Consider the following 72089-nt stretch of genomic DNA (forward strand, 5'->3'; position numbering starts at 1 on the left):
TCTATTATAGAAGACTGAATATTAATACATCTGTCTATTAATACTTAATATTAATTAATAATACCTATTACTTAAAAAGCTGTAAAAAAGTTATGAAGAGTTTCGAGTTTTATGTTTCTGTTTTTTTTTCGTGAGTTTTATGTTTTAATCTATTTCAAATTATTCTTCATTACGTTGTTTAGTACCTAAGTAATTTGATTACAATAAACATTTGTTAACAATGACTTATTATTTGAAATCTCAGTACCCTGTTTCCATCTTTTTTTGATTAGCCAGTTTTAGATCAATATAGAAACAATTTAAACTATAGTTCAAACTACTTCTTTTGCCTAAAATGCAAACAAAAGTCTGTGCCGGAATTAACATGGTTTTCATCCTTCTTAAATAGAATCACCCATATCTTAATTGCTATGTGGATCCGGTATAGAATATTTCGCTTTTTTTCGTGGGGGTTGTAAGAGACGAGTAAGGAAAATTTAATCGTCGAGCGATGGGCAGTAGCGTTTCTTTTAAAATATCAACAAAGCGTAACTGCTATTTGCAATTACTTAGAACTTGAAAGTTATTTATCAGTAATTAATTATGTTTTTTGCAATGCAATTCTATCGAATGATTCATAGATGCATATTATTCTTTATGCAATTATTTATTTACCTTAATGCAAAAGAAAACTTGTGTATTACAATTTATGTTGAGATAGGCAATAACATAAAATGTAAATACAACCCACTTTCTCGTACTTACGGCTTGCATACAATATTAAGTTACAACTAAGTAAGTAATTAAGGAGTAATATTTTTTCTGATTTTTAATAAACGTTCAAAATAAATCCGATTACACTGGTACATTTGACAGATATCATGTTTCTCGCACGAGTGGATAAACTCTACTTGACTTGTCAACTGGTAATCTCATCCATTCACTATCCCATCTTTCAACTCACCAATAAAAGTCGAGAGGCGGGGCTTGTGAAAGAGATAGATATCCCTAATTTACGATGTGTACGAAAGAGACAGGTGCAGGGTGGTAGGCTGTCACAGTAGGCGGGATGTCGGAAATGAATGAAGCCGGGTAGACTTGACAGTGTAAGTTTGAAATTCGCGTCGAATACTACCAGTGGCGGTGCACGGGTTAACTAATGACGTATTACGCCGATTCGAATTTTAAATTCGGCCGTTATATTATTTTTTAATTAAAGTTAATATTTTTTCTATAAAAAATTGTGTGTAATCAAATATCAGACTTTTATTTATAATTTGAATTTCTTTTTTATTAAAGAAAAAAAAATGATGTTTTTGATATTGGACTAGATTTAGTTGAACTAGTGAAGTGACACAGTGTCCAATAGTTTGTTGTCATAATATTCCGCGATGTCGGAAACAGGTCGACGCGGTGCTGCCTACACTATTGATAATATACTCGGGCATAGAGACAGACAAACAGGTATGTTATTGATTATATAGGTATTCCTATACTTAGTGCTGCCAATTAAACTATTTATTAAGTAGAATTAAAAAAAATACTTTATCCAAAAGTTGATTAGAAGAAATAGCTTTTAGTTATAATTATGTTCATTATTTATGTTTTATGTTTATTATTTTTTTTTATTTCTGTTTCTTCTAATAATAATATGCTAAATATTTTTTTTTTATTTTTGTATGAAAAAATAAAGAGTCTATATAAGTAATTAATTTAATAGGAAATTAATTAAATGGACAAATGTATATAATTAAATTATATAATTAATTGTATATATAATAAAAATATTATATAAATGTATTATATAAATATGTAAATTAAATAATGCTAATGATATGTACCTAAGTAAGTAAACTACATACCTACCTAATTAAAATTTATTTATATTTTCAATTTATTTAATTTTAAGCTCTTATTTAAAATCCTTTTGAACATTTTTTTTAATATTCATTATATTATACTCATTTCGGGACCATGCGTATACTACATATGGTCCCGGCATAGAATAGACCAGAGAATGGATACGGACAGTTAACGTTAACTGTCCACTGCTGAATAAGCCTTCCCCATAAGGGGAATTTTGCCAGTAGTTGCCACGTTTAGCAGGCGGGTTGACAATCGCAGTTAGGCTTTTAGGTATGTTTTAAGACGAACGCTGCTGCACATCCCTCAACTCTTAAGTTCCCTCAGTCGTCTCTTACGACACCCACAGGAAAGGAAGGGGTGGCCTATTCTATCCTGGGACCACGCGGCCAATAAAATTGCCTCAGACTACGCAAAAAATAACTACAAAAAACTTCGCATTACTATATGTCCAACTATTATCGTTATGTCACAATAACCACTTTTTACATTTTAAAAGTTAATAGAAATATCGACCAAAATTACACCATGTTATTTATACTTCTGTTTAATTTTTTTTTATACTACTTAGAATGGCAAACAAGCTGACGGCCTATAGGCATATAGGCATAACAGAGTATACATACTGTTTCGCCCATGATAACCCCCATGCGTTACTATTCCTGAGGGCTCAGGTGTTATTCTTCTGTACCCTGTAAATTCACTGCCATATCCCTGCCTTCAAACCGAAACACAGCCATACAACTTGATGTTCCATATCCCTGCCTTCAAACCGAAACACAGCCATCATAAGACAGTCTACTGATGTCCAATAGTAGAACAAGGGGGAAAGGGATTGGGTAATGGATACCATTTTCACCCATCAAAAAAAAATCAACCTGTCGATGGCGAGCGGTTCGATGGTAAAAAGAAATTATCATTTCAAACGATTCCTGATAAACACATCGTTATACAAATGTTTTCAGAACTCAAATCAGGGAGGCAAAGTCCATCGCCCAGATTTAAACCCATCAAAAAAAAAATACCGCCTGTGAGATGGGATAGTCGATAGTTACGTAAAAAGTGAACGTGAGATACCATTTATAACTGATTCACGCGGATGAACACAATCCGTTAAACAAATAAAATTACAGAATTTGGACAGATTTTTATTTTATTTTATTTTTATTCGTTACCGTCTGTGAGCATGGGATAGTCGACTATTCTCATAGTTACGTCCTAACTTAACACATGTGATACCTACTTTATATGCTGATTCACGCGGATGAAGCCGCGGTATAGAGCTAGTAAACAAATAAAATTACAGAACTTTGGACAGATTTTTATTTTATTTTATTATTATTCCACATTTATTTCTGTATTTCGATACCGCCTGTGAGCATGGGATAGTCGACTATTCTCATAGTTACGTCCTAACTTAGCACATGGGATACCTACTTTATATGCTGATTCACGCGGATGATGCCGCTCGATAGAGCTAGTAAACAAATAAAGTTACAGAACTTTGGACAGATTTTTATTTTATTTTATTTTTATTTCACATTTGTTTCCGTATTTTGATTTTTATTATTTTTCAATCGATTTCAAAAAAGTAGGTCCTTAATTTAGATTGTATTTTATTTATGTTTGTTACCTCATAACTCCGTCAGTTCTAAACCGATTTGGATAATTACTTTTTTATTTGATGGCCTACAGATTTGTTCCATAGATATTTTATAAAAAGCGCTTCAGTATAGTAGTTTTTAGATTAAAATTAAATAATTTTGTCACAATTGAAGTCGAATTGTTTTTTTAGAATATAATGTTTTAATTATTTTGTATGAAAAAGGAAATTTTAAATCGTTTCATCATTACTTCATTACATTGGTAAAAAATATATATTCCAAAAAGGAATTTTCACAATAACATATATCTGATATTACAATAATATTTTTAAACAGTACAGCATATTTATTTATTTATTATTAATTATTAACTAGCGGCCCGTCCCGGCGTCGCACGGGTGGACATTTTTACATTTTAAAAAGTGGCCATTAAGGCTGCACACGCGACGGAAGCTTAAAAATGGAGTAACTTCTCCCGTTTTCCCAACATTTTCCTTCACTGTTCTGCTCCTATTGATCGTAGCGTGATGAAAAGTATACTATAACCTGCCCAGGAGTATGAAGAATAATTGTACCAAGTTTCGTTAAAATCCGTCGAGTAGTTTTTGTTTCTATAACGAACATACAGACAGACAGACATAAATTTTACTGATTGCATTGTTGGCGTCAGTATCGATCACTAATCACCGCCTGATAGTTATTTTGTAAATATATTTCATGTACAGAATTGACCTCTCTACAGATTTATTATAAGTATAGATTAAAACAACAGTATATAGGAGATAAAGAGAGAATTTACAAATTGCTTTTGTTAAACCAATACACCGCCATTTACTCTCTCCGTTTAGCGTAACAGTTGACTGATAAAGAATGTTATCAGGCATTAAGTCCGCCCTGTAGACATATTTTAATGTGTGCAAAAGTATAAATAAATAAAAATAAAATAAATAAATAGATAGATACTCTTTATTAACGATAATTACTAACGATTATACTAACGATTAATTACAAGAAGGATGGATTTACAAAAGGTTATTATACCCACATTTAACATAGTATAACATTGTCCACGAAACCAAGCGGTGGTGTTATTTAATAAGCTGCCTAAGGAATTGAAGTCACTGAATGATTTAAATATCTTCAGGACAAATTTGAAGTCATTACTGCTAGAAAGGTGTCTGTACTCAATTGACGAATTCTAATTATAGTAAATTTGAATATATACCTATATTGTTTATGTTAAGAGATGACTAAGTGACTGTAATATTTGTTTTATGCTTGATTTAATTTATATTTCATATAGTGTATGAAATTATTGTATCTACTATAACATTCAAATATAAATTTTTGTTTATGAATAAACAAAATAAAAAAATAAAAATAAATATTGTTTATTCCATAAGATTACAATAGTAAACTTATTATAAATACAAGGAAATATTACACTATATTACATAAGTACGCATAAAACTATAATCAATAACTATTAATAGGAGGGAAAAACAAAATTGTTAGCAATGGAGTTTAACATCCCCATTGCTAGCAATAGGTATACCTTATTAGGTCGACCTCCACGTGGTTCCCCCTGGAAACCATCGTGAGCAATTCTTGTTGAATTCGTCACGATGGGCTAACTGAACTGCTTCATCCTCACCTATCATCCTTCACTGGTGCCCCGCCGGTGTATACCGATAGCGCGGGTGGGGTTACCATTCCATTATCATCCATTAAAAAAAAAAAAAAAAACTAATAATATTTAAAATCTCAACTTATTATACCATAATCACCCCATATTTCATAATAACGCCTCCCGCGGCGTAGCGTCCGCAAAAAAAGAATAATGAACCAATATTATAACACATGTTCACACAAAATAAAAGCTATGAATGGGCATTATCACACTCTGGTAACCATTAAAGGATTCCTTACAATGTAATATTACTGTAATTATGTTGTTATAATATTCAATATAAAGCAAAGAATCTGTAGTGTATTCGAGATTGGTTTTTGGCGACGGTACTCGAGTGTTTTATGCTTTTATTAAATATCTTGTTACTATTTATTGACGGTTAAAGTTAACCCTTTACTATGGGACTACAAAAATTTATTATTTTTATTATATATAATAGTATATTAGCTGTTAAGTGCCCACTGTTGAACGTAAACCTCCCAGATGGACTGCCTTTGTAAAAAGCTGAGAATGGATAGCCTGCCAAGCGTGGCAGCTGGTATTTTCCAGTCTTAGTATGTGGACTGGCAACCACAGTAGACTTTGGTGATGATTTAAGAGGGACGCTCTTGCCTATCTTTCGTCCAATAATTATATTATAAATACCTATATTATTTGTTGTAATAAATATCCAATCTTTAGCATATATTTTATATTGATTTATTTATAATTGTGCTATATATCTACACACCAATTACGAACCGATTTTGATATTTCTTTCTGAAATAGATAGGGTTTATTCATATGTAGGTTTAATATAATTTTGGTCTATCCTGAATCCGCTGTTTTGTGCAATACATTTTTAAATTATAGAAACCGATGTTTTGCCACCACCAAAATAATCAGATTTTATAAAAATATTAGGCAAATACTTAACACATATTTTAAATTCACAATCGGGAACCCACGTCGAAATGACGATAATAAAAAGCAGAGGGCCTACCTTGAAATATTTTCCGAAATTTTAGTCGAACGAAACACAAATTTGATGTTAAAATTACATAATATATACCATTTAAAAATGTTAAAATATCGTTCCTTTAGACTATTTTGTTGAGATTTATGACGAACGAAATGTTAAATTCCATTAAACTGATCGATTTTGATATGAACAAAAACACAAAATTGAAAATTCGGAATTTGATTTCATGGTGAACCCGTAGTAGGTATATAATCTGTAATAGGTACTATTTACCTGTAATCGCGGTGCCTTAGTCTCAATCGTGAATTTAAATACGAGTAGGTATCTTTGCGTGACAGAATCCGAAACGAGGATATCCGCAAAAGAACCAAAATAACCGACATAACTCAAAGGATAAGCAAACTGAAATGGCAATGTGCTGGTCACATAGCTCGAAGAACCTACAAACGATGGGGAAGAAAGGTTCTTGAGTGGTGGCCCCGTAAGTAGTAGAGTGACGACCTCAAATGCAATGCAGGGAGTCAGTGGATGCAGGTGGCTCTGGACCGTTCCTTATGGCAGTCTATGGTGGAGGTCTGTACCCAGCAGTGGACGGATTAATGGCTGAAATGATGATGATGATGATGAGGTATGTGTAAACAACTTCAATGTTTAAAAATAACTATTATCAGAGATGTCCTAGTACCATATTTTTACTCAATAATTTCCCAGTATTCCTTTAAATCCTACCAATATTAGTAAACTAATTGACTTCTAAGAGACGTACCTATTTTCGGGAACTCGATACCTGTCAACTATAAGAGAATCGACAATAAACCTTATTTCGAGGAAATAAGCTATTTTTCTGTAATTGAATGCATTATTGTAGTACAACAAGCAATTTGGAACTTTACACGAACGGTGAATAGAATATATATTTGTGTGAACACTTCGGAGAATATGTGATAGCATCAAAATATGGAGTGCCAATTTGAAGGGATTATTCTCATATGAAACGGTATCTTGTTGGAGTACTCTATACAGAAATTACTCTGTATCGGATTTAAAACTTCGCGAATAAATCATGAAAGAGTTCAAACGTTACAGCGTTCAAGTTAATTTGTTCAGTCGCAAAAAATGATATTCAATTTTCGTATATCTGACTTCAAAAAAGTAGGTTTTGATCGTCAAAAAAATATCAAAATTTCGGTATACGTACGTGTGCTTTGGGATGAAGAAGTGCACATTTTTTTATGCAACTTAGAATGGCAAACAAGTTGACGGCCCACCTGATGGAAAGTGGTAATCGTCGCCTATAGACATGAGCAGTACCATAGACATAACAGAGTATACTGTTTCACTCTTGATACCCCCCAAGTAATATATACTTTTTAGTAGTCAAATATTTATTTATTTATTCAAAGGAACACCAACAGTATATTACATTATAATATATATTACAAATATAATACAATATTTCCGTATGGTCCCAGCATAGAATAGGCCACTCCTTCCTTTCTCGTGGGTGTCATAAGAACCGACTAAAGGAGGGCGAGGAATGGGCAGCAGCGTCCCTCTTAAAACATCTTTGAAGCTTAACTGCGGTTGCCAACCCGCCTGCTAAGCGTGGCAACTACTGGCAAAACCTAAGGGGAGGCTTATGTTCAGCAGTGGACAGTATGTTGCTGATATGATGATGCATACAATGTTAATGCACATGACTATTAAAGGTATTCACAGAATTTAACATAATTAAGATAAAGATATATTTATTTAACAAAGTATGTTTGTATTAGCACAGAATTTATCATTGCTTCCTACACTAGGCTGAGCCTGTCCTGCAGGAAGCAGTACTCGTGTTATTATATACATGCATATAGATATTAAACATAGGCTTTTTAGCAGTACTGACAATTGTGTAACTAATTTGTATAATGCAATTATTTCTTTAGATCTCACCACCAATACACATGTATGAATAAGTATTATGTATGTGTGTGTGTGCATGTGTGTGTGTATGTGGTGTGTGTCTGTGTTTTTTTTGTGTGTGAGTCGGCGTGTGTGTGTGTGTGTGTCTCTCTCTCTGTGTGTGTGTGTGAAATATATTTATTAATTAATTTATTTATTTACACTTTTTTGCATCATTTTTAAAATTACCAACACAATAAATTTTGATAAGAAGTAAAAGACAGAAAGCAACCTTATCGCTAAGCAATCTCTTTCAGACAACTTTTGAGTAAAGAACATTGGGGAAAAAAGACAATAGGTAGTGAGTTCCACAGACGAACTGTCTGAACAGTAAAAGATTTACAATAAAAAAAAAAGTGGAATAAGCAGAAAATTTGAGGCGGGATTATATAGGTATTTAATATTATTTTTTATTTGTAATTTAATATAAAACATAGCTAAAGTGTAGGATAATTAAAAGCAAATTAATAATGTATCTAATATATATATAATTTACAATATAATAGGCAGCTAAGTACGACGCTAAGTCAAATTTAACGTTAATATGAAATGAGACAATTAGTTCACACTGATTGTCTATGACTCGACACAACTTTGAATCGCAATAGAATCGCTCACAATAGCTAAAAACCTTAATTAAATTCCTTATTAGCTACAATGTAACACGGTTAATTGTTTAACGCGATATTAATTTTACAATCTCACCTCTTTGATATGATTAGTGATGTTACTTTATTAGAATGTTAGGTATTGAGTTGATTCGATGTTAAATTATTCGAGTTGATTCGATACATATTATTCGTTTGGGAGTAAATTGTTTATAAAGTCTCTATTCCGCATCTATATGTTAATTTAAGACTTGTGTACTTAAATTTGAATTAAATCTATGATTTAGTTGATGCCGAGGAACAGTTGTGTTTATATGGCTATGCTTTTGATGGTGGTAGTGAGATATGACAGTGAAATTATATATATATATATATATATATATATATATATATATATATATATATATATATATATATATATATATATATATATATATATATATATATATATATATATATATATATACTTTTCGTCAGATGGGCTGTTAACTTGTTTGCTGTCCTAAATATCATAATAAATTATCTATTACACTTAAGGCTGTAATAGATATTTGTAATAATAATGAGGCCATTTTTATCAACCTATTTATAAACCTATTATTTTAATTTGATAGTTTCGCAAAATTACTATTTTATGGACCATCACAAACTAAACTTATTAAAATTTATTAAAACTAAACTTATTAAGATTTTGCTGTATCAAATTGAAATTTTAATTTCGGAAATAAGTGTAGAGAAATACCGCCTCAGAATTGGCGTCAACGGCGTGTCTATTTAAAGAAAAGGACTTAAAATATTAGTAAATAGAATCGATTGTCGCACCATCGCGATCCCATCACTATACATTGAATTACGTTCGAATCAAAGGTCGAAAGTTCAAATGCCTATTCAGAACGACTGCTCGTTAATACAATAAACATTTTTCTTTACATCTTAATACGTTTGTACGTCTCTTTGTTGATCATTACAAAACTCTGTGTAACAATTATAACAAAGAAATTAAAATGGTATTAGTATAAATAAATAGTGAACATAATATCTAGTGACGTTAAGTGCTTAACAAAAAAGAACGTTTTGCACCGGTACTTTTTAGTGAGGGTCATCACTAGTGGCAGTGTTGATATAATTTGAATCTTTTGCATCTGGTGCTAAGGTCGAATTTCGTTTGTGTCTCCTTTTAATTAGTTAGTCGAAAGTTTACGGAGGGTGGTAATTCTGTATTATGCAGGGTTGGTAGTCTGTCAGTGTGTTTGTTCGGCGATATGTCGAGAATTGAGGATTAAGGGATCGATGTCATGTCACGGGCCAGCGTGGTGGGAAAAATGTTTGATTTCGTACAATTTTGATTTAAATGTCGCACTTAAATCGTATGCACTCGGAGCAACAGTCGGTAAGCAACATTGAGAATAGTCAAACTTTGGATGGGTGATCATGTAGTGGCATCTTGATTTTTGTAATTCTATAATCTACTTAAGAGCATTTTTAACGTTAGCTTATTGAAGTAGTACGTTGTAATCATTTATTTATTTATTCCTTATAATAATTATAGATACAAATAATACATAAGAAATATACTTATAATACATAGACATTACTTTTAACATATATGGATATACTAATATAAAATTATTAGTAAATTTAAAATAACAATTTGACAATTTAAAATACTTAAATGAAAAGAAAATGTTTTTACAGATCGGATAGAACTGAAAAGTGAAAGTGGTGGGCACTCAGATTCCGAGCACGAGCACGACCATGACCACGAGCACACCGAGCACGGCGAGCATAGCGACCACACACACAACGAGCACACAGATCACGGCGAGCATTTAGAAGCACTTGATGCTGGGCGACCACGCAAGGTAATTTGCTAACATTATTATAGCCTAAAAGACTAGCTCCCTTATTCATAAAAAGTTATACGTCTCATAAAGTAGTATTAATATAGCCAATGGCAGTGAATTATGAGGCACAGTTGTTTATCACTCCGATTTCACACAATGCGTACATGCGTAATACATGCGTACAATAAGCATACAGACAGTGGTGAGCATTTAGAGGTGCTTGATGCTGAAAGAGAGAGAGAGAAAATCAGCGCTATATAGGTACATCTCCATGTCGTGTGGCCCCCGCATAGAATAGGCCACCCCTTCCTTTCCCGTGGATGTAGTAAGAGGCGACTAAGGCAGGGCGAGGAATGGACAGCAGCGTCCCTCTTAAAACATCTCCAAAACCTAACTGCGGTTGCCAATTCGCATGCCAAGCGTGCCAACTATTAGACCCCCTTTCCCCAAGTGGGGGTCTATGTTCAGCAGTAGACATTTAAAGGTTGATCATGATACATCTCGCTGTAGGTGTGCATATATAGCAATAGCTAAGGCGGCTCCAATTACCAGCAAAATGTATTGTTTTTTTTTTCTATTTGTATTGTTGTTTATTTTTATTTGTAATTCATATTAGTATTGTTGTTGGTAATAAAGAATCAATCAATCTATCTATCTAGTGTTGTACTCGTATTATTAGGTACTCTGCGAGCAGTCGTTATGCGTAGAATTTGCAAGCAGGTTATTGCGAGCATTTGTCTGTAAACGCTTGAAGTATCCTGCGTACTTGACAAAATCTTCTTCTACAAGCATATTAAGAAGTTGATATATAATATTTTCAACCGACTTCTAAAAAGAAGAAGGTTCTCAAACCGGTTGTATCTTTTTATATTTTTTACATCATTTATAAGCTGATTTGGATTTTCTTTATCCGAAAGTATATATACTTTCAGATTGGTCCCCATACAAATTTTATTAAAATCAGTTTAGTAGTTTTGTTTCACGAATTTTTCAAATTGGTTTACAACTGATGGAGTTATGAGGTAAAAAAGATCTTCTTTTTAAATTGATGATTGATGAATTGAGAAAAGAGTAAAGTAGTCCATTTTATAGTAATAAAATCTTAGTAATAAAAAAAAAAACTATTAAACGCTTATTGCATAATGTTTAATTATATGTGCAAGCAGGTACGCCGCAGCCGAACTACCTTCACCACGTACCAGCTGCACGAGCTGGAGAGGGCCTTCGACAAGACGCAGTACCCTGACGTCTTTACCAGGGAGGAGTTGGCCATGAGGCTGGACCTCAGCGAAGCCAGAGTACAGGTTAGCCAATCGAATTAATACTTATTAATTAATGTTAGAAAATAAATTCAGTTATTTCAATTGTTAATTGTATGTCCCGTATTCAAATGGTATCTATTTTATTTATTTACAAGCTTTTATCTGCGGCTTCGCTCGCGTATAATATTTGATTTCTCCTTCTATAAAATTTCACATGTCCAACTTCTTTAGTTGATTGAGTAAATTTAGTAAATTGAGTAAATTATTTTTTTTTTTATTATGTATTTATCCTTTATTGACCACATTATAAAAAATGTTTAATACAAAAGGCGGACTTAAAGCTATATAGCATTCTTTCCCACTCAAACTTTGGTAAAAATTTACTTAATTCATGTTTACATATAGATTTTTCTTCATACACAAACAGTTTTATTTTTGCTATGCAAAGAAAAATGGCGGCTTCGAACGTCATAAATTTAAAATGAAACCAACACGACACTGGCAGTAAACCTCGCCGATTGCAAACAGAATTGTGGAAATTCAATTCGGTAGCTATATAATTATTATAATTACTTATTTACGAAAAAAAAAAGTTACATAATATGATGTTACAATTTGTTAATATTCGATCTTTGTAGGTTGTATTTATCAGACATCTAAATAATTATATAGTTATTCACCAAATTTCATGTTTAATAACCTACCGGCTTTTTTTTTTTGATAGGTGAAAATGGTATGATAACCCCGCCTGCGCTAACGGGATACGCTGGCGGAGCACCAGTGAGGGGTGATAGATGAGAATGAAAACAGGCCAGTTAGCGCATCATGATGAATTCACCAGGAATTAACCATGATAGTTTGCAGGGGGAACCGTGAGATGGTCGACCTGGTTGGGTATATTGCTAGCAATGGGATTCTCAGTCTCCATTACTAACAATCCCTTTCCCTCCAAACTACCGGCTTAAGCTGTACATCGTCAGATTATCAATCAATACAAATTTTACAATAGTTCTTTAGAATAGAATAGAATAGAATAGAATTTTATTGCTAACTGTGTACATATATATAGCAGTAACTATTGCTTTGAATTTGACATCAGTATCAACAGTTATACCCTATCGGGCATGCAACAGTTTGAGAACAGGTAATTATATTAACATCGAAACATTCAATACTATTACCATTACTTGATTACAAATAAATATGAAATATTATACAATACAATTAACAAGACAAAGAATAATCATAACCAAATTAAAATAAAATAAATATAATTTCGCTTACATGTCAATTGTTATTAATTATTAATTTAATGAGTTTTAAGATTAAAGTATTCATTTAAATTATAAAAAACATTATCAAAAAGCCAAGCTTTGAGTTTAATTTTAAACATATGCTTATTCTGACATTTAATGTTTAAGGGAAGATGATTAAATTTAACATGTTGTTGTTGTATCAGCCGTTAATTGCCCACTGTTGGGACTGTCCATATTGGGACTAGCTGAAAACCAGCGCTGTACTGTTGTACACACCATACTGGGGTACTCACAGCATCAGCTGAGCCAGTTCCTTTCGTCTAATATGAGATATTTTATTTATTTAATAAATATTTTCTTTTATATTCTATATACTGCTGAACTGCTAGCCTCCCCTATATAGTAGTTGCCACACTGCCGTTACTTATATATTGCTAGCAATGGGATTCTCAGTCTCCATTACTAACAATCCCTTTCCCCCCTTTAGCAGTCGGTTGCAAATGCAATCGGATTGCTAACTAATTAGTTATGTTAATAAACAAAAGCCGTCTCTGTGCTCAATTTTACAAGATTTATTTACAAGAATTATTTATTGATTTACAATTATTTACAAGAATAGAGTACGTCAAAAAGTGCTCTATTCTTGTAAATAATAATATCAGTGTTTCGTTTAAAATTACCGTTGAATTAATCAGTGCAGGTAATTATAACTAATTGACAACTATAATGTTAATTTTAATAGAAAGCAATCAACGTTGCGGTTGTATTAATATTTCGTACATTTAATAAACTGTCTGCTCGTATGTGTATGGAGATAATTATGCACAGTTTAGGACTAATTAATATTTATTATTAATTTTAATCAACGTTAATCGCACTTTGTTCGTTCGATGTAAATTCATTGTTTTCAAAGAGATATAATTATTATTACACACTAGCTTTCACTCCTGACTTTGTTCGTATATCTGGGACGAAATGATTGACAGAGATAAATATTTATCTACGAGTATAAGTATGTTATCCCCGTCTGCGCTAACTGCCTGCGCGATGATTATTGTTAGCCATTACAAGTTCCATAAAAAAGGTACCTAGGTATTATTAATAAATGCGCAAGTTTGTAAGAATAGATCTCTTGAAAAGATTTGAATGCAATTTGGTAGACAGATAGCTTCTTGTATCATATATATATATATATATATATATATATATATATATATATATATATATATATATATATATATATATATATATATATATATGTGTGTGTGTATGTGTGTGTGTGTTTGTGTGTGTGTATATATGTATATATAGGTAATTTATAAGCTGATTTACGTGGGCGAAGCCACAGAGTACAGCAGTTCAGAAATATTTTTTTGTAGACAATCATGAATACGTCAATATTATGGAAATAGCCCTCTTAACAATTTAAGCACAAGTACTATAAACTAAAAGACTGTAGTGATTCGAATCGCAAGCAATTAGCTGAATGAGTCGCTAATGAGCGCTAATGTGGTTTACGATAGGGTTGTCACTGCAAAGATTTGTATCAGGATGAAATTAAACATGTCTCTACTAGTATTAACAAAATATTTTTTTTTTTTTATTTTATTAAAGGTATTATGAAATTCGAAGACGTTTTATGATATTATCTTTCAGTGTTTTTTTTCATTACAATCATTCAAGTATATTCAATTAGATCAAAATAGTGAAATAGCTCACAGTCCTGCATGATACGGGTGCGAGCATTATGCATGAATAAGTGCTTTATTAAGTACTTAATTTAAGTAAATTTAAAAAGAAGTTGTACTTTAGAAATATTGTTTTTTTTTATTACTAGACTGCATGCTTGCCGATAACTAGTATATAATTAATGTATAATAGTTATCTATACTTATAATAAATCTGTAGAGAGGTCAATTCTGTACATGAAATATATTTTCAAAATAACTATCAGGCGGTGATTAGTGATCGATACTGATGTCAAAAATGCAATCAGTAAAATTTTTGTCTCTCTGTCTGTATGTTCGTTATAGAAATAAAAACTACTCGACGGATTTTAACGAAACTTGGTACAATTATTCTTCATATTCCTGGGCAGGTTATGGTATACTTTTCATCACGCTACGATCAATAGGAGCAGAGCAATGAAGGGAAATGTGTCTGTTACATCAAAACCACTGAACCGTGAGGAAGGACATAGGCTACTTACTTTACGAAAAACGACGGAAACGTGGACGAAGTCGCGGGCAACAGCTAGTAAAAAATAAATTTAAAATGTAATAATATATTTTATGTAAGTATTTATAGTTTAACAATGCTCTTTATGTTTACTTGCGAGGGTTATCACTTATTCCAAATTTCATATAAAAATTATGACTGTTGATCTTACACTTCGAATCGTTTTACTTTATCCAATTAATAAAATAAATTGGGTTGACACCGTAGATTATGTGTAAAAATAATTTTCACTTAAGTTATTTAAGTAAATTATTTATTTAAATTAATCAAAACATTTCTTATTTTACTTTAATTGAATTGTAAAATTTTGTTTGCTTGACAACCCTACCTACGTAGTGAGGTGAGGTGACGGACGCGGTAAACATTAGGGCTGTTCACACGAGAGTATAATGACGGAGTGAATTAGCAAACTATTGTGTACACCAGGCTCAATTCTAGCTTCAGACCTTACAACTGAACTGGCAGATAATAAGAAAGTATTAAGAGATGATACTCCAGATTACTCGGTGACCTATGGAGAGGACTATGCTCGGAGTTTCTTTGCTTCACAGAATAACAAATGAGGACATCCGTAAAAGAACTAAAATCAGCGACACAGCCCGAAAGATAAGCAAGCTGAAGTGTCTATGGACAAGAAATATTCCTGAGTGGTAACCCCGTACGGGCGAGGGGAAAGGGATTGTTAGTAATGGAGACTGAGAATCCCATTGCTAGCAATATACCCAACTAGGTCGACCTCCTCGCGGTTCCCCCTGGAAACTATCATGGTTAATTCTTGATGAATTCATCGTGATGGGCTAACTGGCCTGTTTTCATTCTCATCTATCACCCTTCACTGGTGCTCCGTTAGCGTATTCCGTTAGCGCAGGCGGGGTTACCATACCATTTTCACCCATCAAAAAAAAACCCCGTACGGGCAAACATAGTGTAGGATAACCGCTTTTAGATCGAGTGACGACATCACAAACGACATTCATTACAGAGAGTCAGTGGATACAGGTGGCTCAGGCCCGTTCTTTATGGTAGCCTATGGGGAATGATACTGATATCGCAGGCGGGGTCACTATTCCATTCTCATCCTTTAAAAAAAGTATACAAAGAAATCCTATCAGAGTGGATAATTAAAGACTAAAATAATTTTTTTTATGCAACTTAGAATGGCAAAGAAGCTGACAGCCCACCTGATGGAAAGTGGTAACCGTCGCCTATAAAGACGAGCAGTAGTACCATGTAAATAACAGAGTATACTGTTTCGCCCATGATACCCCCATGCGTTGCCATTCCTGAGGACTCAGGTGTTATTCCTCTGTACCCAGTAAATTCACGCCATATCCCACCCTTCAAACCGAAACACAGCCATGCAAACACAACTGCTTCACGGTTGAAACACGAATGGGACAGAGGTACCCAAACAATCGACTTGTACAAAGTCTCCCTCTGGTAAAGGATAATGATATTAACATTAGTTCATAATTGGCGACGTGATCGCGTGAAATAATAAAAAAAAAATATAAACAAATTGTGAGTCGCTTTTTAAAGGTCTTAAAAATAAATCAGGGACGAATGGCACAATCGCATAATCATCTTCTTAACTGACGATTAAACAAGAATATGTGCTAACGAGTCGACGGACGATGCACTTGTGAACGCGAGGTGTAAGTGTGGATTAGGGGAAGACAGAGGATCAAAATTGTAAACTACCTCCCTATACATGACATCAACATAATATGGAGCAATGGATTCTAAACTTTTAAAGACACTGAATCCTTATTCCATTTTATTATATAGGTATACCTACCAGATATACTATATTATACCAGAGGGAGACTTTGTACAAAAGTCGATTGCTTGGGCACCTCTGTCCCATTCGTGTTTCAACCGTGAAGCAGTTGTGATTGCATGGCTGTGTTTCGGTTTGTAGGGTGGGATATGGCGTGAATTTACTGAGTACAGAGGAATAACACCTGAGTCCTCAGGAATGGCAACGCATGGGGGGTATCATGGTGGAAATAGTATACTCTGTTATGTCCATAGTACTGCTCATGTCTATAGGCGACGGTTACCACTTTCCATCAAGTGGACCGTCAGTTTGATTGCCATTTGAAGTTGAATAAAAAAAAATATTATATTGTTAACGGTACCTCACTACCTTGTTATTTCCATCTTTCACCGGAACAATATAAGTCGAAGAAAGACCGATTACGGACCTTTTTATGCGCGTCAGGCGTGTAGTCGGTACTGTCGTCTTATTTGATACATACATACATATCTGTCACGCCTGTCTCCCGTTAGGGTAGGCAGAAACAATGGAACGCCAAATGCTTCGATTCAAACAAACCTCTTTCGTTTCCTCCACATTCATCAATCTTTTCATACACGCTCGCCGGTTACGGGTACTTTTAATTTGGCCATTCTTCAGCACGTCGCCTATTTGGTCGACATACGTCCGTCTAGGGCGGCCCCTACCGACATCTCCATTCATTCTTGCTCGATAAATCTCTTTCATAATTCTTTCATCCATCCTCTCCAAATGGCTAAACCAACGCAACATTCCTTTTTCGATTTATTTGATCTGATAAATTAATAAATGGTAAAATGTTGATTGTAAAATCACATTAAGGCTATTTATCTATCTTTGTTGTTTCATGTATATTTTACAATTGTTTTTTGCTTGTGTCTACACTTTAAACTAAATTCTAAGTAAATTTCTAAAAATATAATATATTTTAGCTCTATGGAGCCACTTCAGAAACACAAATTTTATACTATTATAAATTAAAAAAGGAAGAGGTTCTCAACCTGTGTGTATAATTATATGTATGTTACGTGATACTTTAATTTCTTCTTAACCGATTTGGATGATTCTTTTTTATTCCTTGAAAAATTATACCCATAGTGGTTTCATATTATCTATAAACAGTATGGCAAAATAACATCTCAATTCACTGCAATATATAAGGAACGATTTATTGGTATTATTAAAAAAAAAAAAAAAAACTAAGCCGATGTTGATCGAAAAGAGATAGATGCCCAAAATGAACGAATGTATGAAATGAATAAATGAATGAACTGTAAGCCAACGTGTAAAGATGGAATCTGGTGGAACTGCAATCCGTCTACGCAACTAACAATGGTTTAATTAAGCGCGGTTTAAACCACAAGTGCCCTCGTGGTGCAGTTAAAGCGAGCGCTGCAATTTGGCAATAATTATGGACTTGAGGGTGTAGGGAGGAGGTAATCTCACGGTGCATTCTCGCTTGTCGGACTCTCGGGAAAGTTGCATAGGTCTATGTATTTTGTACTAAATATCAAGCTATCAATAATCATTTTTATCATTTCAATAATCATTCAATGTTCATTCGTTTAATTTACGTAAACATTATCATTTTCTGGCCCTCAATCCAGATCATTTACAGTCAGCTAACACGTTTTCCTCTTCTATTCTTTTTTTTGGCAATCGTTTTAGTATTAACTCCCTTTGTTCGCGACATTATTTGTATATATGTAATCGTGATTTATAGTTGTTAAGTTTCTAGTTTAATCGTTTTTTGTATTCTGTTATTTTATATAGATTTACATAGATTTAAGATACCTATAGTGTAAGTTAAATAAAGTATTCCTTTGTGTGTTGTCATTATTACCTACAAATAGAAATGGAAATTGTAACAATAAATAGAATTAAGAAATTGTAAATTGTAATAAATAAATAAACGCTATAGAGTACCGATCTGAAGAGACACGCGTCTCGTTCATTCTCGCCCCGTCCCGCTCGCGCAGATTCGCTAACGCGAGTTGGAAACGTTATCGTGCGAGCGGGCGGGTATAAAGATAGGCCGCCTCCCGTCGAGCGGCATTCGCTTCCGAGCAGCGACACACTACACTCGAGAAGAAATAGGACAAGAAGAAAAATACTCTCTTCAGACGGTACCGGAGGCTTCAGAATAGTAATCGCTGTGTTTCACTCCAGCCTGAACCAACGCCCCTACAGTCCACGCTCACCGTACGGCAGTCCACACCGCACATCGTGGTCCTTCGAGAAGCCGGATTGCTGGAGGAACACCGTTGGTACATCAAGAAGCCGGATCGCTGGAGGAAGACCATTCTGAAGCCGGATCGCTGAAATGCCGACTACGAGAAACATGAAGTCATCGCAACAAAAAATCGCCGTCACCGAAGCCACAACGTCCGCCGCCACCACGTCGACTACGGCCGCCGGAACGCTGTCCGTCGCTGTCACGCCGTCCGTTGCTGCCACCACGTCGTCTGCGGCTGTCAGAACGTCATCTGTCGCTGCCACGTCGTCTACCGCCGCCACCACATCGACTACGAACACGTCCGGCGATACGACGACCACAGGAGCCACGGAGACTACCGAAGCCACAGGAACGACAGAGGAGATAGCAAGGAAGAAGGAACCGAAGCACGGCACGGCACGCACGGTTCGCACCACGGCCTCGCAGAAAAAGAAGGCTCTGGCCAAGGCACGGGAGGAGCTACTTCGAAAGGATATATGGAAGCCGAATCAGAGGACGACGAGGAAATAGAAGACGACGACGCTACCGTCAGAAGAGAACGAACGTCAGATTGGGTTCATCGAAGCACGCTGGCACTCACGATGGAGCCGCATGTACCAGAGATAGAAGAAGTCACCGGCAAGCGTCAGGGGTTCGTATCGAGACCCGTTGAAGAGGATTCGAGAGCGCCGCCGCCACAGCCGAGCAGCGACGCACTTCACCGGGACCACGCACGCCACGTTGACCCACATGCCGCCATTCCTACGATAGCAGCAGCGATGCAGTCGATGAAGAAAGAAGAACCGGTGCTGAAGGTGGGCATCGATTGTAATGAGTTTGCGATCGCCATGCAGATGGCCGCTCGCAACATACTGCCCTCCACAGCGTCAAGAGTCACCGAGTTGCCAGTCTTCAATGGATCGTCGAGCGAGTGGTTACCATGGAAGATGGCCTATGAAGAAAGCGCAAGTCAACACACAGAACAGGAGAACCTAGCAAGACTGCGCAGAAGTTTGAAGGGGGCCGCAAAGGACGCGGCACGCTCCCTATTCGTCGGGTCTACGACCGCAGAAAAATGAAGATGTTAGCCGCGAGGTTCGGCCGCCCTGGAGCACTCGTCAAGCCGAATGAACAAACTCCGCGCGCTACCACGACTCTCGGACAACGCAAGAGACGTCTGCCTCTTCGCAAGCAAGGTGCAGAACGTCATCGCCACGATACGAGCGCTGAACAAGATACCTCTACAATGAAGAAATAGTGAGAAACGTCACAGAGAAGATGCCGTCGGTACTACGCTTCAAGTACTACGATTTCGCCAACGACCAACCGGAGGGACAACCGGACCTCATAACACTCTCTCAGTTCCTGCAAAGGACCGCCGCACGATGTGGAAACTTCGCCCCCGCCGAGGAGATACCGTCCGAAGACCGGCAACAGGAAGACGGCGAAGACACGACGCAGGAGAAATGCTACACCACCGTGCCCGATGTGTCGACGAGAGGGACACGCTCCATCGGACTGCAAGACGATGAAGGAAGCAGACACATCGGCGAGATGGGAGTTAGCGAAGACTCATAGGCTGTGTTTCCGCTGCCTCAAAGTAAGAAGATTTCGCCACGCCTGCAAGAGCAAGAGATGTGGAGTGGATGAGTGCACGCAGACTCATCACCCTCTGCTGCACACCACGCGACAACAGCCGGAGAATGAAGTAACAACACACGTCGTCGAGGACAAGTCCGCCGCAGTCACCGCATCAGCAAGGGAAAACGACAAGATCGCGTTCCTGAAGATCCTGCCGATACGAGTCACCGGTCCCACGGGAACGTGCGACACCTACGCGCTACTGGACGACGGGTCGACTTGCACCATCATCGAGACGGCGGTGGCGGAGCGAATCGGTGCTACGGGTCCCCCCGCACCATTCTACATGGAAGGTGTGGCCGGGGCACGGATCAACGCAGCTCAATCGACGCGTGTTCACTTCAAGATCCGCGGGCGGAATCCACAAGAATACACAGTGGGGGCACGGACGATGGACAAACTGCAGTTATCACCGCAGTCGGTACCACGCAGCGTCATCAAGGGCTGTCCACATCTACAAGACATAGAGAGGGAATTGGTCTACGAAGAGGGCAAACCGACGGTACTGTTGGGGCAAGACAACTGGCACCTACTTCTGGCCCACGAAGTTAGAAGAGGATCCGACACGCAGCCGGTCGCATCACTCACCGATCTGGGATGGGTACTGCACGATACGAGTCGCGGCAGGACAAGACAGCAGGTGCACAGAATCAGCCACATAGTGACGACACATGAAGAGGAACAATCGATGGAAGAAATGATGAAGCAACATTTCGCGCTCGAATCGCTGGGAATCGCACCAAAGAGGTCTTACAATGAAGAGGAACGTCGCGCCCTACACATTTTAGAGGAGAAAACTCGTCCGCTACCGGCGGGAGGATACGAGACGGGGTTATTATGGAAGAAAGACGACCCTGTGCCGCCGGACAACTACGAATCGGCAATGCGACGTCTCCAACTGGTCGAAAGGAAACTCGACAAGAATGAAGAAATTAAGAAGAGGTATGAACAACAAATGGACACGCTACTCAAGAACGGGTATGCTGAAGTCGCCCCGCCACGGAGTTCCCAACGGGTGTGGTACCTGCCACACTTCGCCGTCATCAACCCGCAGAAACCGGGGAAACTGCGGATCGTGCACGACGCAGCAGCCAAGACGAAGGGCATCAGTTTGAACGACATGCTGCTGCCGGGCCCCGACTTACTTCAATCGCTACCGGGGGTCCTCATGCGGTTCCGGCAACGACGGGTGGCGGTCACGGCGGACATAAAGGACATGTTCATGCGGGTCACCATACGGGAAGAAGATAGGGACATGCAACGGTTCCTGTGGCGAGGAGATCGACGAGAGGGTCCACCTGTGGAATATAGGATGAAGAGTGTCATATTCGGCGCAACATCGTCACCGTGTACAGCGATCTACATCAAGAACAAGAACGCAGAACAGTACAAGGAAGAGTTCCCGGAGGCAGCAACGGCGGTGGTCATGAACCACTACGTCGACGACTACCTCGCCAGCTTCGACACGGAAGAGCAAGCCGTACGCGTCTCAAGACAGGTCGCACAGATCCACGGTCGAGCCAACTACTATCTCCAACGGTGGGCGTCGAACTCGCATCAAGTGCGCGCCGCGTTCTCCGACACCGGCGGGGACAGCGTGGTACAACTCGACGCGGAGAAGATACTGGGGATGGTATGGCGACCTTCGGAAGACACCTTAGGCTTCAACTTCAACGGACACAAGCTTCCGCCACAGATAGCCAGCGGGGAACATACGCCGACGAAGAGGGAAGCGCTACGAGCGATCATGTCGCTGTTCGATCCACTGGGCCTCGCCACTCCCATCACCATACAGGCGAAGAAGATACTGCAGGAGACGTGGCGTACCGGTATCGACTGGGACACCGAGCTGCAACCACGGGAAGCGGACGCCTGGCGGAGCTGGATGGACCACGTGTGACGGCTGTCCGCGCTGGAGGTGCCGCGGTGCTACCCGGAGGTAGCCACGGCCGATACAGCGGAGCTGCACACATTCGTCGACGCCAGCTCGGACGCGTACGCCTGTGCCGTGTACTGGCGGGCCGTAAGCGCGACCGGCGAGGTCCACGTGTCGCTGATCGCGGCAAAGGGACGAGTGGCCCCACTCAGCAAGGTGACCACGATACCGCGACTGGAGCTGCAAGCGGCCGTCCTCGGGTGTCGCCTATCGCGCACGGCAGTCGAAGAACACGACCTGAAGCCCGCTCGCCGAGTATACTGGTCGGACTCACGCACCGTGCTCGCATGGCTACGCACCGGTCCTCGCGCATACAAGCCGTTCGTCGCGCATAGAGTCGCCGAGATCGTCGAAGAAACGAAGACGAACGAGTGGAGATGGATACCGACGCGGCACAACGTAGCAGACGACGCCACACACGACCCACCGACGGACTTCGGCTCGCAGCATAGATGGTTCCGTGGGCCGGACTTCCTGTACCTCCCCGAAGAGCAGTGGCCGCGTGAAGATAGTACGAGCGACGATAGTCAAGCGGAAACGGGAGAAGAACGCGTACACAAGCTACAGAACGCGACGCAGTTGTCTATAGCATTACCCGATCCGTCACGTTTTTCTAATTGGTTGAAACTTGTTCGCAGTTCAGCACGAGTGTTGCAGTTCATCGACCTCCTGCGACCGACCAGTCAACGCTGTACCGCTATCCGAAAGAGAAACAAGAAGAAAGAGAGCGCCGACCCCACTTGGACCCGCACGAAGAAAGTCGATAGAGAGAAGACGAAGATGAAAATCAAGAACAGCAATAGTCCATCTGTGTGTTTCATCCCCATAGACACACACTACCTCGATCGCGCGCGACGGCTATGGATTCGCGCGATACAACAAGAGGCGTTCGGCGACGAAATCGCAGCATTGAAACATGGGAAACAGCTGCCGTCATCCAGTCGACTCATACAGCTGTCAGTCGTCATAGACAACGACGACATTCTGCGACTTCGATCGAGAATAGCAGCCGCCGCCGATCTGTCAGCCGAGCAACGAGAGCCCCCATCGTCGACGGAAACCACGCCTGGGTGCGCCTATACATCGCATGGGTGCATCGGAAACTTCACCACGGCGGCTTCGAGATCACCACGAACGAGGTGCGACAACACTTGTGGGTGTTGCGCCTACGACACGCCGTTCGCAGTGAACTGAAGAGGTGTCATCTGTGCCGCCTACGAAGAGCAAGACCGGCGCAGCCGTCAACGGGCAACCATCCACAGAGCAGGCTGGCGCATCATCAACGACCGTTCACGTTCACCGGCCTAGACTACTTCGGGCCTATGACCGTGACAGTGGGCCGCACTCACCAGAAGCGGTACGGAGTGCTCTTCACCTGCTTAACGACGCGCGCAGTCCACCTAGAAATCGCCGGCAGCCTCAGCACGGACTCCGCCATAATGGCCCTGCGGCGCTTCATAAGCCGCAGAGGGTGTCCCACTGAACTATGGTCCGACCAAGGCACCAACCTCAAAGGTGCCGACGTCGAACTGAAGAAAGCAGCCGAGGAAGCCATCCAAGAAGAGTCATCAGTCCATTTCATCCGGTGGCGCTACATTCCCCCGAGCGCACCCTTCATGGGAGGTGCGTGGGAACGGCTGGTGCGTAGTGTGAAGACCGCACTGGCCGCTACGTTGAACGAGCGGGCCCCCAAGGAAGAAGTCCTCCACACTCTGCTGGTCGAGGTCGAGCACACCCTCAATAGTCGACCGCTAACCCACGTGTCAACATCGGCAGACGACGACAGCGCCCTAACCCCCAATCACTTCATATTGGGCGGTCCATCGCGCGTCCCACTGCCAGGCAGCTTCACCGAAGGCGACGCGGCGGGACACAAGGAGTGGCGTGCCAGCCAGAGGCTAGCTGACTGCTTCTGGAACCGGTGGGTGAAGGAGTACCTACCCGAGTTGCAACACCGGCGGGAGCCCCGAGCTACACACGGAGCCATCAAAATGGACGACCTGGTCCTAATAGCTGATGGGACCTTGCCTCGCAACACGTGGCCGCGAGGCGTGGTGGTGGCAACCTACCCTGGACCAGACGGCGAGATCCGAGCGGTCGACGTGCGGACGAACAAGAGCATCCTACGGCGACCCACTAAGAAGCTGATCATACTGCCCACATCGACATCGAGCGACGCGAACACGAATTAACTCCAGCTACGAGAGCTGCGGCGGGAGATTATGTTCGCGACATTATTTGTATATATGTAATCGTGATTTATAGTTGTTAAGTTTCTAGTTTAATCGTTTTTTGTATTCTGTTATTTTATATAGATTTACATAGATTTAAGATACCTATAGTGTAAGTTAAATAAAGTATTCCTTTGTGTGTTGTCATTATTACCTACAAATAGAAATGGAAATTGTAACAATAAATAGAATTAAGAAATTGTAAATTGTAATAAATAAATAAACGCTATAGAGTACCGATCTGAAGAGACACGCGTCTCGTTCATTCTCTCTCGCGCAGATTCGCTAACGCGAGTTGGAAACGTTATCGTGCGAGCGGGCGGGTATAAAGATAGGCCGCCTCCCGTCGAGCGGCATTCGCTTCCGAGCAGCGACACACTACACTCGAGAAGAAATAGGACAAGAAGAAAAATACTCTCTTCAGACGGTACCGGAGGCTTCAGAATAGTAATCGCTGTGTTTCACTCCAGCCTGAACCAACGCCCCTACAGTCCACGCTCACCGTACGGCAGTCCACACCGCACACCCTTTATTAATCATTCTCCTCCATATATTCATCCTTCATTAATTAATTACTATTAATTAAAAACCGTGTTTATTTAATTTTATTATATTAGCCTATTTAGCTTCCTTTCCCGTGGGTGTCGTAAGAGGCAAATAAGAGAGCTTACAGTGGATTTTTGATTTTTTTTTTATTTTTGATTTAATATTTTTGATGACAATGATCCAGTAGTTACGCAATTCGTGTTTCTACCTTGAAGCACTTGTGTTTACATGGCTGTGTTTCGGTTTGAAGGGTGGGATATGACGTGAATTTACAGGGTACAGAGGAATAACATCTGAGTCCTCAGGAATGGCAACGCATGGGAGGTATCATGGGCGAAACAGTATACTTTGTTATGTCCATGGTACTGCTCGTATCTATAGGCGACGGTGACCACTTTCCATCGGGTGGGCCGTCACCTTGTTTGCCATTCTAAGTTGTATAAAAAAAAAGTATCCTATGACAGTGACCGGAGCAGATTTTTCGAAAAAGAAAAAATATTTTATATACTTTAACTAGTCTTACTGGTATTTATTTAAATCAAAGCATTAAAAAAAAATATACTAAAAAACGACTTATAGTCTGTAGTCCATTAGTGGTCCAGTAACACGCTATTAGTGTTTACACGTTGCTAATACGTTTGAATGGGCCACTCGAGGCCCAATAGGCCATGTCCGTATAGTGCCGCCACTTGTTCTCAATGATGAGTGCAATTGAAAGTCATACACCCTATATTAAGTAGAGCGAATAAAAGAGAACTTTACATCATTGTATTAAGAGTCAATTTAAATTTTATTAAAATTAGGGTTGTCACTTTTATTTTTTGAAAACATTAAAATTTTACAAATACATAGATACGTGCTGATATGTAATGTAATAATTATACTATTAAATAATTACTACCATGAGTTATACTGTATTTTCTCACGTATTATTTTCGGAATTGTTCGAATAATTTCGGACTCACTACTTTTTACAATCAAGCGGGGAAAAGCGCTCTTGAATATGGTTTCCTGTTTTTAATGGGTAATAATGGAATGGTAACCCCACCCGCGCTATCGGTATACACCGGCACGGCACCAGTGAAGGATGATAGGTGAGGATGAAGCAGGTCAGTTAGTCCATCGTGACGAATTCAACAAATATTGTTCTCGATGGTTTCCAGGGGGAACCATGTGGAGGTTGACCTAACAGGACATATTGCTAGCAATAGGGCTGACAAACTCCATTACTAACAATCCCTTTCCCTCCTGGTTTCCTATTTGGGCGTCTGATATAAATAATTACAAAACAGTTACATTATTAATTAATTAATTATACTCCTCATGTGTTGCTATTTTTAAACGAATCAGATGCCTTTATATACTATCATTTCGCTATCATATTTCACCCTTCTTAAACATGTTGATACAAATACAGCTGCTTAAACGCAAAAACATGAGTGGTGAGATGGGACCATTGAATATTATAAAATATTAGCTACATTCCGCGGCTTCTTCCGAAGTCGTATCAGGAGTTTTTTTTAATGGGTGATAATGCAATGGTAACCCGCTTGCTCTATTATTATACGCTGGCGGAGTACCAGTAAGGGAGTGATGATTAAAAGACAGGTCAATTAGCTAGCTCATTGTGATGGCAACTTGGAATTAAATACAATGGTTTTCAGGGGGGACTGCGAGGAGGTCGACCTGACGGGGTATATTATTACTAATGGAGCTATTATTCCCCATTACTAAAATCTTTTATCTCTCTCCATCCGTACCGTGATGTTAAATAACTTTCTTACTTACTACTCAAGAAATGTAACTACTATCAAATGAGTAAAGAATTAATCAATACCGATTGTTAATTCCAGATATTAGTGTTAAAACAAAAAAAAAAAAAAATATTAATATAAATATTTAAATATCAAATTGTGCAGTCTACTCTTATATAAACTCTGATTAATTTGGGACTATATTTGTGTAATGTGTCCTGGCCTATTTATTATTTTATTAAAAATAAATAAAATTATAAAAAAAATACCAACCCTAGCCGCAATCACGGGCACACTACCCACCATTCTTAAATCACACTCCACGCAGTGCAAATTGCTTTTAATCCACTCGATAGATGGCGTTCACTGACAAACGACCATCACGCCCCCTACTCCGCCGCTTACAAGCGAGAATCAGCACAGTTGCTTTTAAAATAAAGTATAATTTTATTTGTACTATGTTCTTTACTTGCGCAACATTTCTTATTCTAAAATAGACTTACCATTGGTTAATACTGAGTTTAATTTTGTTTGCACTTTGAGAATAAAATTGGAAACAATCAAAGCTCTAATAAATTCTCAAGTGATCGACACGTGGTCTATTTATTGTAGTTCTCAATTTTGCATTGACTTGTATTTTAACTTGTTTTAATTGAATACTTTATTAATTTAATTGGATATCATTCATTCGAGTATCGCTCAAGTGGTTTGCAGAGGTTTTTTTTATGGGAAAATTCTTTAATTATCAAGTACAGATAATTTCTTTTTAATAAACAAATTTTTTTACGTAAAAAAGTGGCTGCAACTTTGAACATAAAGATACTTATGTACTACCAGATTTTGTTTTGTTTACAGTAAAATTATAACTAGACGATCTCCGTAGATATTTGTAAAAAATTTAAATAAAATTTTCCCAGATAATGCCAATTTTTTTTAATTTGAATTTGGAATTATTTTTCTAATATATAATATATATATTTATAAATGTTGCTTATAAATTACAATCATCATCGTCATCTGCCGCTAAGTGTCCATTGCTGAACGTAGACCTCTCCCATAGATATCCCATAGATAGCCATAGACGGCCATAAGGAACAGTTACCTGCATCCACTATACTATGCTGTATTAATTAATATACATGTATTCATTATATGTAAATGTTGTTACCATACATGTTGGTCAAGCCATCTAACTGACCGGGGGGGGGGGGGAGGAAGGGATTGTAAGTAATCATCCATTAAAAAAATCCAGGTCGATATTCACGTGGTTTTCCCTGGAAATTGTCTTGGTTAATTCTTTTTGTATTATTTTTTTTTATACCACTGAGGTGGCCAAGAAGCATGCGGCCCACCTGATGGTAAGTGGTTACCGTAGCCTATGAACACCTGCAATACCAGAGGTATTACGCGTGAACGTGATTCTCCATGAACCATTTTCAATGATTTAAATACAAGTACATATTTTATATTTGTATTTCATACATAAATAAAAGTGTTCAGTAAAGATAAGCATCACTGCGATTCATTAGGAATTATCTTGTTTTTTTTTTTTAAATATATTCATAAGAATTTCGTATAGCTTTTATTTTCCAATTTGACTTCATAATACAATCTTTTTCTATACAGTATTATTGTATACTAGCGACCCGCCCCGGCTTCGCACGGGTGCACATTACATCACATCACATTAGAAATCTCTAAAATTATCAGTGTTTCTCTACAATATTATGCATGTAATAAATATTATACATACAAACCTTCCTCTTGAATCACTCTATCTATAAAAAAACCCGCTTCAAAATCCGTTGTGTAGTTTTAAAGATTTAAACATACATAGGGACGGACAGACAGCGACAGCGATTTTGTTTAATATAATGTAGTGATACTGATAACCCAATTTACGTACACATGGATAAAAAAGTGGATCTGTTTTTGAGAAAACGTTTTTGTTATGCAACTTAGAATGGCAAGCAAACTGACGGCCCACCTGATGGAAAGTGGTAACCGTCGCCTACAGATATGAGCAGTACCATACACATAACAGAGTATACTGTTTAACCCATGATACTCCTATGCATTGCCATTCCTGAGGACTCAGATGTTATTCCTCTGTACTCTGTAAATTCACTGCCATATCTCACCCTTTAAACCGAAACACAGCCATGCAAACACAACTGCTTCACAGTAGAAACACGAATGGGAAAGAGGTGCCCAAGCTAACGACTTTTGTACAAAGTCTCCCTCTGGTTTATATAAAGAGACTTAATTATATAGTCTAAGGCATTTTTTAAAGAGTTAAAATGGTATGGTAACCCCGCCTGCGCTAACGGGATACGCTGGCGGAGTACCAGTGAAGGGTGATAGATGAGAATGAAAACAGGCCAGTTAGCTCATCATGATGAATTCATCAGGAATTAACCATGATAGTTTCCAGGGAGAGCCGTGAGGAGGTCGACCTGGTTGGGTATATTACTAGCAATAGGATTCTCAGTCTCCATTACTAACAATCCCTTTCCCCCCAATCTTTTGCCTGTAAGTAATAGAGTATTAGAGTTACTGTATGAAAATTCATATTAGAATAGTTTCCTGAAACTGTCGGTAGATTGCGTTGGGTTAATAATGTACAATTGGCAACTTTCAAGTAATTAGTTCAGCTTCAAAGTATTAAATCACTAATTGCATTCACTTTGTGAACCTTTGTGAGAATGCAACGTTACAGTAGAGCGGTCTCATTCAGAAAATTATGAAATTACACCAATTTTTCGTACTCTTACAATGTCTTTTTATTAGCGGAATGCCACTCTGCTGGCTCAATTTATTTCTATTCTGCTTTCGTGCAATATGTGAATTGAACCATATTCCCTTAGTGTTACAGTTTGAAATGTTACATTTGTCTCGAGGCATGGAAACCACGTATGGGTAATTGCTTTTCATTACGTCTCCATTGTAGTCGAGTGACGGCGAGCGAGGGGGGCGCGGGGTGCGCGGGCGGCGTGTCAAATTGCCAACAATTACACAATAAAAAAATTAAAATTGCCATAGCGAGAGCGGTGCGGTATTCTTATACTGTAGACAGCCCTATCTGAGAATATTTAAAAAATACGACACTCCTGAACGAAATGAAATGAAATTTATTTTCGTAAAAAAACAAAAAGTTTAAATAAGTTACAGTAGTAATATTATAATCTATACTTATAATAAATCTGTAGAGAGGTCAATTCTGTACATGAAATATATTTCCAAAATAACTGTCAAGGGGTGATTAGTGATCGATACTGATGCCAAAAATGCAATCAGTAAAATTTTGGTCTGTCTGTCTGTCTATATGTTCGTTATAGAAACAAAAACTACTCGACGGATTTTAACGAAACTTGGTACAATTTATCTTCATACTTCTGGACAGGGCTAGGGCATAGTATACTTTTCATCACGCTACGATCAATAGGAGCAGAGCAGTGTAGGGAAATGTTAAAAATGTCCACCCGTGCGACGCCGGGACTATATACTGATCTTTTTTTTTTAATCGATTCACAAGTTTCTGGTAATATAACATTTTTAAATAAATACTAACACTAGTTTTAAGGAACGGATTACGTTAATTGACATACTGTGGTTTACTTCCGTTTTGGACACCTATTATTTCTGTGACGCCGCTTTTTTTTTGTAGAGCAAAATCCTGATTATTACGAAGCAAAATCTTATAGACATCATATCAACCCTTAACTATCCATTGCTGAATATAGGCCTTCCCCTAACAGATTTGGCCAATAGTTGGCACGCTTGGCAGGAGGATCTCTCTTAAATCACCACCAAAGATTAACTGTTGAGGCAGGGGCGAAAGGGATTGTTAGTAATGGAGACTGAGAATCCCATTGCTAGCAAAATATACCCAACCAGGTCGACCTCCTCGCGGTTCTCTCTGGAAACTGTCATGGTTAATTCCCGATGAATTCATCATGATGGGCTAACTGGCCTGTTTTCATTCTCATCTATCACCCTTCACTGGTGCTCCGCCAGCGGATCCCGTTAGCGCAGGCGGGGTTACCATACCGTTTTCACCTATCAAAAAAAAAACTCCCACCCGCGCGATCGGTATACACCGGCGGGGCACCAGTGAAGAATTTATTAAATTTATTAAGGTGAGGATGAAGTAGGTCAGTTAGCCTATCGTGACGAATTCAACAAGAATTGTTCACGATGGTTTCCAGGGGGAACCACGTGGAGGTTGACCTGATAGGGTATATTGCTAGCAATGGGGCTGTCAAACTCCATTGCTAACAATTCCTTTGCCCCCAGTTGCCATATTTGGTAGGCGGATCCCTCTTAACCATCACCAAAGGATAACTGTTGAGGCAACCGTTTGGCATTAATGTTTTAAGAGGGACGCTGCTATAAGATAATAAATTCTAAATTTAAATATTCTAACTTTATTCGAATTATCTAGTCATCAATAGGTGCATATTATTAGTTTTAAAATTAAAATAAATTAAAAAAAAATATTTTGTTAAGAAATCACGACTAAAGTAAATTTTTTTGTGAAGAGAAATTAACTTGATTTTTTTTTATTATCTTCTGGTAACTAAAATTAAAATAAAAATAAATACTTAAATGATATGTATATCTATTAATTTAATAATTTCCTTTTTATTTTATCTTTTATATGTATTTATTGTGTTATTAAAATTTTTAATATCTATTTACTTGTTTCAGGTGTGGTTCCAAAATAGACGGGCAAAATGGCGCAAACGGGAGAAGGCGATGGGTAGAGATCACGCGCCTTTTATGCACCACGAGCATGGTGAGTTATGGTATCTTTAGTCAAACTCGAAAAGGAAGACGTTTTATATTCGAATGGTGCATTTTTTTATCTTTTATATATATGTTGTCTTTGCCAAATTTTCCTCAAAGATTTTAATGATTCTTTTTTTAAGCTAAATGATTTCTCTGATGTTTTTACTATTTTAACAGAATTTATTAAAATGAAAGATATTTTTTTTTATACAATGTAGAATGGCAAACAAGCTGACGGCCCACCTGATGGAAAGTGGTAACCGTCGCCTATAGACATGAGCGGTGCCATGGACAGTACCATGGACATAACAGAGTATACTGTTTCACCCATGATACCCCCCCATGCGTTGCTATTCCTGGGGACTCAGGTTCCTCTGTACCCTGTAAATTTATGCCATATGCCACCCTTCATACTGAAACACAGCCATGCAAACAACTGCTTCACGGTAGAAACACGAATGGGACAAAGGTACCCAAGCAATATATTAAGTATTCTTCTATATTAATTCTCCATAATATACAGTTTTTGAATTTTTTGAATTTATTGTGTGTGTGTGTACGTAATAATTAAGGAACAATCCAACATAAATCATAAATCATAAAACATGTGACATAAATCGGTAGGTATTATTTAAAAAGAAAATAAAATCATACCATAAATTCGAAATAATAACAAGAGTCCAATCGCGCCGTCTAATCGCTCACTAATCACTATTTACTTCATATATGTATTTTGAATCGTCCTAAATAATATTATTTTAACGAGTAAAAAATGCCTTTAACGTGTTTAGTTCCGAAAATTGGCCTTAATTATACACAATCGTAGGAAATAACATACGACGTGTTATTTGTATTATAATTTGCGGTTCGTTTTCCATAATCACCGCTAGATGGCGCTAAGCGGTAAGGGAATAATAATTGTAGTGTTTATCATTAATAGTCGATGTCGCCGATTTGATTTTTATCTATTCAACATGTGTGTGCTCTGTGGTTTATATAATGGGTATGTAGGGTTGTCACTTTAACGTGAAAAGTATACATTTTATTTTAAATTTTACCAATCAATGTTGTAGACAAAGAATACCTAATTTTTATATCTATATATATGATTTAATATCTTCATATAACTTAAATTTTTGCTTACCTCTATAAGTTTTACCTTAAAATGCAACAGGTAATAATTAATTCATAAAGAAATAATATTTTTAATATTTTATTTTGCTTATATTTAATAAGAGTGGGCGATTCAATAATATTTAAAATTATCCAAAATTACAAGCCTTTAGAATTCGTTTTCGCTGAGATAAAGAGCAGTAACAGACAAAGTTATTCTCAGTATACCATGTATGTATAGATTAAAATCCTAAAACCCACTAAAGATTGTTAAATGGAGACTGAGAATCCCAACAATATACCCAACCAGGTTACCTCCTCGCGGTTCTCTATCATGATTAACCTGATGTATGTATAGCCTGTTTTCATTCTCATCTAACCCTTCACTGGTGCTCCGCCAGCGTATCCCGTTAGCGCAAAACATTTTCACATCAAAAAAAAAAATATATGATAATTTTATAAAATAGATATAATGATATGTAAATTTTGTAAATATGTACTTATTATAATTATTTTGATCTCTGTTTTGCACTACTACTGCCCACTCCTTTGTCGTTGTGTTAGGTTAAAAAAAACTATAACGTGACAACCCTACAAATGCAGTGTAACCGGTGACCGGTGCGATGTAGTGACACTTCGTATCAACTACAATTAACGTTAACTGCCGGCAGTTGGTAGTGAAATCAGTACACCCTTATTTCACACCCTAATTCTAACTACCTTATAGATAGCTATGCCCCGGGGCATTGCCTATGTAAATTGAAATAAAAAGTAACTAGTGATAATAAATTAATATGGGATAACGTGGGATGAAAGGGATTGTTAGTAATGGAGACTGATAATCCTATTGCTAGCAATATACCCAACCAGGTCGACCTCCTCGCGGTTCTCCGTGGAAACTATCATGGTTAATTCCTGATGAATTCATCATGATGGGCTAACTGGCCTGTTTTCATTCTCATCTATCACCTTCCACTGGTGCTCCGCCAGCGTGTCCCGTTAGCGCAGGCGGGGTTACCATACCATTTTCACCTATCAAAAAAAAAAATGGGATAAAGTCACGACAGAAAATATAAAATCTACCATAGTAAAACTGCTGGGGGGAAAGGATTGTTAGTAACGGGGTAGTTAATCTCCATTGCTATCAATATACTCAAATCGACCTTTACGCGGTTACCCCTGGAAACTACCGTGACTAATTTATCGTTGAATTCGTCACGATAGGCTAACTGACCTGCCATTTCATCTTCACCCATCATCCTTTACTGGTGCCTCGCCAGTGTATACCGATAGCGCGGGTAGGTTGCCATTTCATTAATCATCCATTAAAAAAAATATTAAACGCACCGTGTCAATTCGTCAATTTTTATTTTCAATAGATATATAATTTATTTGCATTATATACAGGACACAAAAAACAACAGATATTAGTATGTATGTCTACTAAAAAGAGAAAAGAGTAAAAAGAGATAAAAAAATACATATACAAAAAAAGCAAAATACATAAAAGAGATAACAATTTTTTTCCTTTCATACGTGTGTTATAGTAACGCTATTTATTTTAACAATATTTTCTTATTCAATATTGCTAATTCTTAAGAAATATAAATACGCTCTTTATTAATAACCCCATACTGTATTCTCTAGAAAAAACCGCGGCAGGAAGATAATTTCACAACCTGAGTGTTCGCGGGAGGAAGCTCTTCTGAAACTGCACTGTGTGTGACCATTCTGGTTCTATTGTAGTTGTTCGGAGGAAATAAGTATAACAACTAACTTTGTCTATTTACATATATTATATACAGAAGGTAAATATAGCTACATACGGCTATACCCAACTACACCTCGATTTTGGTCTAAGAAGAAAGCAATGATGTTGACAAGTGGCTGTGAGATGAATATGTACAATATTTATTTACAGACGCCACACTAATGTGTAAGGATGGATTCCCTACCGGTAGCGAACGGTGCGATGTTGAAAGGTGGCTGTAGACATCATATTGAAATGTTCTTTAAAATACAAACCAGACGGTAGAAGGTCTGAGCGTTCTCGAGAGTATAGCACGGACAGTGTTACCATTCTATTTATTTTTATGTAACTTAGAATGGCAAACAAGCTGACAGTCCACCTGATGAAAAGTGGTAACCGTCGCTTATAGACATGAGTATACTGTTTCGCCCAAGATAACCCCCATGCGTTACTATTTCTGAGGGCTCAGGTGTTATTCTTCTGTACCCTATAAATTTAGTCATATCCCACCTTTCAAATCGAAACACAGCCATGCAAACACAACTGCTTAACGGTATAAACACGAATGGGACAGAGGTGCACAAGCAAACGAATTTTGTACAAAGGCTCCCTCTGGTTTCGTCCATAAAAATGATTAGTTTGTACGAAACGTACATTTCACGCAGACAAAGTCGCGTGTAACACCAAGTATCGAAACATTAACAAATGGAAATATAAAATTCAAGCAATTATCGAGTTTCGAAATGGGGTGCGTAATAACAAACGATAAATCACGACGTAAACGAATCACCGGTGTCGCGCGCGCTTGTTAATACACCGCTATCATTATATGCGCATTAGTGTATAACTACCCTAATTTTTTACTTTTAAATCGTCGATTCTAAACGAGGCAGTTTTAACACATACGTAAATAAATATTTATATACCAAAACACGCTACTCTGTTATTAATCAGTGTAAAAAATCTTACAAATAAAAAAAGGCCCATTTTACTAATTTATTAATAAATTATTTTTATTCTAGCAATAGGTACCTACTTTTATAAATACTTCATTTGTTTTTATTGTATAAATGTATAAAACTAACCTCGTTGAATTGCTATTTAAAAAAATAAATATTTTATGATAACTTTGACAATTTTGATAGAATTTTTGGCGGGAAACAAAGTCTCGAGGGCCTGTGTCACTGCAAATAAAAATATATGATATCTATGCAACCTGAAAGTAGATACATTTTTCATGACACCTATCAATAATGAAAATTTGGTCAAAGTCATATTATAAATAATTTCGAAATTAGAAATACTTGTTCATTTTATTGTGCTGATGCCTATTATGGGTGACTGCATAGAATTCATTTTCAGTTTAATCAATACGAGGACAGTGCCGACTCTTAAAATTAAATAACGACATACTGATTAATTACTTTGATTTCTCATTTGACGGGAATGCATTGATACAAATGCATTGAACTATTATAAACAACTATTAACTATTGTGATTACTGAATAAAAATTAGATCAATTGCAACTATAGGTACACAGACAAATATTAAGTTAGTATCATTTAAATATTACTTATAACAAACCCGTTTTGTATACTGTGTGCTTATTTAACTTTTTTGAATAATTGTGTTAAATACGTGCATATATATATATATATATTATAATGGATAGTTTGAGGAACTCTTAAAAACAATGCATACTACTACCATGCTTGCCGTCGGCGGGAAAGCCATCCTCACACCCTTAAACCAAAATGGTTACGCACGTGCGATTTTAGAAGAGTTTCCTCTAAACGTTCAAGTGGATGTTCAAGAGATAACCTTCCTTCCGAGGTTTCCTTAGAGACTATATATTATACACGGGATTCTTCAAAAAAGGCAATTCTTCGACAATGCTCGCGTGACACCCATGATACCACAGACGCCTATAGACTATGAGAACCGTGTACCATCAGACGTATTAGGTATAAATGAGAAAGTGAGTTTATTTGTTAAGATTTCACGTCTAAATCGCTGAATTGATTATGATTATTTTTGGTATAGAGATAGATGGGATCCTGGAGATGGTTAAAGACTACTTTTTGTTCCGGTCAGTGAATAGTAAGTATCAGGCAGACGAAGTCGAAGAGAAAAGCTAGTCATAGTATAAAAAAGTGAAAACGACAGTTACTTCATTATATTTATACTTTAATACTATGTACAGTACCAGGTGATAGTTTTACAATGAGCATTGTTCGTTTTATCATTTGTGTAAATACACATAGCGATATTACTTGTTAATGGTCACCTGCTTCAACGAACTATATATTTTTTATTATCAACAACATTTGCTTACCACTATGGTATAGACAACGTTACGAAGGTAAGCCAGCACTGCCGTGTGGTTCTGGCATCAAATAGGCCATCTTTTTCTTTCCCGTGGGTGTCGTAAGAGGTGACTAAGGGAGAGCGAGGGATGGATAGCAACGCTCCTCTTAAAACATCTCCAAAGCCTAAATGCGGTTGCCAATCCGCCTGCAAAGCTTGGCAGCTACTGGCAAAACCGCCTAAAGGGGAGGCTTATGTTCAGCAGTGGACAGTTAAAGGCTGACATGATGATGAAGCAAGCACTGGCCTTTTGGATTTAATTGAAGATCAGACCAAATTTAGTAAATAAACTTTTTTAAATTAAAACAATCTGGTGTTATAGGTCGCCTTTCGGTAACATCTTTAATTAGAGATCAGAAACAAAGTCTTTTAAAATTTGACTGTTAATTTATTTTTTAAATTAAAACAATCTGGTGTTAATGGTCGTAATCGTAATTAATGGTCTAACTGTCCACGGCTGAAGTGTTGATTATGATGATGGACAGTATTTTACCAATAAACAGCTCTATTATAAAATATGTCCTTATTTTAAGGCCGTTTGGCTTTCACCTACCTAGATATATTTAAATATTTAATATATGGTATTGTTACAGTAGTAGGCGAGTGGGCAGGTGGCGCCCCACCAGGTGGGGAGTGGTGGGCACTGGGACTGGGGGCTGGACTGGGAGCTCTCGGGGTCCCAACGCCGTTGTGGCATGATGCTGAACCGGCTGCAGCTTTCCGTGCATTACTGCATAGGTAACTGTTTTTATATATTTTTATAGAGTTATTATATGCAACAAATTGATGATCGCCTAGAGACATGAATAGAATTATCGATATCACAGAATGTACTGACTATAACATCTCATATGTTACTTAAGCTGTTATGTATCCGTATTCCATAATTTTGATTTTAATTTTCTCTTTTTCTTGAAAGTTGCCGTTGTGGGACTCGTGCCTGTTTTTAGCCGATGGCTTGATATAGAGTTTACTGTAATCAGTAATGTATTTGTCCACTGATCGTTTTATTATTAGTCCGTTGTTACATTTATCACATATATCATTCAATTTTTTACTCAATTTCTATTTAATTTCAATTTGATTCTGGTTACAATGCAATAATTGTATATTTTCATTATTGTTCCACACAGGTATGTGCTAGCCTTACCACCACCAGCGTTACGTCCACCAGAGCCGGACCCACCAGCGCCATCATCCCCACCCTCGCCCCCATCCCCCTCATCCTCCTTGGCACGTCTGGCAAGCGCTGAAGCACTACGTCTCCGAGCCCACGACGCATTGTTACAAGATCATGTCGCCTTACAACACAATAACAAAGTGCATACGTAACCTGATTTGAATTTAGCATTAGAATTACGTGTGAAATTAGTCTACACCAGGCCCACGTTACGAACATATGCAACCAAATCATTTAATTTGATCAATTTGCACTATAAAATAACTAGGTAGATCATAGATGACATCTATCGTTATAGATATTTTGGATAGAAGCTTTGGTTGCATGTATTCATGTTCCAGTTTTGTCAGTTTAAGGACAGTGCCGACTCTTATAAACATAGTGACTGTTCTACTCTGTACACACTCGACTTCAAAAAGGTAATAGTTTTAACTTATTTTAGTAACTTTATTAAAATTTGGAATTAGAATAGGTTTGATCTCAATCCTTCACATGAAGTTTTTAATAGTTTTTTATCGAAGTTACCATTTAGTAACCTCATTTGAATGTGGAATTAACCCACTTTTTTAATATGAGTATATCGTCTTACTGCCGGAGAGAGGGCAGAAGACGTGTATGGGATTTTTACCCACTAAAACCTTGTGGCTTCAAGGCCCATTTGCTATATGAATTTGATCCCTGGATTTCCGTTCGCAGAATACCGGATAAATTCCCATGTAATACAACTTGAAGTTAGATTTGAAATTGATATATAACTTTTTTTATTGAGTTTAAATTTATTAAATAATTTGAACTCAAATTGAATCCTCGTACAATGTACTTAATAAGAATTCGATGTAAATGAAAATGACAAATTTATATTAACTAAATTATACAATTGCAATATTTCCGTCATTTTTGTGGAAGTTAAAATTGAATTTTCTGTAATATATTGTATTGCATATGTCTATACTAGGCATATTTAATAAAGAATCAAGACATTTTTAAATTAAAATAACAGTCCATAAAATAATAATAATAAAAGTGTTTTTGTATCAATCGATTATTTTATATATATAATTATTTTTTTGTTTTATTTTTAATAACTTATTTCGCTTAAAAACATCTTTGTTATCTATGTCAAGTATAGTAAAACAAAAAACAAATTAGAAACAGTATCATTATTTGTCTATAAAAAATATCCAAAGAAACTAATTAACATTATAATATGTATGGTTTTTCTCCAAATTCGTGTGTATTAAATATTATGGCAACTGCATAATAAATATTAAAGAAGTGTGCCTTAATGTACGAATAGGTACGTGTGTTATATATACAATAAACGAGAAAACTCTTAGCATATTTCCAAAGATCTCAATAAAACATTTGTGAGGCTCTTCGGGTAGGAATTGCAATGTAACAGATTTTTTAAAATTCGATTTTTAAAAGTTAGTACCTGTGTATGTGAAATTCAAAATATATTTACTTTTGCAAATAGATCAGTGTCATTAATATTTCATACATATTATTAGGTATTTCATGATTGCGACTCTTATTCAGAAGGGCCTATTAAGTAGAAACTTGATTTAAGTTACAATGTAAATAGCGGTATGTTATAATAGTGTAAGTGCTTAATATGAAAGATACAACTCAGTTGTAGAACCTGTTTCAGGCCGGTATATGTACTTATATATATATATATAATGGGATTTTTATGTACTTATTATGTTGTTTCCAACAATAATATCGATTATTTGTAAGTTCCAAACACACACATATAAAATCTGGAAACACAAAGATATTATAGTTTACCTACGTCTTAGCGTTTCGCCTCGCATTGCGGGTCATAGCTTGCAAAGCCTATGAATGCCTATATATATAAGTATATGTATAGGCATGTTTTAAAAATAATATAGTATTATATGAATCTATTTTTTATTCTTTTTAGTGAAGTACTATCACTATTTAGTAAACAATTTTATATTTTGTATAGTTAAAAAATAAGTGAGTTACTCCGTAGGACAGAATGATATATATATAAATATATATATATATATATATATATATATAATATTATTTTAAATGGAATTTATTTAATTAAAGAAGTTATGTTCGAAATCTAAATTCGTGGTTCCGGCATAGAATATGCCACCCCTTCCTTTTCTATGGATCTCGAGAGAGCCGACTAAGGGAGGGCGAGGGATGGACAGTAGCGTCCCTCTTAAAATATTTTTAAAGCCTGACTGCGGTTGCTAATCTACTTGCCAAGCATGGCAACTACTAGTAACCCCAAAGGAGGAGGCTTATGTTCAACAGAAGACAGTTAAAGGCTGATATGATTATGTTTACGATTATTTGGTTTTATTTATCTTTTTATTTATTCTCATGTCCTCTTTTGTATTTTTTTTTCATTAATTAACCAAGGCCACCAAACTTTGACGCTGACTCACTCTACCTTTTTTTAATTTAAAATTTAGCTTTTATCTTTCAATTTTATTTACTCTGTTGTTGTTTTACTTGTTACATTTTAATTTATATTTAATGTAAGTCATAACATAAGTCTGTGATTTACATTCCATTTTTGTGTAAATTATGATAATAAATTATTTTTTCGAGTGAAAAATAAAATGTATCTGCACTATAATATGTAGTAATATTAGGTACGTAATGTAAATAATTAGGGTTGTACATTGTGTAAATTTTAGTAATGTATTATATTAACAGTTCATTAAATTAGTAATAAATTAATAGTAATAAATAACAATAACATATAAATAATAATATGTTTTCTATACCGACTGTCGATAAATAGTAGTGTTGTACCTTCACTATCACCAGAGGGAGAGTTTGTACCTATATCTATCGTATTTTCATGGTAATTTCCGATATTACGCAATCGACTTATTTTAATTTCGAAAAAAATATAACCACTGTGTTAACTGCATATTGTTAATAAGTAGTTCAGCTTAGAAGCGTACCTATCTTTAATTCATCGAACAATTAAATAATTTTCAATGTTCGTATTATTTATAAATTCTCTATTAGCAAAGTTAAACATGCAATAATATTCTTATGAAGCTGCCATTAAAAATTTGGATTTTAATAATAAAAATTAAAAATAAATGTTTTAAAATTTTCGAAGCAAAATATGAAGTATTTAGCTGAAAAGTTTTATGTGGTAGATTTATATGCAACGTATAACAACGTAATTTTAATAAATTTAATTATAATTAATTAAATATATTTATTTTTTTAAGCAACTTAGAATGGCAACCACGCTGACGGCTTACGTGATGGTAAATGGTAATCGTCGTCTATTTAAGTATTACAGTTTAAATTAATAACTAAAATAGATTTATAAGACAACTGGCATTTTTATGACCAAGAAGAATAAATTTTTTTCATAAAAGCATTAAATATCTGATAAACCTATTAATATCTAAAAAAATGTGATTATCTTTCGAATATTTTAATATAGAACAAATTGATAAAACTCACTAAAGTGAATTATCATTTATTAGTGATACTCACTATTGTGAGTTATCACTTTATCATTAATAGTGAGTCATCACTTTATTACTAATAGTGAGTTAACACTTGAGTAAGTTTTGCCAATTTGTTTGAATACCTACTATTTATTGACAGTCTGTATAAGATATAATTTATGATAAAACAAACAATAAATAATTAGATATTTATTAAGGCGAGTAGTTGTAGCGAGTTTGCAATAAAGTGTCAGTGTAGCTGTCTTAATAAATACATTAACTATTATATTGCTTTTTATTTAATCCTATGGATTGAATGTTTTGTTTTTATTGCCATTTTTGGTATATACGGGATTCTTCAGAAATGGTTCAATAAAGGTTTTTTCAGGGTCGGTAACGCGCACGTGACAACCCTAGTGTTGTAGACGTACATAGGCTACAGTGACCGTTTACTATTAGATGGACTGTATGCTTGTTTCCATCTTTGTGATATAAAAAAATTGTTATTTCATGTTTATTATACAACGTAGCCATGGATATGATTATGGGGGAGCGGGGCCACCCGACACAGGCATTGCTATGCTTACTAGGTTATTCCAACTTTATATTGTAATTGTATTTTTTAAAAGAAATAAACATATTTCATTCATTATTTTATTCGTAATTTCATTTATTATTTCATTCATTATTATCTTTATTCTTTATTGTTTAAATCTCTAATAACTTTTCTCTAATAAGAGATTTTATATTTTTATTTATTATTTTATTTTTATTATTATATAATAATATAAAATAAATTCTATTTATTTTATTCATTATAGTGGCATTTAGTACTTCACTCATTAAAATGTCTACCTATCAGATTATTTATTATTATTTTATTTCTCAAAGCGTTAATCAATATTCATCTAGGTTTTCTCTAGGTTTAATTTGTAACTTAAAAAATCCACTATGAAAGTATTATTGAAAATTTTAACTTAATTTACTACTGTAATCTTTTGAAGAAAACAATAAAAAGTGTCTATCTATTTATTCTAAAGGGAAAATACGGTACGTGGTCAAAACCACGAGTACGTATAATAGCTAGTATATAATATCAAATGCAAAAGGGAAATGTATTGTTAGTAATGAAGATAAGCAGTTCCATTGTAAACAATATAGTCTGTCAGGTGAACATCGACACGATCCTTTTAGAGAATATCTATACCTATACTTATAATAAATCTGTAGAGAGGTCAATTCTGTACAAGAAATATATTTACAAAATAACTATCAGGGGGTGATTGGTGATCGATACTGATGCCAGAAATGCAGTTAGTAAAATCTTTGTCCGTCTGTCTGTATGTTCGTTATAGAAACAAAAACTACTCGACAGATTTTTAACGAAACTTGGTACAATTATTTTTCATATTCCTGGGCAGGTTATAGTATACTTTTCATCACGCTACGATCAATAGGAGCAGAGCAGTGAAGGGAAATGTGTCTGTTACATCAAAACCACTGAACCGTGAGGAAGGACATAGGCTACTTATTTTACGAAAAACACAAACGCGGACGAAGTCGCGGGGAAATAGTTATAAATAATTGGTTTGTAAATCCGTCACGACTGGCCAACTGACCTGAATTCATACGTGCCTATCATCTCTCACTGCTAAACCGAAAGTCTACTAATGGTTCAGAGCCTATCATTATATATATAAATTAGCCGACATGGTCTAGCGATAGAAAATAAAATCTTTATTTAATAGATTAATTCAAATGACTTTATCTTCATCGTATATTTGAATATACTAATTAATTTAATTAGTTGACTAAAACCCCGCTAATATTCACCATTAGCAGAAATAACTGTACTGTGGCATTGTTAAAGAAAATTTATTATTTATTGATTAAAGAAAAAAAATGGATTAAATGTACCTACATGTACTTTCATCGCGCGATTTTTTTTTAAGAAAATATATAACATTTTCTTTATTTAATGGATTAATATATGACTTCATCTATTTGATTATGTACTAAAAGTAATATTCACCATTATTTTGCAGAAATATTTTGTTTCATTGTTAAAGAAAATTTATTATTTATTGATTAAAGAAAAAATTTATTAAATGTACCTACATGTACTTTCATCCTATTTTCAATTATTAAAAAAAATAGAGAAAATATATAAGCATTTTCTTTCATTAAAAAAATAGATTCAATATATGTGTGCTTCCATTATATATTAAAATAAAAAAAAAATGTTAAAATATATATGTACGTTCATTCTATTTTCAATAATTAAAAAAAAAATAGATAAAATACATAGCATTTTACATTAACACGACAGTTCAATAGCCAAACGATCGGCAATAATGCCGTTTGATCCGCCAACTCTGTCGCTGTTCATTGAAATCGATTCGATTCGAGATTTTTAAAACGCTTTCCCCTCACACCTACCATTAGGGTTGCCAAATAAGAGTTTATTTATATATTTAATATGATATAACCAAATATTTATGATATCTTTTAGAGAAGGCGTCCAGCAGAGCTTATGTTTGCATTACTAGAGCTATCACTCACGCGTTACTGACTCTACCATATAATATGAAAATCTTGAGTCACAGTAACTGTTAGGAATATTTTTTTTATGTAACTTAGAATGCCAAACAAACTGATAGCCCACATGATCTAATATGATAAACATCGCCTATGTATCATGGACATAACAGAAAATATTATGGCGCGCATGATACCCTTTATGCGTTACTATTCCTGAAAATTAGGGTATTATACCTCTGCGACCGTAATTTTATTGCCATATCTCTTTAAACCAAAAACAGCCATGCAAATACAATTACTAAAATGATACCGACGTATATACGAAATATCACGTGCACAATTTTTTTTTTTTGTAGAGAAAAAGAACTTATATTACCTCAGTTTTTTCATTAGATCTCATAAAATTATCAGAGGGAGACTTTGTACAAAAGTTGTTTGCTTGAGTACCTCTGTCCCATTCGTGTTTCAACAGTAAAGCAGTGGTGTTTGCATGGCTGTGTTACGGTTTGAAAGGTGGGATATGGCGTGAATTTACTGGGTACAGAGGAACACATGAGTTGATGGCCACATGGGGGATCATGGGCGAAAAATGATATGATGATGGTACTGCCTCATGTCTATAGGCGACGGTTACCACTTTCCATCAGGTAGGTCGTCAGCTTGTTTGCCATTCTAAGTTGTATAAAAAAAAAAGATTATTAAAAAAAAAACTCGATGCTGACAAAAAATAAAAGGTCAATGCTGACAACCCTATTTTCCGACCGCGGTGTATATGGGATCAGTTCAGAGCAAGATTAAATTTGCTTCTCGGTCGATATTCCAACAAAGAACTTGAAGTGTTTAAAGAAAGATTAATTTGGTGAAAATTCGGGCCCCAGCCGGTGGAGGTATTAAGCTCCACTTATAATGGGCCACAATACATAAAATAATCTCTGGATATACATATCTATGTTAAATAGGTATATTAATTTTTTTTACAGTCGGGTGAAACAAACTAAAGAGGATACTGTTTTTTATGTGCAATATAATTTTTTTTATACCACTGAAGTGGCAAATAAGTATAAGGCCCGCCTGATGGTAAGCGGATACCGTAGCCTATGAACGCCTGCAACACCAGGATTGTTACGCGCGCATTGCCGACTCTGAAGGCACCTCTTTACCCCCTTTTGAAGAACCCCATGCTGTAGTCTCTTGGGAAAACCTCGGCAGAGAGCTCATTCTGTAACCTGAGTGTTCGTGGGTGAAAACATCTGTGAAACTACGCTGTATATATCTAAAGTATATAATGTGTATATTTGATATTTGTATATAACTTTTGATGGAAATCGAAAATGTATATATGTTCACAGTGCTATAGAACAGCACTGTGAGTATACTGTGACGCTCACAATACTTATCCTGCGTCGTCATTCCTGAGGACTATGTTATTATGCTTTCGAACCCTGTAATTTTACTGCCATACCCCACCCTTCAAACTGATACACAGCCATGAGAGCACAGCTGTTTTATGGAAGAAACGTAACTGAGACTGAAATATTCATGAAAACGACTTTTTTTACAGTTTCCCTTTGGTAAAATTTAAATGGCTAAATGGTTTTCTTTTTATAAAAAGACCAGCCAAGTGTGAGTTGACCTCATATGTCAAGGATTTCATATATAAATATGACATAAAATAACCTTTATTGCATTTCTCATACGAAATAGACACTTAATAGTTATTGTTATAGATAACATGATTCCTAACTTTTTATTTTGGGCCATAATTTTAGTTAAAAATTGGATTACATAACTAAGTTTTCTATTAAAGATTTTTTGAGAATTTCTCAAAAAACGGTACTAATTAGAAACATTTCAAGGAAGATTGACGTTAAACAGGCGGCCAGTCGTAAACTTAAAAGCCAAAACCTTGGGCAATATGGAACAAAAATTACAAAGTTTATATAATTCGGGTAAACACAAGATTATCTTCCTGTGATGGTGCTAGTTAGAAACGTCGCTTTATTTTTCCTGTAATATTTTTATATATACTGTAATTATTCTATATTTTTCTCTTCAGAAATTTCGGATATAAGAGAGAAGAGGAGAATGGATTTTTTTCCTTTATTTTCCTACAGAATTAAAAAACAACGCAGCTTAATAATAAAAAAGCAAAAAAGAAATCAGTTTTAAAACGCACAAATGAAATCCCACACATGATACACTCCACTTGAACTAGTAGGTCAATTTTGAAATTTTAGTATCCATTTTGGAATTCGTAGCAAAGAAAATATTTTTTCAATTATTTTCATTGCAATATGTACGGGACAATGATATGAAAAAACTGTTCTAAATTCTAAACCTATAGTTATTATTATTAGTTTAGATCAGACGGACGGACAAAGTCGCACCATAAAGGCTCCTTTGTACTTTTTTCAATACGGAACCCTAAAAATGAGGGGGAAAGGGGTTGTTAGCAATGGAGTTTGACAGCCCCATTGTTAGCAATATGCCCTATCAGGTCGACCTCCACGTGGTTCCCCCTGAAAACCACCGTGAACAATTCTTGTTGTTGTTGAATTCGTCACGATGGGCTAATTGACCTGTTTCATCCTCATCTATCATGCTTCACTGGTGCACCGCCGGTGTATACCGATAGCGCGGGTGGGGTTACCATTTCATTATCACTCATTAAAAAAAAACCCTAAAAATGATAGTCTCAATTTTTTCAAAATCAAAATCAAACGTCAGTATATAATAAAGTTTACTAACATTGAAAATAAATGGGCATGTAAATACAGTATAAATTATTAGAAACATGTGAAATTTCTAAGGATTCACGCAGACAAAGCCACGGGTTAAAGCTGGTACATTTTATACTTGCTCTACTTATAAGTTTGATCTGCTTAACGCTTAGCAGCCTCTCGTAATCTCCTTAAAGTGTTACTTATTGTACTGGGTAGTGGGTGAACGGGTGGGGAGGGTATGGAAGGAGGGGGGAGTACTGTAACGCCTACCGAATGGAAAATGTCTGCGAGAGCGTAATTGGTGAAGCGTTGACACCGTTTGGAAGACTTAGCTGGCTGATTCTTTATTGCGCACAAGAAAACGTATGTAAACAATTTTTAGCCAACTTAATAAAAAGTAGGTGGGTATTTTTTGTGTTCGTCACTTCAGAACTCGGTCATTTGTGAATTAATTTGGAAAATTCTAGTTTTCTTTTGATAGGATATACGTGTGTCATAAATGTCTCAAATAAAGTGTTTAGCCAAATGCGATAGATGACTACCGCATTTGGACTCAGGTGTTATGTGTCTGCTGTAAATTCACAACACCCTTTTTTTTCACCATCGGTTATTGGTTGTTCAAATGGAATGGGTTCAGCTTTTTGTCGTTCTTTTGATAGGATATAAAGTAGATATCAAACTTATAACTGACTCCAAGACACATCTATCTCTGTACCAAATTTCATTATAATCGATTTAGCATTTATTTTAACGTAATAAACTTTATTATATACTAAATAATTGAAAAATTTGAGACTATCATTTTTAGGGTTTTTTTAATGGGTGATAATGGAATGGTAACCCCACCCGCGCTATCGGTGTACACCGGCGGGGCACCAGTAAAGAATGATAGGTGAGAATAAAGCAAGTCAGTTAGCCCATCGTGACGAATTCAACAAGAATTGTTCACGATGGTTTCCAGGGGGAACTACGTGAAGGTCGACCTAATAGGGCATATTGCTAGCAATGGGGCTGTCAAACTCCATTGCTAACAATCCCTTTCTCCCCGGCCGTGTTCTGTTAGGTATGTTCCTTCAATTAGTTAACGAGTTGGGCGTAGCTTTTAATCCAATTACCTACTAGTTGAGACGGGTTATTTACGTAGGAATTCACGAGTTCGGCCGAGTTATTGCGTATGTATATATGTATATATTCTATGTTCCTCTGAGATAGGTAGAGAGTATCGAATACATAAGACCATTGTCTTTAATATCTGTCCTATTATAATATATAAGTCAAAAGTCGATTGCTTGGGTACCTCTGTCCCATTCGTGATTCAACCGTAAAGCAGTTGTGTTTGCATAGCTGTGTTTCGGTTTGAAGGGTGGGATATGGCGTGAATTTACTGGGTACAGAGGAATAACACCTGAGTCCTCAGGAATGGCATCGCATGGGGGGTATCATGGACGAAACAGTGTACTCTGTTATGTCCATGGTACTGCTCATGTCTATAGGCGACGGTTACCACTTTCCATCATCAGTTTGTTTGGTGGGCCGTGCAATGCCGCTGGTGTTGTGGGTGATCATGACATACCATCAGGTGAAGCTCGTTTGCCCCCTGTGTTGTAAAAAAAAAAAATATAAAAAAACAATGTTTGTCATACTTTCACGCAATAACTACTAAACAGATTTGAATGAAATTTCGAACACGCATGATTTATATAGTAACTGAGCATATATAACTATGACGTACTGATTGACGTATGCGCATTTTATGTAATTTTTTTTTTTATTTTTATTATTGAAAAAGCCCCGCGATGGATCACGATCTCACCTGATGAAAAGGGGGCCCACGAATAGCCTAACCTAGCTGAACACAAGCCTTCCCTATAAGGAGAGTTTTAACTGTAGTTTCCACGCTTGACAAACGGGTTGGCAACCGAAGTTAGACTTTTAGAGATGTTTTAAGAGGGACGCTGCTCGCCCATCCCTCGCCATCCCATAGTCGTTTTTTACGACACCCACTGGTAAGGAAGGGGTGGTCTATTCTATGCCGGGATCACACGGCCAATTCCCATTATGGTTCGTTTAATGTAGGCTTTTTAAATCCCCTGTTCATGTCTTTAACTTTAGGTTGGACGTTAGCTTTTTTGCTATTTTCAATCGACTTAAAAAATAAGAAAGTTTTCAATTCGATTGTATTTTTTTATGTTTGTTAACTTAGGTCCGTCAGTTCTAAGAATTCTTTTTTTGTCTGAAAGATGGAACCACTATTGAAATTTTATCACTAGTTTTTAGATCAACATAACTAGAAATGTCACAATTAAAGTTGGTTTTTTCGTCGAACAAAATCTTTATCAGTATTTAAAAATATATACAAGTAAATAGCGTAAAGAGGGGGACTTTGTACAAAAGTCGATTGCTTGGATACCTCTGTCCCATTCGTGTTTTTACGTTGGATATGGCGTGAATTTATAGGGTACAGAGAAATAACATCTGAGTCCTCAGGAATGGCAACGCATGGGCGAAACAGTATACTCTGTAATGTCCATAGTATTGCTCATGTCTATAGGCGACGGTTACAATTTTCCATTAGGCGCGCCGTCAGCTTGTTTGTCATTCTAAATTGTATAAAAAAAATTCAGTTAAGAATAATTTTATTTTTGAAATTATTTAATGAACATTTTTAATATAGAAATATATAATTATATATACAAATAGAGATACTTATATACCTTCTAAATCATTACTTATATATATATATATATATATATATATATTGTGTTCTAAACTGTTACGTACTTATGGAATGTAATTATATTATATATTAATAATAACGTAATTGTTAAATTTATTTAACGACATTAAATATGTACCTTTATTGGTTCGATTAGTTTTTTTTTTTCTTTTATCCTAATATATAATCACAAACTTTAATTTGTATCCTTATTTAAATAATAAATTAAATGTGCACGCCTACAATTTTGAGGCAATTAAACAGATGCCAAAAAGTTATTTTCTTCTATCTTTCTAATATCTAATGTCTTTTAGAAGCAAATAAATATTTCATATTCATTTGTTTTCATTGTAATCAGTAAAAAAATAAATAAAAAAAGATGAGTAGTACAATATATAATAACGCTGGTAACTCGATCTTAGCGTTCTGCAAGTGACAATGGTTTATGGAAACAATGGCCGTCAGAATCGAACCCTGATCCTCGTTACCGGCATCGCCTATTGTTTGTATTCTAGTAGCTTATTATATTTTTAATAACAGGTTTTAAATACTGTGTAATTATTTATTTTTTTCCTCAACTATACATAATATAATACATACATATACATACATATCTGTCACGCCTGTCTCCCATTAGGGTAGGCAGAAACAATGGAACGCCAAATGCTTCGATTATATAATAAATAAATAAATGATAATATAATAAATTATTATTATTATCATTCCAGCCGTTAACTGTCCACTGCTGGACATAAGCCTTCCCCATAAGAGAAGTTTTGCCAGTAGTTGCTACTGAATATGTTTATTTCCCATTTTTAATTACCATATTTACGTATTTCTTCTATTTTTTTATACAACTTAGAAAGGTAAACAAGCTGACGGCCCACCTGATGGAAAGTGGTAACCGTCGCCTATAGACATGAGCAGTACCATGGACATAACAGATTATACTGTTTCGTACATGCGTTGCCATCCCTGAGGACTCAGGTGTTATTCCTCTATACCCAGTAAATTCACGCCATATCCCACCCTCCAAACCGAAACACAGCCATGTAAACACAGCTGTTTCATGGTTAAAACACGAATGGGACAAAGGTACCCAAGCAATCGACTTTTGTACAAAGTCTTCCTCTGGTAAATTTTTCCTCCTCCTATATTTATTCTTTCTTCAAACAAATTATCTATCTGTCTAGTATATCGGAGTTAATAATTTTCAAATAAACGTATGGCGGTGGCTTGTGTAAACAAATTGTGGAGCTCAACCCTTCAGGCTCGTTATTCATTTTATTTCGTTTATCCAGAGACCCCACTCGGCGCAAACACGGCGGGCGCATTGTCTCTCCAGTAATTACGTTTTCAAATCCGTCCCGGTGACGTTTTGATTTGTATGGTATTCGCTACCCGCCGCTGTTTCTGACGCCCTGGTACCATCCCGCTTCTTTAACTGGATACTTTTGTGTTTAACTATGTAAATTAGTTTTATTTTAACTGAGATCAAGAAATATATTACGTTCTTAGTTACTAGCTTTCTGTCCGCTACTTTATATACCTCGATTTCAGAATTCGGAAAACCGTTTAGACTGAATAAGACCACTGCAAAGTCTCGCCTTAGACTTAAGGGCTCGAGACCGCCTGTGAGCTTGGGATCGTCGACAATTCTCATTGCCTATCTTTAAACCAAGTTAAGAGGACTAAGCTGATATCCAGGTGTTAAGGTCTACAGACGAGAGCAGTACTCCATGAGGACTTCGGACTTGCGACTTGTACAATAAAAGTCTTTGTTTAGGGGTGAAGTACCGTTCGCTATATTGAGCATTCCGAGCTTTTTGGATGCCAGCTTGACCTAGAGATGTCGAGGATCCAAACATTTTGAAGATGTATTGGATTTGTTTTCGAATTGCAGAGTCACAGTAATTTTTTTTTTAATAGTGAACGCTCAAGCTTGTGTCTTAAATGGGTTTAATTGGATTTAGTTAAGTCGTCCCCAATTTAAGGCTTTGGACTATTATTATAATGTAAATATTTCGATTTAAAAAGCATCCTTAAAATCGGTTCAGAAAATAGCAAAAGTTTTCGAGTACTCGTCTAACGTACATACAAACGAATTGAGGTACTTATGAGGTCGGTTGGTTTTAATTCAATGATTAGAAATTTACTAGGAGTACATAACCAACGTACAAGTCAACAGAAACGTCCAATATCAAAGGGATCGCACAAAATACCTCCGTAGGTATGGCCGTACAGCGTCCCGGCAGATGAAATTATCCTTGTAACAGCGGTTTATGACCGGAATCAATACGCGATCATAGCAATAAAAGCAGTAGATGTTTGCTATCTCCCCCTCCCCCAGCCCCCCGAGTCTCAGCCCCGCCCCTCCGGCGCCCGGCAATTTAGCCGATATTAAGTTTATACAGCGATTTGTACCCTTCTTTACACCGGCCCTGGATAAGGGTTGACGCACAGTGGTAAAGAATTCCGTCTAAAAAAAGTATTCGATAGATAAACAATAAAACCGCATGTCAGGTAATAAAGAAGGATTCTATGGTCAACTGAATATAATGTTTTATTAAACGTATTAAAACTTAATGAACGATGATTTTGTTTAAAGAAGAAATCGTTTGAGTAGATAGGTAAAGGAATTTGTGAGATACAAAATTCCAAAACATTTTTTTTTTATTCGTGAAAAATGTATCTTTTTTGCTAAATGTCTATTTTTATGTGATAGTTTGATTATAGCCTGCAAAACCAGTTATATTGATATAAATACCAAAGTACCTACTCAAACGATTTCAATAAAATTTCTATAGACGGCCCTATATATGGAAATAATAAATAAATTTCAAATACATTTACAAATGATGGAGTTCCAGTAATTAACACAAAGGGGGATGCAATCGAATCCTGAACCTCTTTCTTTTTTTAAGTCGATCGAAAATATTATAATATTTTGTTCTCTTTTTTAAGATCAAGCATGTAAAAAAAACGCCGCTTCTAAACATGCGTTTATCTTAATCAGATATGCGTTAATCCTTAATTCTGTGAGTTGGCGAACATTATTATTGGGTCAATTGCCCCTCCCCCCACGATATTAGTTCACTCGGCGTCCTCTACTTAAATGGTGAGATTCGTTTATGTCACACGTACAACCATTCATATCATCCCGGACACTTGATTTATGTATGAAATGATGGCCTTTTTTATTATAACTAAACATTTTGACAATTATTGACAATTATTAAGAGCGCTTGTATCAAAATCTAGTAACGTTTGTTTTAAATACATTGTCGGGATATAACGCGATTTTTTTTATGAGTGAAAATGGTATGGTAACCCCGCCTGCGCTAACGGGATACGCTGGCGGAGCACCAGTGAAGGGTGATAGATGAGAATGAAAACAGGCCAGTTAGCCCATCATGATGAATTCATCAGGAATTAACCATGATATATTCCAGGGAGAACCGCGAGGAGGTCGACCTGGTTGGGAATATTGCTAGCAATGGGATTCTCAGTTTCCATTACTAACAATCCCTTTTCCCCCTTACGTAACACGATTAAATTTTTTTTGCATGTAAATAGTACCTATATATCTACCTGCTTTTTTATTTTATCCTGTCGTGGCCATAACGTGGTGCAATCCACGTCAGTAATAAAGAGTATTCTGGAAATTTACTGCCATATTCCATCCACACAGACAAGCAAACGCAATTGTTCTAAAAAGTTGAAAGTAGCTCTAAAAAAAACTTTAATTACAAAAAGTTATTATACACTACAGGAATTTTTCAATGAAAAAATTTAATTGTATTTGTACCTATTTGTTTCAATGTAATAATGTTTTATTTATTTTATGTTAATCGACGATACATATATATATATATATATATATATATATATAATGTAAAAATGTAGTTATGTACTTTATGTAATATTTATTAATGTGATCGCTGTGCCCTTCCAGGGTTCAAGTTGATTCTTTACTTTTAACAACTTAAGACCTATATTGTTACAACATGAAATAGTAATAAATGATTGAATTAAATTGCTATCACGGGAGACACACAAATATCTTTTAAATTAACAAATAACATTTCAGCACACCATTGCGATTTAGCAAACCTAAAGAGATTCTAAATACAATAATGTGAATTAATTAATTAACATAATAAAGCAATTAATTTAATTGAATTTGTTTATTTCTCACGTAAGTCAATATTCAGTGGCACGGAACGTAATTAATATGTGAAGAAGTTTGCGCGTACGCACAATTCAGTGAGTGCTTTGTATTAGGGTTCGAATTAACTATATTAGTTAATGGACGCAATCATATTTGTGCCAATATGTGATTATAACGTGGGAAACGGAAAGGGTTTGTAGCACTATGCCAAAGTACCAAAATGTTAGGTTTGGTTCTTGGTTCGGTCAACTTAGTTATGTAGCATGTAGTGTAATAGATAAAAATGAAATTCTCATCAACTAATCTACGATGGGGGAAAGGGGATTGTTAGTAATGCGGACTTCCAGTCTTATAGCTAGCAATATACTCTGTCAGGTCGACCTCCACGTGGTCCCCCTGGAAACTATCTCACCTATCATCCCTCGCTGATGCCCCGCCATCATATACCGTTAGCGCAGGTGGGGATACCATTCCATTATCATCCATTAAAAAGAACTCATCTACGCTATTGGTTTTGGCGGGATACCAGTGAGTAATGACAATCGTTAACTCGAAAAATATCTGTTAGATTTTAAAAACACATTATTACATTATTCCACGCTGCGTACCTGATAACCAAGTAATTTATATAATAATAAATAAAATACAATACAATAATAAAATACAATTATTTTAATTAGTATTTAATAAATTAATGTTTTAATTATATATAAATTATAATTAATTAAAATTGAATTATACTAATGAATGTAAACTATATGTATATGTAGATATATACCTGAAAATAAAAAGATATTTTTATGCTACTTAGAATGGCAAACAAGCTGACGGCAACCTGGTGGAAAGTGGTAACCGTCGCCTAGAGACATGAGCAGTACCATAGACATAACAGAGTATACTGTTTCGACCATGATACCCCCTATACGTTGCCATTCCTGAGCACTCAGGTGCTATTCCTCTGTACCTTGTAAATTCACTGCCATATCCCACTCTTCAAACCGAAACACAGCCATGCAAACACAACTGCTTCACGGTAGAAACACGAATGGGACAGAGACGCCCAAGCAAATGATTTATATACAAAGCCTCTCCTTTTAATGATAAAAAGATGTATTTCTTATTATCAAAACTCCTTCACATGTTCAATAATATGGGCTGCATGTTATTTTCAAATAAATTGACTACCTATTTGTGGGAAACCGTAGTGAATCGATAGTTAGAGATGTACTCGTTAGGTCTTCATGGTGGGTCTATCATGGGCGAAACAGTATACTCTGTTATGTCCATGGTACTGCTCATGTCTATAGGCGACGGTTACCACTTTCCATCAGGTGGGCCGTCAGCTTGTTTGCCATTCTAAGTTGCATAAAAAAAATACATTATTTACATATAAGTATAGATAAATAATAAAAATAAACAATAATTTACGATAAGCTATTATAACTTAATGAATCGTTATCATTAAATAAAACACGTGCAAGCAATCCAAGCGTGGGACACCACACATGCTCGCAACAATTGCTGATAAGAGAATCGGTCGATTAATATGAAGTGCTCCTCATTTTACACCTGTGTTTATTAATTAATTTCAATTTACAAATAATTCTCTACTTGACGCGTTAGGGGGAAAGGGATTGTTAGTAATGGAGACTGAGAATCCCATTGCTAGCAATATACCCAACCAGGTCGACCTCCTCGCGGTTCCCCCTGGAAACTATCATGGTTAATTCCTGATGAATTCATCATGATGGGCTAACTGGCCTGTTTTCATTCTTATCTATCACCCTTCACTGGTGCTCCGCCAGCGTATCCCGTTAGCGCAAGCGGGGTTACCATACCATTTTCACCCATCAAAACAAATACTTGACGCGTTAACCATTTATTGATACATCTTGTCATTTATCTTATATATTTATATTAGTACCTTTTTTTTATTGGTAGAAAATGGAATAGTAACTCCACCTGCGCTAACGGGATACGCTGGCGGGGCACCAGTGAAGGGTGATCGATGAGGATGAAAACAGGCCAGTTAGCCCATCATGCCGAATTCATCAGGAATTAATCATGAAAGTTTCTAGCATATATTAGTAACTAGCGGCCCGTCCCGGCGTCGCTCGGGTGGACATTTTTACATTTTAAAAAGTGGCCATTAAGGCTGCACAGCACACGCGACGGAAGCTTAAAAATTTTGTAACTTCTCCCGTTTTCCCAACATTTCCCTTCACTGTTCTGCTCCTATTGATCGTAGCGCGATGAAAAGTATACTATAACTTACCCAGGAGTATGAAGATAAATTGTACCAAGTTTCGTTAAAATCCGTCGATTAGTTTTTGTTACTATAACGAACATACAGACAGACAGACAAAAATTTTACTGATTGCATTTTTGTCATCAGTATCGATCGCTAATCACCCCCTGATAGTTATTTTGTAAATATATTTCATGTACAGAATCGACCTCTCTACAGATTTATTATAAGTATAGATATAGGTTATTTAATTCGTTGTAATTTATTTTCTGTTCGGAATGACAACTTGGTTGCTATTTGTAAAAATATTATAAACATTAAAGAGTTTATTTAATTGTGGGCTCTTAGCATCTTAATAGCCCAGTCATCACGAAACTTGGTATACATGTGTATTTGAGGTCGTTTAATTAAACGACCGCGTGATAAAAGTCGCCAATTACTCGTATAAGATTCATACATGTTTATATCTTTCGAAATGCGTAAATTTACAGTGTAAAGAGGAATAACACCTGAGTCCTCAGTAATGGTAACGCATGGGGGGTGTCATGGGCGAAACAGTATACACTGTTATGTCCATGGTACTACTCATGTCTATAGCAACGGTTACCACTTTCCATCAGGTGGGCCGTCAGCTTGTTTGCCATTCTAAGTTGTATAAAAAAAGGCATGCCATTTTCAACCGATTTCAAAAATAGAAGAGGCTATCAATTCGGCTGTATTTTCTATGTTTGTTACTTCCAAACTTCATCAACAAAAAAAATATTTTTTTTTGTTTAATTCGATTTGTTCCTTCATAACATATCAGTATTAACCCAATTCAGAAAATTATTTCTTTATCTGAAAGAGTATCATGCTTACAGATTAATCCCATAGAAATAGTATCAAAATCATTTAAGTATTGCTACAATTAAAGTCTTTTTTTTTATAGCACAAAATATTAATTTATTTAAAATAAATAGCACTTTTTTTTTTTAAATAAAAAATTTCTGTCCAAGCATTTAGGTACCAACATATTTTATCTTTCTATTTATATTATCTCTCTTTAATAGATCCTAAGGTTGTTTATCGTGCTGCCGGTGACGCGGAAGACTGCAACCGCGAGCCCTCGCCACCGGCACACGGCGCTGAGAGGAATACCGGGGTGTTTTTAGTGGGTAAAAATCCCACAGTACCCATCCGTCGTCCCGCCGGCGGATGGGTATCTTCCTGAAGATTTTCACCCTAGTTAAAAAAAAAAAGGGTTGTTTATCGTAGTCAAAGTGATTACGTTATGAATATTATCGCTTATAATCGTTTATTTATCCAATAAAACCAATATTGGGCCTTGTCTATGGCGTCAGGTGTTCGTTTCCGTCGTGATCGATGGTCGTCATAATGTTTTTATTGCCCTCTATTAGGTATATATTGCTGCATATTAATTTTGTTATGTGATTATCACAACCTGTGATAATTTATCGCGAAATGAGTTTTATTAAGTCTGGCCCGATAAAAATATAATTATGGGTTTCTCGTGATTGTGAACAGTTGGGGCATATCTTTTGGTACTTATTTTTTATGAGTGAAAATGGAACGGTAGGGGGAAGGGATTGTTAGTAATGGAGATAAAAGTCAATTGCTAGCATTATACCCAACCGGGTCGACCTCTACGTGGTCTTCCCTGGAAACCATCGTTCTGAATTCTAGGTGTAGTCGTCACGATGGGCTAACTGACCTTTCTTTACATGCTTACTTATCATCGCTCACTGGTCCCCCGCCGGTTTATATCGTTTTTTTTATGGGTGAAAGTGGAATGATAACCCCGCCTGCGCTAACGGGATACGCTGGCGGGGCACCAGTGAAGGGTGATAGATGAGAATGAAAACAGCCAGTTAGCCCATCATGATGAATCCATCAGGAATTAACCATGATAGTTCCCAGGTGGAACCGCGAGGAGGTCGACTTGGTTGGGTATATTGCTAACAATGGGATTCCCAGTCTCTATTACTAACAATCTCTTTCCCCCGGTTTATACCGTTAGCCCGGGCAGGGTCTACCATTTTTTTATACAACTTATAATGGCATACAAGCTGACGGCCCACCTGATGGAAAGTGGTAACCGTCGCCTATAGACATGAGCAGTACCATGGACATAACAGAGTATACTGTTTATACAGAGAATACCAATTCATTGTCATCCATTAAAAAAAAAATGGAATAGTATGCTTGCGCTATGGTTATTTTATTTATTTTTTTATTTATTTAACTCTTTATTGCACCATAAATAAAAATATACAATGACAAGTGAATAATTCAAATGAAATACAGTAACATAAATACAGATTGAAATATACACATAAAGGTACAAAAGGCGGTCTTATCGCTAGGGCAATCTCTTACAGACAACCTTTAGTTAAAGGAGAACAGATAGAAAAGGGCAGGTGGCGCAAGAGTGAATTAATTAATTAATTATTAATTAATTATTAATTAATTAATTAATTAATTATGTATTAAATAATCTTAGGATCCATCTTAGGATTATAATAGCGAAAGTTTATAAAAATGCATGGATAAATATTTGATACATTTTCACGAAAAACTACTTCGAATGATTTAAATAAAATTTGGTACACGGATAAGTTTTACCCCAATTTAGTAGGTACATAGGATACTTTATGTATTGATTCACGCGAGTAGAGCCGTGGATAACACTTAGTAACATATATGTATAATGTTTAAAGATAACAAGTTATTAGAACGAATCGTCTCAGTCGCGAACTGTTTGTTAGCTATCAGTTTTGTAAATAAACAAAGAAATATTTCATGGTCGAAAACGTGTTCTAATTCTTACTGTATTTCATTTGAATTATTCACTTGTCATTGTATATTTTTATTTATGGTGCAATAAAGAGTTAAATAAATAAATAATTCTTTGTTTTTGTGTTTTTTTTAATAACTTACTTTTTTAAAGTCTATAACAAACACATACATATAATATAACCTAAGTACTGGAGGCAAAAGTATTGTAACGCGCCATCTAGTGTTGAATTAAGTGAAACTTGTGAATGTAATATAAAACATTTATAATAAAACTAACTTCGAAATTTGAAATTGACAGGAACTTTTTCATGTGAAATCTGACATTCGGTCGATTCCCTTAAATAATGTTTATAAATTGTACAGCTTGTACATCTAATATATAAAATTCTCGTGTCGCGGTGTTTGTTACCAAACTCCTCCGAAACGGCTTTACCGATTTTTATGAAACTTTGTGTGCATATTGGGTAGGTCTGAGAATCGGCCAACATCTATTTTTCATACCCCTCAAGGATAAGGGTGATCCACCTCTAAATAATTTATTTTTATTTTTTTGTTAATTTTTATATTTTTATTTTATTATGACTTAGCATTGAAATATACATACAAATTAAATTTTCACGCTTTTACGATCAACCCCTGTTTATACCCTTTTAATCGCGATTTTTATAATCCGCAATAGGGTTGCAAGATGGCGATCGAATATAATAATTGTAGTACGATAAATTTTCATGTATAGTTCTCGAATCAATGTATATAGTAAAACAACGTTTGCTGAGTCAGCTAGTCTTATATATAAAATTCTCGTGTCGCGGTGTTTGTTACCAAACTCCTCCGAAACGACTTTACCGATTTTTATGAAATTTTGTGTGCATATTAGGTAGGTCTGAGAATCGGCCAACATCTATTTTTCATACCCCTTAATGATAAGGGTGACCCACCTCTAAATAATTTATTTTTATTTTTTTGTCAATTATTTTTATTTTGTTATGACTTAGCATTGAAAAATACATACAAATTCAAATTTTCACGCTTTTACGATCAACCCTTGTTTTTACCCCTTTAATTGCGATTTTTATAATCCCCAATAGGGTTACAAGATAGCAATCGAATATAATAATTGTAGTAGGATAAATTTTCATGTAGAGTTTTCGAAATAATGTATATGGTAAAACAACGTTTGCCGAGTCAGCTAGTGTGTATATAAAAATCTTTCGTAGGTACGTAATAACATTGCTATGGCTCAGTATAAAAATTGTTAATTGGGGAGATATTACTTATGCACTATACAGGATGAGGCAACGTTTATAAAACTTTTATTACGCACTGTTTACCCATTCCTTCACGAATAAATAAATGAGTGTATTTTATTTATGCAACTTTTTTTTTATGCAACTTAGAATGGCAAACACGCTGATGGCTCACCTGATGGAAAGTGATAACCGTCGCCTATAGACATGAGCAGTACCATGGACATGACAAAGTATATTTTTTCGTCCATGATACCCCCCATGCGTTGCCATTCCTGAGGACTCGGGTGTTATTCCTCTGTACCCTGTTTCACTATCATATCCCACCCTTCAAACCGAAACACAGCCATGCAAACAACTGCTTTACGGTAGAAATATTATACAAGGAATAAGCAAAATAATGAATGTAACGATAGAATTAATTTCATCTAAGGGTATTTAGCAGTCTATGAGGAAGCAGTGGACAGATAATGACTTCGATGACGATGATGATGAAGGTCATTTAACGTTACTACATCTGGATCATTGATTGTCTCCATTCAAACACTTCGTCAATACAGGCGAATCGGGATATTAGAATGTATTGATATTGTTTAGATGTATAAGCAATGCAGAGTTGCCAGATACAATTTTAGATTTCTGCCCAAACGTGAAATAAATATTTTTTCTCCTAATCCACATGATTTACAGCATTTTTAAATTTTTACCCTATCACAAACTTGTATTGTTTTTCACTACGTTTAGCCGTGTGCTACAAAAGGAATGTCTCTTGTCCTATACTCTTTTATGTACCTTTATGTCATATGTTTTACTGTAATTATGTACGTTATGGCTGTATACAAGTGAAAACAAAAGCTATTAGCCAAAATCTCCAACAAAACTAATCAAATTTCTCTAAGAATTTTATTATCTTCAAAATTTTAAGAACAAATACCGCGGACCGTCCAGACTGCCAATATTTGAATCGTTGCAGAATGATTCATATACTGGCTAACATACAAAAAAAAGTAGGTCAAGTTAATGTTATTTATTTATAAATATAAAAAAAAATTGATTTAATAATTTATAGTTGGTGCAAATTAATATCGTTAAAATTTTGTGGACCCTGGTTGCCTTTAATAAAAATATATTTTTATTATATTATTATTAAATATCTTTTTGCCCAAATGTGTTTAAATTCTATGAACCACAAATGACGTTCGGCAGATTGAATTTCGAAACTTCTTTGAGACACGATGCCCTGTCTATATAATCCTAGATCTAAAAATACTGTATGAGTCGAAATAAAAAAAAAAATCCCTTTATTTTACGTATCAAATTGAAGCGTACCGTATAAGCCGATTCGTATATTCGTGTAATTGGCATGAACAGATCAATTAGTGTGCACTGATATTGAACGATTGGCACGTTAACAACATTGTTGTGCCTTTCAACATCTCATGGAATTACAATTGTGTAGTAATTTTAAGTATTACGTGTGAAAAATGATAAATAGTGTAATTGTCTTGGTGTATTCCTTTATCGCTGTTTCAGGTTATGGTGATGGTAAGAAATCTGATACTGCTCGGTAGTTTTTTTTTATGTGTGAAAATGGTATGGTAACCCCGCCTGCGCTAACGGTATACGCTGGCGGAGCACCAGTGAAGGGTGATAGATGAGAATGAAAACGGGCCAGTTAGCTCATCATGATGAATTCATCAGGAATTAACCATGATAGCTTTCAGGTAGAACCGCGAGAAGGTCGACCTGGTTGGGTATATTGCTATTCTCAGTCTCCATTACTAACAATCCCTTTCCCCTACTGCTCGGTAATTTGTATTCACACAAATTCATAATTATATAATAATTGAACTTTTTAAAAAGTAACAGCTTAGTTTCTTTCTTTTTTTTTATACAACTTAGAATAGCAAACAAGCTGACGGCCCACCTGATGGAAAGTGGTAACCGTGGTCTATAGACATGAGCAGTACCATGGACATAACAAAGTATACTGTTTCACCCATGGTACTCCCCATGCGTTGCCATTCCTGAGGACTCAGGTGTTATTCCTCTGTACCCAGTAAATTCACGCCATATCCCACCCTTCAAACCGAAACACAACCATGCAAACACAACTGCTTCACGGTTGGAAAACGAATGGGACAGAGCCAAGCAATCGACTTTTGTACAAAGTCTCCCTCTGGCTTGTTATGCTTGGCTAAAATTTCCAGTTGTCAGCTGTTATTACATTACGAATGGGCGTTACAATAATGACAAAATGACTGTTCAAGAATGCTTAAATCTAAGTTTACTTGAACAAAAACATTTCTTTGTAAGAACAAAGAAAGATCTTTAGAATTTACAAATAAAAAAATAATGATTTTACTTCTTATGTGATAATTCTAATATAATAAAATTGTATCTAGAGAATCTCTGTACTCTCCTACATTACTACTTGGTTCTAATTTAATATTCTTGGAAACCATAGTGGTTAATTCCTGGTGAATTCACCATGACACCGACGAGCTAACTGAACTGACTTCATCCTCACCTATGAAGTCTTACTGGTAATAACGTAGGCAGTTGGAGGGAAAGGGATTGTTAGTAATGCGATATAATTTCCCCATTACTAACAATACACCTTATCAGGTCGACCTCCACACAGTTTCCCATGGAAACTATTGTGGTCATTTCTAATGGGATTCGTTACGATGAGTTAACAGACCTGCTTTCATCGTCACCTGTCCCTCACTGGTGCCCCACCAGCGTATACCGATAGCGCAGGCGGGGTTACCATTCCATTATCGCCAATTAAAAAAAATAAACAGTGGGCAATACCACTATCGATCATAAAAATAAAATGCCCGGCGAAATGTGACCATATTCACAAAAAAGCATCAATTAACAATTACCTCTGGTTGGTGAACGTAACTTTTTGTTAATTAATCTTCATTGTAACAGATCCTCGCATGTCACACATCCGTGGAGCACCGCTGCCTAGTACCCTGAGCTCAGTGGGAGGGGGTGCTGAAGTATCCCCGCCCATCTACCGGCCAGGATCACAGGCGTATGTATTTACAAATTCCTTTTTCCTTCATCTATTCAGAAATACCATTAGGAAGCTTTGTATATTGCTTGGGTACCTCGGTCCTATTCGTATTTTTACCGTGAAGCATTTGTGTTTGCATAGCTGTGTTACGGTTTGAAAAGTGGGATATGGCAGTGAATTTACGGGGTACAGAGGAAAAACACCTGAGCCCTCAGGAATGGCATCGCATATTATTATGGGCGAAACAGTATACTCTGTTATGTACATGGTACCGCCCATGTCTATAGGCGACGCTTACCACTGTCTATCAGGTGGTCTGTCAGCATGTTTGCCATTCTAAATTGTATAAAAAAAGCTGAATTATTACCTATTATATATGTATATACCCCATTTTTGTTTTAAGCTTTATTAATTGCTATTTCTCTCAGATACGTGGTCTCCCAATTTGTGAAGCCGAAACCGCCGCACCAGTACTGGGAAGAGGAAACGTCTCTAACACTGGTCCCTGAGAACAAGAACTGTCTGCTGTGCGAGTCCCAGGACTCAGGGGCATGCAGGGCCATGCCATCGTGCGTGTACTGCGAGCCGACGGTCACCGCGCTATGCGAGAGGAGTACACCATGTCTTAGGTGCACAGGTATATAGACATTACCATCATTTCAGCCATTAAGTGTCTACTGCTGAACATAAGTCCCCCATAGGCTACCATAAGGAACGGTCCTGAGCCTCCTGCATGCACTGATTCCCTGCAATGCGTTTAAAGCCATCGCTCTATCTAGTGCCCTGACTTTTTTCTGTGGGGGAAAGGGATTATTAGTAATGCGAACTACCAGTCCAATTGCTAGCAATATACCTTGTCAGGTCGATCTCATCGCGGTCCCCTGGAAACCATAGTGGTGATTTCCAGGTGTATTTTTTTAAATGGATGATAATGAAATGGTAATCCCGCCTGCGCTAACGGTATACGCTGGCGGGGCACCAGTGAGGGATGATAGGTGACAATGAAAAGGCAGGTCAGTTAGCCTATCGTGATGGATTCACTTGGAATAGAACACGATACTTTCCAGGAAGAACCGCGAGAAGGTCGACTTGATACAGTGTATTGCTAACAATGCGGATACTAATTCCCATTTTTAATAATCCATTATTCTCCCAATTCCAGGTGTATTCATCACGATAGGCTTACTGACCTGCCTTTTCATTCTCGCTTATCATCCCTCACTAGAGCTTTGCCAGCGTATAGCGTTAGCGCTGGCGGGGTTACCATTTTATTATCATCTATTTTTTTTTTTTTTGATGGGTGAAAATGGTATGGTAACCCCGCCTGCGCTAACGGGATACGCTGGCGAAGCACCAGTGACGGGTGATTGATGAGAATGAAAACAGGCCAGTTAGCCCATCATAATGAATTCATCAGGAATTACCCAGATTGTTTCCAGGGGGAACCGCTAGGAGGTCGACCTGGCTGGGTATATTGCTAGCAATGAGATTCTCAGTTTCCATTACTAACAATCTCTTTTCCCCCTTATTATCATCTATTAAAAAAAAAACTGTTTTTACTGTAATCTACGACGATTATAACTTATTTAATTTTTTTTTATGACGGTTTCTTCTACTTCTTTACAGTAATAAAGAACCCATTCTTCAAGTGTATCCCAGGGGAGAAGTATATGGACGAGTGTGACTCGTGCCGATGCACCGACGGCCACGGCGGCTGGTGCACGAACCAGTTCTGCGAGTTTAGGTCGCTACATCTCTACGCGTTGAAGCTCTCTGATGGGGAGTTCTACTGAAATTACGACCATATTTTATAGTTGTTAAAGTTATTTTTTACACAAATATATAAACTGCACATAGTCGATACTAATTGCATGATCCTTTGATTACGATATAATGTAATAAATATATATATATATATATATATATATATATACTTATGTTCCGACACGGCGGTTCATGCATGAACCAGTTCTACAAGTTCAAGTATTTGGGGGGGAAAGGGATTGTTAGTAATGGAGTTTGACAGCCCCATTGCTAGCAATATGCGCTAAAAGGTCGACCTCCACGTGGTTCCCCCTGGAAACCATCGTGAACAATTCTTGTTGAATTCGTCACGATGGGCTAACTGACCTGCTTCATCCTCATCTATCATTCTTCACTGGTGCACCGTCGGTGTATATCGAGAGCGCAGGTGGGGATACCATTCCATTATCACCCATTAAAAAAAAAGTCTCTGTATTTTTATACGCTGAAATTATCTGATGGTGAGTTCTATTGAAGATATATATATATATTCTTTATTGCACAAAAACATACAGTAACAACAATAAGTTAATAACAATGTTAGCAAAGGCGAACTTATCTCTAAAAGAGATTTCTTCCAGTCAACCTAACGCAGTGGCATAGGAAGTAGTGAGTGGGCAGTAGTAGTGCAAGACAGAAATTTAAATAAATATTTACATAAATTATAAATAATTATATATATACACACATGCATTCACATATATACATTCATACACAGACACATATATATACATATACACATACACATACATATACACACATACATACATACAACCATATGTCATAGTTTTTAAAGTTTATAATTACAAACATACTAATTACCTCAAACTAAGATATCCAATGATCAAAAACTAGACTAACAAGGAAATCTAATCTACGAGACATCTTTTGAGGTCACATACATTTTTTCTTTTTCTTTGTTGTACAAAAAAATCTTGTTACCAAACAATATTTATCTGTGCCTACAGATTATTCAGCGTTCTAAAATCAAATATTTTCAATGTAGATAACAAAACTTTTTTTTTTAATAATAAAAATGAAATGGAAACCCCGTTTGACCCGGTAAACCCCGTAAACCCGGTAAACTACACCGTCGGAGTACTAGTAACAGATAACAGATTAGAATGAAACCAAGTCAGAGCCCATCCTGACGAATTCAACTAGAATTAACGACAATGGTTTCCAGGGAGAATTGCGCGGAAGATAACCTAAACTATCCCTTTCCCCTTACAAAAGATGTCTTTGTTCATTGGATGTATGTGCATGTGTGCGTGCGTGCGTGCGTGCGTGCGTGCGCGTTTGTGTGTGTGTGTTTATGTGTGTGTGTTTATGTGTGTGCATTACTGTGAATGTGCGTGTGTGCATGTGTGTGTGTGTGTATGTGTGTGTGTGTGTGTGTGTGTGTGTGTGTGTGTGTGTGTGTGTGTGTGTGTGTGTGTGTGTGTGTGTGTGTGTGTGTGTTTGTGTTGCTGCTGTGTGTGCAGCCAGAAGATACAAGTAAAAAGAAGTAAAGCAAAATGTACTTATTATTAAACCGTGTATTCGCAGCCGGCAATCAATTCAACAATTGCAAATTCAACAAATAAATTAACAATTTAACAGATATCGATTATTGTCTGTGAATCACAGTACCGCCGGCGGAACTGTGCCTCAATAGTTAGTGACAGAATGACAGAATCGTGTTAATTGATACAAATATTTACTAGCGAATCACTCAAACATGTATCCTTATTCAAATATTCGATTTACATTTCGCTTTAACCTCGTTGTAATAAGATTTATTCTCCTACAATTATTCTTTTAGCAAACTGGGTGGCCAGTGAAGGGATTAAATTTTTGAACTACCGTGTGACTTTTTATTTCATGAAAAAATCTAACCAAAAATTATTAGTAAAGACTGCCTTATTGTGTGTTTGTAAATTGCCTTGCTTATTTCCTATATTGTATAATGCAAATAAAGTATACCCATTCGTTCATTCATTAGTAATTGGCTGTTCTGTTAAAAGAACAATTGAAGATTGAGAAGGATTGTTTTGAATTTTAAATACTTCAAGTTATCCGGTTTCATTTGTGTGGAAAATAGCCGAGTACTCAGAAAAGTGATTTTGGGGTTTGTCCAAAACATTCACCATTGTAAAATATCTATTTATTTTAGTGACAAAGTATTTTATTTATTTATTTATTTAACAATAAAAATGTCACTAAGTGTGAATACTTATAATGAATTACAACTCTTTTAATCCTTCGAATGCCAAAAACAATTAAGTGAACAAAGCAAAATAGATTATAACGAGTACAAAAAATGAATGTAATTGCACAGCAATGATTTATGAAAATACACTGTATGTATGTTCGCCTTATATTTTAAAGCATGCAAAATTATTATTGGGTACAAGATACATTACATTTAATGCATACATATAAGTGACTTAATACTACACCAACTATTTATTCAATTAATAATAATAAAATTATAATACTATGTTAAAAAACCAATCAACAACAATACATTAGATTTAATTCAATGCCAGTGCTAATTAATAATTGAGTACAAATTATGTCATTCTGTAAATAATTCTCCTAAAAAATAACAATAATAAAGTAACAATAATTGTGTGTGTGTGTGTGTATGTGTGTAAATTAACTAACATTTTATTATTATAGTAAATTTGTAACTATGCGATGTTTGTTTGTAGGGAGACACCTAAGGAAAATTAATATGGTGGGTCCTTTATAAGACCAATAGATAGAGATTCGAAAACAATATATATTTTTTTTAATTTTGTCTATCTGTCTGTATATTTATTTTAGCATAATTAAAAAAGTACTGCAGCAAATTGAAAGATCTATATATATAAAAGAATATATATAAAAGAAGATCTAACTTAATAAATTTGTATATATTCTTATATCGTATACTAGATGTTGCTAGCGACTTCGACCGCGTTTCCGTCTTTTTCATAAAATAAGTAGCCTATGTCCTTCCTCACGGTTCAGTGGTTTTGAGGTAACAGATACATTTCTCTTCACTGCTCTGCTCCTATTGATCGTAGCGTGATGAAAAGTATACTATAACCTATAACCTGCCCAGGAGTATGAAGAATAATTGTGCCAAGTTTCGTTAAAATCCGTCTAGTAGTAGTTTTTGTTTCTATAACGAACATACAGATAGACAGACAAAAATGTTACTGATTGCATTTTCGGCATCAGTATCGATCACTAATCACCCCCTGATAGTTATTTTGGAAATATATTTCATGTACAGAATTGACCTCTCTACAGATTTATTATAAGTAAAGATTATCTAGAAGTAATTAATTTAATTAGTTTTCCTACTTCTAAAATCCATACGTATGAAGCTAGTTAGCTTTTTTTTTATACTACTTAGAATGGCAAACAAGCTGACGGCCCACCTGATGGAAAATGGTAACCGTCACCTATAGACATGAGCAGTACCATGGACATAACAGAATATACCGTTTCGTCCATGATACCTCCTATACATTGCCATTCTCGAGGACTCAGATGTTATTCCTCTGTACCCTGTAAATTCACCGCCATATTTCACCCTTGAAACTGAAATACAGCCATGCAAACACAACTGATTCACGGTAGTAACACGAATGGGGCAAAGGTGCCCAAGCAAACGACTTTTCTACAGTCTCCCTCTGGTAGCTTATGGAAAATTGTTATTAAAAACGAATAAAAGATTTAAATAAAAATATTATTATTTAAAAAAAAAATCAAATTTGAAATGAAATGCAAATAGTCTGTTTTGTGAATTTTTTTAAATAGATAATAATGAATGGTTTACTTTCAGCTTCTCAAAGGTTGACTGTAAGAGATCCCTCTATGGGATAAGTCCGCCATTGTATATTTTTTTTTAATGTGACCAATGTAAATTTTGTACAATAAAGATTTTACAATATAATACAATGCAACGGTAATCCCACCTACTATATATATATATATATATATATATATATATATATATATATATATATATATATATATATATATATATATAGCGTATACACGCTAGTGAGAAATACCAGTTAAAGCAATAAACAAATAGTAATAAATATATTAGTAAAGCTACTTCGATAGCTACTAGATTGTTTTACCACCTAATTAGATATTTCAATTGAGAGACTTTGTACAAAAGTCGATTGCTTTGGTACCTCTGTCCCATTCGTGTTTCTACCGTGAAGCAATTGTGTTTGCATGGCTGTGTTTCGGTTTGAAGGGCGTGAATTTACTGGGTACAGAGGAATAACACCTGAGTCCTCAGGAATGGCAACGTATGGGGGGTATCATGGGCGAAACAGTATACTCTGTTATGTCCATGGTACTGCTCATGTCTATAGGCGACGGTTACCACTATCCATCAGGTGGGTCGTCAGCTTGTTTGCCATTCTAAGTTGTATAAAAAAAATGTTAATATTAATTAAAAGTACGATGGGACTGGCATAAGCGAAATAGGATGAAAGTCCCTAAAACATTATAAAAAATAAAATAAAATGATTTGGCTTATCGTGATGAATTCACTCTGAATTAAATACAATTGATTAGATGGATGAAAGAAGAATTACGAAAGAGATTTATCGAGCAAGAATGAATAGAGATGTTGGTAGGGGCCGCCTTAGACGGACGTATACGACCAAATAGGCGACGTGCTGAAGAAGGGCCAAATTAAAAGTACCCGTAACCGGCGAGCGTGTATGAAAAGATTGATGAATGTGGAGGAAGCGAAAGAGGCTTGTTTGGATCGAAGCATTTGGCGTTTCATTGTTTCTGTCTACTCTAACGGGAGACAGGCGTGACAGATATGTATGCATGTATGTTTGGGGGAAAAGGGATTATTAATAATGGGGTATAACATACTCATTGCTAGCAATATATCCTATCAGGTCGACTTCCAAGCGATTCCCCCTGGAAACCATCGTAGTTAATTCTTGTAAAATTCAGCATGATAGGCTAATTGACCTGCATTCATCTTCACCTATCATCTTTCACTGGTGCCCCGCCAGCGTATACCGATGACGCAGGAGGGGTTATCATTACATTCTTATCCATTAAAAAAATACAATTGTTTTCAGAGATCACGTGGTTGACCTCCATGTGATCCCGTATATAAAGTGAGTCCCGTTAGCGAAATCCCGCCCCTCAAGTTTACCTATACAGAAGTTTCATTTGTTACCCACAATTTACATTCATTTCCGTTTAAAGCCCAACAAAAAGTATCAATTTCATTCGCGGACAAATTGTAAGACTTACGCCGGCCAAATGACAAATGCGGTTTATATTACACGAATGCGTAATGTAATGTAATGTAATGCGTTGAATGGATTTTTTTTTGTCACACCAAAGTCGTCGGCGGAAGTGTAAAATTTTGTGACAATGTGACAATGTCAAACAGTTTAGATAAAGTGCCCAACGATTTGTAACCACCTTTGTGCGATAGTCTGTGAAACACGGGTATAGTTTTGTCTAGATGTGACATTTTTATCGACTTCGTAAAAGAATCAGTTCTTGATTCAAGATTTTTCATATTACGCGATAAGATATAAGATAAGATAACACGTAGATAACAAGTAGTGTTTGTCAATTTTTTAATTTTGAAGACAGCTTTTCAATTGATAGGATTTACACGCGAATTTATTGAGACCTTATACCTACTTATTATGTATTACACCTTCATATTTAGAAATAATAGGATCTTCATCGTGCCTCCAATCAAACTGTTTATAATTACTCCTCTCCATCTAAAGGTTGCCTGGAAGAGATCGCTTTTAGCGATAAGGTCACCCATTGTTTTCTCATTGTGATTATTTCTTGTAATTGTTTATATTTATAATAAGTTTACTATTGTAATCTTTTGGAGGAAACAATAAAGAGTATCTATCTATCTAGTTGTACTTTAATAATATTATCGATTTATGACTAGATCTTTGATTTTAACAAAAATGGTTTTATCTACAAAAATTTTGATAATTACATGTTATTTTTATTGTATTAATTCGAGTAACATTTTCAAATTTCACAAAAATTATATTTATTACATTTATATTAGGTATTAAACGTGAAAGATAACAGACAAACAAATTAATTGTTTGTTTGTTAATTTAACGCAGTTACAACTATCTTATCGATGGTCCACGTACGTGACACTCCAGAAAATTGTATGAAATTGAATATAAGTTACAATCGTTGGAAATTTCCATAATACAATTGGTTTTATTCACAATCTTGCGGATTTGCGTCCTTCGTTGAAATTTTAAAGGTAATAATTTTAAACTGAGATATTTTAAAAGTAAAACAAAACAAGAAGACTTAACTGTAAAAGCCATGGTTATTGTTTTTTTGTTACCACTCAGCGCCTTAACAGCTTTTTTAACTACTAATTGTTTTTTTTTATATATGTATTATATAGCACGGACAAAAAACATAGTTTTACTACTCTACTTTTTATACTGGTCGGTGAACATATTTCGATCACGTAGACGAAGTCGTAGGTAAAAGCTAGTACAGAAATATGTTATTCCATTTTATGCACGCTCATTTGTCCGTTCCAGTAATGTAATAAACATTTAAATAATAAATACTAACCAGAGATTATGTTATTCAGTAAACAACTCAGCTGCATATGAGACCGCCCGCTGAGTTTTTAGTGTTGTGTGCACGTAAAAAAAAAAGTTATGCACTCTGGTTCATTACCGAGCTATTAGCTTTCATAATAACAGGCTTGTAACGAAAATAAAATTTAAATTGTGTGG

General features: G+C 36.1%; 2 protein-coding genes across 4 annotated transcripts; both read left to right on the forward strand.

The window, feature by feature from the left end:
- The first annotated feature begins 748 nt into the window (after window positions 1-748).
- Window positions 749-39599, forward strand: LOC113514096 (retina and anterior neural fold homeobox protein 2-like). 3 transcript variants are annotated; one of them, XM_052902120.1, is made up of 6 exons: window positions 749-1443; window positions 10348-10514; window positions 11660-11800; window positions 32084-32171; window positions 37990-38134; window positions 38530-39599. In XM_052902120.1, the coding sequence occupies exons 1-6, from the start codon at window positions 1371-1373 to the stop codon at window positions 38726-38728; spliced, it is 813 nt and encodes a 270-aa protein (XP_052758080.1). In that variant the 5' UTR covers window positions 749-1370; the 3' UTR covers window positions 38729-39599. The 3 variants fall into 3 exon arrangements, with proteins under 3 accessions (XP_052758080.1, XP_052758082.1, XP_052758081.1); XM_052902122.1 differs by having other exon boundaries at window positions 37993-38134; XM_052902121.1 differs by having other exon boundaries at window positions 11663-11800.
- Window positions 39600-61859: 22260 nt separating this feature from the next.
- On the forward strand, window positions 61860-65369 carry LOC113517140 (uncharacterized). Its single transcript, XM_052902123.1, has 4 exons — window positions 61860-62027; window positions 63423-63528; window positions 63939-64147; window positions 65137-65369. The coding sequence occupies exons 1-4, from the start codon at window positions 61967-61969 to the stop codon at window positions 65301-65303; spliced, it is 543 nt and encodes a 180-aa protein (XP_052758083.1). The 5' UTR covers window positions 61860-61966; the 3' UTR covers window positions 65304-65369.
- The last annotated feature ends 6720 nt before the right edge of the window (window positions 65370-72089 follow it).

The sequence above is a fragment of the Galleria mellonella genome, unplaced genomic scaffold (genome assembly GCF_026898425.1).
Source record: "Galleria mellonella isolate WM207_F2 unplaced genomic scaffold, CSIRO_AGI_GalMel_v1 utg87, whole genome shotgun sequence".
Taxonomy (NCBI): domain Eukaryota; kingdom Metazoa; phylum Arthropoda; class Insecta; order Lepidoptera; family Pyralidae; genus Galleria; species Galleria mellonella.

Coding starts and splice junctions, on each gene's coding strand:
- LOC113514096 (XM_052902120.1), top strand. CDS start 1,371: ATGTCGGAAACAGGTCGACGCGGTGCTGCCTACACTATTGATAATATA. Junction 11,801..32,083: donor TCAGCGAAGCCAGAGTACAG/GTTAGCCAATCG, acceptor TACTTGTTTCAG/GTGTGGTTCCAAAATAGACG. Junction 38,135..38,529: donor TTCCGTGCATTACTGCATAG/GTAACTGTTTTT, acceptor TGTTCCACACAG/GTATGTGCTAGCCTTACCAC.
- LOC113517140 (XM_052902123.1), top strand. CDS start 61,967: ATGATAAATAGTGTAATTGTCTTGGTGTATTCCTTTATCGCTGTTTCA. Junction 62,028..63,422: donor TGTTTCAGGTTATGGTGATG/GTAAGAAATCTG, acceptor TCATTGTAACAG/ATCCTCGCATGTCACACATC. Junction 64,148..65,136: donor ACCATGTCTTAGGTGCACAG/GTATATAGACAT, acceptor ACTTCTTTACAG/TAATAAAGAACCCATTCTTC.